The sequence below is a fragment of the Scomber japonicus genome, chromosome 24, assembly GCF_027409825.1.
Source record: "Scomber japonicus isolate fScoJap1 chromosome 24, fScoJap1.pri, whole genome shotgun sequence".
Classification (NCBI taxonomy): Eukaryota; Metazoa; Chordata; class Actinopteri; order Scombriformes; family Scombridae; genus Scomber; species Scomber japonicus.
The window spans coordinates 11070997-11143085 of NC_070601.1; the positions used below are offsets into that span (position 1 = coordinate 11070997).

General features: G+C 39.8%; 1 protein-coding gene across 1 annotated transcript; it reads left to right on the forward strand.

The window, feature by feature from the left end:
• Positions 1-9589: 9589 nt before the first annotated feature.
• On the forward strand, positions 9590-47874 carry LOC128354155 (E3 ubiquitin-protein ligase Midline-1-like). The gene is made up of 10 exons (XM_053314417.1): positions 9590-9780; positions 22664-23457; positions 33380-33475; positions 38181-38288; positions 40083-40231; positions 40964-41091; positions 42289-42432; positions 45329-45490; positions 45800-46007; positions 46105-47874. The coding sequence occupies exons 2-10, from the start codon at positions 22732-22734 to the stop codon at positions 46451-46453; spliced, it is 2070 nt and encodes a 689-aa protein (XP_053170392.1). The 5' UTR covers positions 9590-9780; positions 22664-22731; the 3' UTR covers positions 46454-47874.
• The last annotated feature ends 24215 nt before the right edge of the window (positions 47875-72089 follow it).

Sequence of the window (72089 nt, forward strand, 5' to 3'; positions counted from 1 at the left end):
TTGTGTCTGCCTCTTGAACCTGTGCTATTTATGTATTTATTCTGTCTGTGACTAACTGGATTTCCCTAGTACCCAGATTTCCAGTGAACTGTGAGCGGAACTTGATTATTATTTAGATTAAACTGAATTTTTAACAATTGAAAATCAGACATGGTTCAGTGGTTTGCATTGTCGCCTCACAGCAAGAAGGTGCTTTGAAACCACAACAATGCTCTAGACTTTTTTTTTTTGTGTGTGTGTATGTTCCCCTCATATCTGCATGTGTTTCCTTTGGGTGCTTTGGTTTATCTGTCTCTATGTGTTAGCACTGTCAAAAGCCTGCTCTGGATGTGCAATACATCGCACCCAGTGTGAGCATGGATAGGCTCCAGCCTCCTGTCACGCTGCACAGGATAAGCAGGTATGAATGCAGATGGGTGAATGAATGAAAGACAAATGCAAGTACACTAATAGATAATAGATATAGTTGTAGAGTTGAAGTTGTACATGGAAAACTTACTTTATGGTCTAGTTTTAATATAAAAATAACATGTCAAATCAATTTGAGCATGATATAGGGTTCCTATGTTGTGTTCTGATGTTCATAATGAGGCAAACTCCTTTGTTTACATTTAGATGACAGATTAACCAAGAAAAACCAACTCAACTGAGGAGTTTGGATTATTAAAGATTACACCTGAGCCCAATAGCCTTGATTAATAATTCAAAGTATTAATGACCCAACTGAGACCATCATTTATTCCATCTATAATTCATCGCTGTCTTATACTGTAGTCACACTGCTATCGCACCGAACCATACCCCCCCATCTTCATACAAAATGTATGCCCTCTGATTGATCCAGCTTTCAATTCCTCTCACTGACTTCATACTCCATTTCATAGTCATCTGCATCGCCAGCTAGCATCTCTGATTATTTTACAGCCATAGAAGATACATAGCTTTTATATGCACTATGAGCAAAGTGAGATATTTCTGCTCTATTTGTGTGTGTGCATGTGCGAGCATGTGCACTCGCGCTGTCACAGTTGATGGCAGGCCCATAAATCAGAATATTTTCTCAGTGCCAGGTGAACTATAGTACATTAACCATTGCATTACATTAACCACAGGCGCACACACACACGCACGCACGCACACACACACACAAACACACAGAATTGCACTACACTGCGGGGACGAGAGCAAGGGAGGTCGCTGCGCCTGACTTTCACTTATAACTTATTCATGCTTCACGCGGTTACCCAGAACACCTGGGAAAGAGTCAATTCTTTGCACAGTGTGAAGGCTCATCTAAAGCAGCAGTATATGATTTTAAAATAACTTTTTTTTTCTCAAACATATTCACATAAAGTTTCCTGTGACCTCTATCAGGGCTTCAGATGACAAAGTTGCACTTTGTTTTGTATGTAACTGCACTGGAATAGAAATCGGTGTCCCGGTTGGAGCAGTTTCAAGCTGTGCTGATTGAATTATTGGCGCTGATGTGAGAGAAGCAGAATGAAACCAATAATTCTGGGTCACAAGTGCCTGATATGTGATGTCACCTCCCATCTGCTCATTGTAGATTGTTTCATGGCCCCGCACATCATAAAATTACTGAGCTGGTTTTCATTACAGTTGAGGTTTAAGCACTTCTGGTTTTACATATGAAGACTGTGATTATATTGAAAAGCAATGCTTGTTAAGCGGCTAGAGATGTTTGCTCATGAGCAGAGCTTCCATTTCATGTCGAATGATGGGTTAGACAACTTTGAGGGACGCATGGTGAAGTGGTTGGGTGCAAAATACAAATATAGCATTGTGGAGAAGTATGATGCACTAATTGGAGGGTTGGTGATTGTGCAAAATTACCATTTTGGTTTGTATGACTGCACTCAACATGATCATCTTCTTTTCTGCCATGAACTCCAAATATATTATAGATTTGCAAATGGTTTTACGTCCCATCACACCTTTATTTCACTTTACACACGACTGTAAATATATCATCCTCTCCTCTGAGTAAGAATATTAACAGATAATGTAGTGATGCTTGAAATAGCACATTAGCTTAAAGACTAACTCAGCTGTGTGTGACAGTGACTGCCTGAGAGCTGATTGATGTTTTACAAGCTGTGCATGTTAATCAGTGATTTATGATTTGCAGCCGATGTGCATATGTCTCTCATTAAAAATTAAACACATAAAATAATAGTATAACACATAGGTCATACCTTTCACATAGTTTTAAGTTGCTTTTGTTACACATGGTAAATGTGGGAGTAAGGAACATCCTGAATCATTAAGATGGCCCCGTTTTGACACATCATTGCAAATGACAATTTCTCCAACGTTGTTAACCTTAAGAGTGCCTTGGCATTGACTGGAGCCTTAACAAAGGCTGCGGGCTAATGAGGAAAGTGCACTCAATAGCAGAAGTGGATATTGTTTGACATTGTTAAAGACTGGTGCCAGCACAGTACCGGTTCAACCAAAATTATAACATGTTTTTCTCTGACCGCTTGTTATCTAGTGAATGACGTTCCAAACACGATGTTAACACGCGAGAAGTGGTTGAACAGTCAAAAAACAAATGTTGTTCAATGTTTTCTAATCAAGAGCCTCAATACAATACAGTATAAACTTGGTATACTTAGAATGAGTCAGTATTTTGGTTGGTACCAAAAGGGAGTGAGGTTTTATACCCAAACATACTCATTAGTGGCTTGATTTCTGTTTTTATAAGTATCTAGCTCTAGTGCAAAGAGGTTTACTTTGTGAAGGAGCATGTCAATTAAAACTGATCCATATAGGCTTTAACTAACTCTAAAAAGCTTATTAATCTTCAATGAATTAACTGAAGGCAGCTGAAATTCAACACTTCCAAAAAAATAAATTTAAGGGAGGAAAAAAAAAGATCTCTAGCGCTCTTGTTGACATGTTTATGCTACTTCATAACATTTATTTCCTGAATAACAACAACAGTAATATTAATACTAATACTAATGTTATGAGTCTATTTTCTTTGAGATTATATGTCGTGGCTTGCCAGCAGGAGTTGGTTTGGGTTGAGGGCGAGCAGCGAGGATGTGACTCCTTTTCTTGACAGTTTGAGGACATATTGGGCCTGCTGACAGCTAATGATGATGCTTCCTGACATACATCTCATATATATGCGTGTGTGTGTGCATGCAAGTGACTATATGTATTTATGTTTATCAGTATATGTGTATGTGTGTGTGTTTGTCCTTGCGTGCAGATGTGCGTGTGCTCTTGGGCATTTTGTGTGCCTCTCTGTGTATGAGCATATTTTCATTAGCCCGTGTGATGTTGCAGTGAATTTCTTTGGTGTGACAGAGAATGACCTTGAGCTGTTACTGCTGGTGCATATGTCAGATTCAGGCAATGGATCCGGATGCGTGTGTGTGTGTGTGTGCATGCATAATGTACAAAAGAGCTATCTGATGCTTTCAGCTTGATCTAAACCCTGAAATCTGACAAGGAATGCACTTCCTCTCCTCATCATCCGGGATGATGTTTTTATCGCATATTCTTTGATGCCACGGTTGAAAGGACCCAGTAGGGTACAGATGTTCACAACTACTGTTGATTCAGAGTTTATTATTACTCACTCTGACCTCAGTTGCCTCACTCTCCTTCCCAGATAGTAACAAACAGCGGTGAATCAAAATATTTCCGTTGATCGACTGACCTCTGCTTGATTCTCTGACTCACTGTGACGCTTGAAGCAATCTTTTGTCTTCTTCTTCTCCAGAATCTCATGTTCTGTACGCCCCTGAAGCACCTGAGGGGATGTTTATATTGGGTTTGACTGTCAGATTGTCAGTTCACATATACAGATGAACAAAAGTGCACACACACAGACTTTTGTTTCCTTGATACAACACTGCTGATTCATCTGCCTCTCTGTGCCTGAACTATTCCTAATATAACATATTCTTTTCAGGATGCACATTTAAAGGTTCAGTTCACCCAAACTACAAGAAAGTACATTCCTAGTCATGCAGATTGTTTTTTTGTGCTGCATACCAAAAATATATATTTCAGAGGAAATTGCGCAGCTGTATATAAGCACCTAGACTTCTTTATCCATTGTTCTCCCTTCCCCTCTCCCTCTTTATCTCTTAATCTGTCTCCCTCTCCCCCTCTCTTAAATTTTGTTTTCAGGGCTTTTCTGTGTATTTCTTTCAGATTGCATCAGTTCATTCACTGATGTCACTTGACAGAGACAGAAAGCTCACAGAAGGCAGAAGGCTCCACAAAAGCACATCCTCTATATGCTTTTGTGTATGTGCTTTCTTCCTTCCTTCCTTCCTTCCCTTCTTCCTTTCCTTTACTCCTAATCCCAAACTGTGCTTCAAAGCAGCTGCCATGCGTCTGTGTCTGTGCTCGGCTGGTACCAGCTGTACATCTTCCCCTCACTGATTGAAGCCAGTCCTATACCGCCCGCATGTGAACCCACTTAGAAGGCCACAGGTCAGTTCGAGGGGAAATGTGTTTGGCATTTTCCAGAAAGGGCCAGAGCTTTGACTACCAAAAAGCTTTAAAAACAAAAAAAAAGGTCACACACACATTTCTCAGGGGTGCGAGTGAGACACGACCACACTGAGGAGCTAATATGTGTATGTATGAGCTGCTATACAAAATATCTCCCAGCCTGCTATGATTCATGCAGTACGAATGCATATCTAATGCACGGTCCAAGATAGTGATCAGTGACTGGGGAGATTTTAAGACGCTGTATATCTGCAGTCATAAAGATGCCTCTGGAAGATAATGTGCTGATAGAGCCTGTGTGTTTTAATGCATGTGTGGGATGCTGACTTGTCGGATAGCTTACTGTATGTATCTATTTGCATTTGTTTTACCTTAGGAGGTTGACTAAGAACTTATGTTAAAGAGTGGCGTTGGCGTGGTCACGTATCTATTTGCACACATGTGTAGTATAAACCCTATAAATCCCAGACTACCCACAGCGACTGTGCCCTCCGCAAAGGTCTCGGCCATAACCCTGTCATGCTTTATCCCCATAATGGTCTCACCCTGAGAGAGGAGACGGACTGTGCCGCATTCCACTCATTCCTGGTTGTTAAAAATAAGACCTCTCTAAACTCTGAGTAGAGGCCGGCTTTCCTAAATTCACTAAATTGTCATGGGAAGGTTGGAAAACAAAAAGGCAAGAGTGATGTTGAGAAGCTTCGTCTACATTTCACAAAAAGGTAGCATCTAAAGTGAGCCAAACCATAAAATACATTCTTTTAAAGAGACATTTTTCTTTCCATAGCTGTTATCTTGTAGTCACAGTCTCTTTCATCTCCTGACATCACAGTTTTGTCTCAGCATAAAACCACAACCTTGAAAAACAGAATGGATACTAGACCACATTTAATATCCTGGTGCTTCTACAGTATGTAATATAACAGCAGTTCAAGGTAAACTGAAGCTTTTATTAATGTACAGAATATTCAGAACATCTTCCTTATACTGATTTACAACTGGTTTTGGACAATCTACATGCAGAAGTTCAGTCATCTTTTATAATTAATGTAGACATTCATTCATATACATTGCACGTCCAAACAGTTATTTAACAATCAATGTTTATAAGTGCTAATTTCATTATTCTCTATTGAATGTGTGTTATTGAGTCTTGCAGTAATTTTCTTCAAAGTTATGTGCAGAACTTTGATTTAAAACTTGCCTGACAAAATAAGTTATTATGATTTTGAATTCCATAATTTCAAAGTCTATTTGCACAGTTTCATTTGAAGTATGCTTGAAATATCAGCGGTGACAAGACGGGGACATACATTTCAAGGTGAAAAACAGTCCCTTGGTTTTGTTGTATTAGGATAGAGGACACTTAAAGGCCAAGCCACAGCACAACATCCACTGAGAAACTTGAAAGAATGAAGGAGCCTTGTGCACTTTAATTCTGCAGAGTGCTGCTGGATAACCTCCAAGGGAAAAATAACTGAAGCCCTGCTAATGCAATGACTACACTGTCTTTATCTACATAGCCACATCAAGCAGTAATAGAAATAATAGAATTTGTGCCTGTATCTTCTACAATGGTCTGTCTGCAGAATTAAACTTTGAAAACTTTCAATTCAGAAACTCTATTTACTAACTCAAAGAATGACATTGAGTTTGATTTGTGGACTTATAAAACCAGAAAAAGTGGACATTTTTTTGCGATGAGACAGCAATATTGCTTTAAGCACAGATATATTTCTATTTGAAAAAGATGTTCCCTCAAAGTCACAACCTTATAAAGACTTTTCAATTTGAGGACAGAGTTTGCTTCATGTGGCAAATTTATTCGTCTTAAAAAGAAGAAAGTTTTGCTCCAGGTCCTGACCTTCAGTGGGACACATACTTTCAAATTTCAAAACTCAGCTCATATTCATTCTACGTGCATTGACCTCACTGTAGAAAACATATATATTTATATATTTCTTTTTTTCTAGTAATACTACCAACTGCCTACACTTTCCTTCTCCCCATGGTGAGGGAACTTTTCATGTCCTGGTGGACTGGTGGAGAGAGTTTGGAAAGTTATTGGTCTCTCCGAGAACTGACCCGAAATGGAAACTCTTTCCTCGTCCCTTTCCAGAAGAACATTCTTTAGCTGCAGACTCACCCTGACTGATCCCACTCCAACCGCCAGAAACACACAGCCAGGATCTCCACCACAGTACACACACACACACACACATCCAAATCCAAATATTGTGCATGAACATATTGTACTACACAAGATAGACACAGAGTACTAACCATCAAAACAGTCCTGAATACTTTAGGCTACACACTGTTGCAGAGAACTTTTCCTTTTAGGAACAAGTAAGGAAGAGTAGTTCGCTTTTAGGGTTATGATGACAATAAGACAACCCCCCCCCCCTCCCTCCCAAAGATATAAAGGATGTTCCTATCAGTATGGATTGGTAGTTGTGTTTATGATATGACCTCTCTTATCTCCATGATCACAGAAATTGTGTGATTTTATTTTAAACTCCAAGGAAAGCACTCATTTGAAATTCACTGAAACTCTGAGCAGTAAACAAACTCCATCTGAAAGTGATAAAAGCAAGTTTTAACTGACATTACAGGAATTCCAAAAAAAAAAACAACAAAAAAAACACTTTATCTAATTAAAATCTCTGCTTGGCATTTCAGTGGTGCGTTCAGTTTGAGGATTTGCTTTCTGGAACTTATCAGACCCAAACGAGCAGTTTCACTTGATGCATTAAACTTAAATTTGGGTCAAAATACCTTTTCGGGCTCTTTGACTCTACAGTATAGGACACAGGACGGGATTAAACCCTTTGCAAAGTAAGAACCATGTTTTACACTTCCAATTTCAGGACTCATTCCACAAAATGTTGGGGATTATTTGGGATCTAGCTACCAATAAGCGGTCGGCTTTCGAGCTTTCACGTCACATGGACTGCAAAGAATAATAGTTTGGCCTGATTTTCCTTTTTTCGGTTGGCTTTATGAAGCTTTCTATTATGTAATATTGCCAGGACTAACCATCCACAGTGAATTAGACAGAACGGGTGGTATGATTTCCAATGAGACATCTGATGAATGCTGAGGATTTTTGATCAAAGATTCCAGTCATGGCAGGGCAGCATGCCTTGTGTGGGAGGGTAAATGACTGACTCGCATCTTGGAGATTAAGTTAAGCTGCTTCCCTAGCGGGATGCATAAAGAGAAGGGGGGGGGGGGGGGGGGGTTTATGAGTAGCGGCCAAAGCAGCCAAAGTTTCAAGGTGGATGAAGAGAGGGAGAGACAGCGGGGAGACATATAGACACCCATATTTTATCATATTTTAGTAAAAAAAGCCTCCCTGTTTTCTGATATGTTCCACTTTAACAATCACCCAAATCAGCATAATCTACTTTATGACAGCACTAATTCCATTGCAACTCCAATATGTCAAACCACACTTATGTTGAGTTTCTCCATTGGATACTTAATGACTAATTAACTGTTATCTTTTCTACTTAGCTGTGTTTTTTTTAATCTATTTTGTTCATGCGGTGGTAAGCTACCATCAATGAGACTTCCCACACAGATGCTTCACATTAAAAAGTCTTTCAACAGCTCAAAGGTCATAATACCTCCTCCTCCCAGTAGGCTTTTAATGTAGGGTAGCGAAAATGTGTCTCACACACACACACACACACACACACACACACACACACACACACACACACACTGTCTCTGTATGCAGTTTCGGACCTCAGGGTTGAAACGCTATCTAAATAAAAGAGAACTGCAAATGCAGCCAGAGTGTGACACTTTTTTCCTACTCTCAAGTCTGCTTCTAGTGACAAGGTCCTCACTCCAGCCCCTGCTGTGCCTCAGTTTTCCATTATATAGGCTTTTATATCAAACAATACAGACAGTTTTGAGATTGAGTTTCACTGGCAGTAGCTGAACGACAAAGTAGAAATCAGTTGTTGGAAGGTTGATATCAGGTCGGTCGGTTTATATTCAGTGGAGACACTGGTGTGAAATGTGTTGGCTTGTTGAAGGAATTGGACGTGTCAGGAAGCAGTCATCTAACATTAGCCACCAATCAGTCTGGAGCGCCTAAATCAGAGCTAAACTTTTCATTGTCAATAAATACCTCTAAATAACGCTACCGCTTGTTGAACTACAATGTATTGTTCTCTACTTCTCCACACATAAATACAGGGGATTAGATGAGTGGATGTAGAGGATTTGCAATATGTAAAAGGCATCTTTCTTGCAGCTTTGTTAAGTGACGAATCATGTAAATGTATGAATTATGTAATTATTTCATCAATGTGTAATTTTTAATCCTTTCAAGCAACTTATCAAACGCTGGTAGGCAGGTACTGTAATATACAACAAGAAAAGGTCCTTGCACATTTCCCAACATAGTGCATTAACATATTGGCTGACCATGAGAACTCGCAGGGAGAAGTTGAACAAATGTGAAATGTGACCCAGATGTTCACTGGCGCTGGTGAAGAATTCCCACCCAAACATGAATTTCTTAAATTTTTCACTCATGTGGCCTTCAATTGAAGTGATATTTATTCATTCACATTATTTGTATACCAGCTCTTCTAGAATTTCAGGTAAAAAGGGATGAAGCTCACACAAGCTCTCAGCTGGCATTTGTTGCATACACCCACATCCACATATGAGACTGCACACAAGCATATAAACAAAGACAAACAGACACGCACACGCACACTTTTTTCACAAAATCTCTGTATGGAGGCATCTGACTGCAAGCTCACACAGCCGGCCCAGACTCCACCCCGAGTGGTCCAGTGATTGGCCTACTTAGAGGCAGGGCAGCCCACTAAGAGATTTGAATACAGGGAAACAGAGAGGGAGGGATGGACAGAGAGGAGGAGGGGAGGAGAGACAGAGAGGGAGGCGGTACACTAGTTTGTCCCTGCTCTCTCTCTCTCTTTCTCTCTCTCTCTCTCTCTCTTGCTCTCTCTCTCTGCTGGGTCAGGATGGAAAGGCTTACACAGGCAGGGGAGGAAACATGTCATGAGAGGTGATGACACAGCCACGGAGACATATCCACATCCTCACTGACTCCCAAGTTCGCAGCTCGCCGCTGCCTCTGCTGCTGTCACCGCTGCTGCCGCTGCTGCTTCTACATCCCACAGAGGAGAGAGAGAGAGCCAAAGATAGCCTCCGTTCCCTCTCCCCAACCTCTCTCTCTTCCTCTCTTTTTTCACTTTGTTTGTGGATGATGGGATTTTAATCATGTGGAAGGTAAGAGGAGAAGAGGAGGAGAGGCTGTTTTGTTAAACTTGTGCATACTGTAGAAGGGGCCTACCTCACTGGGAGTTTGTGTTCCTCTTAGTTTACTTAAGTCTGAGACTCCCTGGGGGATTCCCGCTTGCTTTCACACCGCCTCTCAGTGGAAATGAGGAGTGGAAGCGTTGAGTGCCAGTATTACTGGAATGATAATGATAGAGCAGTGGCTTCGGGACTCAGCCAATGAGTCTTGCAGAGCCATCTGTATAATGGTTGAGGAGAAACTTCTGCAGTTGCTGAATTTACATTGTAACAAAGGGTCTGTTTTAACCATATGGTGTTTATCATTATGAATGACTCATTTATTCCTAAATTGCTTTAATTGTCCCTCAAGCTCTGAACAACTTATTTAAAAAACTTTACATTTTATGTTGTATGTCCTTGTTAAAATGTGTGGTCAAGCTGAAAAAAGATGAGTTGAATGTGGCTGCAATTTGTGGCGTGCGTTTGTTTGTGTGATATTTGTGTCTCACTCTAAGAGCAGCAGGATTGTTCACAGTTGCTGACTTTGACATTTTTAAATATTAAATTGTGTGTGTGTGTGTGTGTGTGTGTGTGTGTGTGTATGGGATTACGTTGCGTGTTAGAGTCTGTTTTGTGTGACCTAATTTTCAAAGAGCCACTGTGTGTGTTTTTTGGTGGTGCTTAAAGACCAAGATACAGAAAGACAGGAGACCGTGCCTGAAGGGATGCTTAAAATGTGTGTGCACTTGAGTGCTGGAAGTGTGTGTGTGGATGTGTGTGTGTGTGTGTGAGCATAAATGTGAGTGAGTGTTGAAAGATCCCAAACGTTTGGTTGTATTTGCACTTATAAAGCAAATTTGACAGTTTTAATAGAAAAGCTAGAGGAGTACAGACACATTCCTTCTAAATGTGTGTATTCACAGTAAATATAACACAACTTTATGATAAAATATCCACAATTGCACAACTCTGCCACTGTGTTATTACATTTCACAGCATCTCCTGTGTGCTGAGGCGTGTTTAATATGTATCTTGCATGCGTGTTTGAGTGTGCATGTGTCTCATGCGTGGCGAAGCGTGTGTGCGACAGCTGGCTGCCACAGGCTCAATGCTACTACTGATCCTGCTCACCTGCTATGGGTCATGGGGATCAAGGGAATCCAGTGTTCAGTGTTTGATCTGCAAGACAATGGGGAACTTAAGGAAGGAAGGCTAGTGTAACTGCGGTGCACAGCAGTTTATAGGACAAGTTGAAGGAAGTCTTAAAGAAAAAAAGTCGTAGTTTGTATGTGTGAAAACTATCTAATGAGCCTGGGAATGGCATGCTGATTTGTTGTATGCAAAGAAAAAGTTTCCTCCACCAGTGGAAAGTTTAGTGTAAATGACACTCTCCCACGTACCTCCTCTGACAAATTGTGACTGTGGGACAAACAAAGGCTTTGTCTCAAGTTTAGTTTGTAGTTGTCACTATGCCGACCGATATAGCAACAATACTATTGTTGCTGTTTCTTTTCCTGTTTCCCCTGACATGTTTCTGTGGCATTGTCAGCCTGGGCGGGCTTGAGAAAAGCATCTTAGCTCTCAGACCCCCCCACCCCCCACCCCCGTTTAAGACTGACTGTGTAAACCGCACAGACAAATATAGCCAAAAACAGCGGTATTGTCACTCTGTTTCCTGCGTGGGACACTTTGGAGTTTTAAGTGTGAAGGGTGTTTTGTGTCAGTTTGTTTTTCGAGCTTCTTAAAAACCCACAGAGTTGCCTGAGTGTTGCTGCTTTAATCGCTTGGAAGAAAATATTTTTAGGAAAACTTTGTTGCTTGTTGATGATGTCATTAGCCACCTACTGTACATTGCCCCAAAATATGATGTTATCTTACCAGAGTGTAGCTTACATGATAAAAACGGGGAGGTGTAACTCACAGGACTCTTATCACCTCCTAATGAGTTAATTTGAACTTCAAAGCGTCAGCAGTTGCCCACTTCAGACACTTGAGGGGCAAACTGCTAATTGCTATCTAAACATCCTTCCAAAAAAGGACAAAGGCAAACTGGTATAGTTTTTTCCCCCCTCGCTCTCTCCTCTTCCCCCTATTTCCACTCCAGTTCAGTTCATTTCATTCACCCCACTGCGTTCTTTAATCACCAACCCAATAAGTTGAGAGTGCAATGTTGCCATGGAAACTTCAGAAAATGTGACAATGAGCACAATCGGTTCAATGAGACTTGGCAGCTTGTGCAGTCCTGTGGCGAGGATAAGTAGGTCCTCAAACTTTTTTCTTTCTTTCTTTCTTTTCTTTTCTTTTTTTTTTTTTTTTTTTTTTTTTACAGTTTTCAAGACTCACAAATCTAATGTAAAACGCAAACATTTTAACATGTGTACTATACATATACGATCATTGTCTTCCATTTTGCACTGCATTATTGCATCACTCTTCTTACAAAGTCATTTCAGAGATAAAGGCAATAAAACATGATATGCATCAAGGGCTTTGACCTGCAGCAGATCGGCAGATGTTAAGTCAGATCACACAGATTATTTTGGAATATTTGCCATTCCAGAGGTCTCTCGACAGTTCAATACCATCATGTTTTTTATGACATCCCTTCCCCTTCTGATGCTGTATAAACAGATCACTTCAAGGCTCACTTTGCTCTGTAATGTCATACTCAAACTATGCAAAGGTTCAAAATCATGTGTAATTGTAAGCATATTGAACAGGAGTGCATATGTTTGATATTATGACATGTGGTGTCCTGTGTGAGTTAGGTTAGCAGGGTCAGTTTATGGCATTCTCAGGTTGAAGTGATTTCACATGACCAAAGAAACAGGTTTCTAGACAAGATGGAGTAAAATAACTTCATACTAACTCACTGTAAACTATTATTTAGAACTCAGATCCTTATTTTTTATCAAACTGCTGTGATTTTCCAGAGCTGAGAGTTTCTTTATGTACTGTCTGTATATTAAAAGCATGAAATAATAAGGCAACAGTGGTTCTCAGCTGGTCTCGCCTTAGAACCATTATGTTTCTGTAATCATAACGATGCAACCCAACTTTTTGAATTTTTTGAACCATGCAAATGTATTCCTGCAGTAAAACACAAGGTATTCATGCACTGTTAAAAGCATGAACAAAAAAGGGCAATGAAAGTGCAAGTATGGCTAAAAACCCTATGAAATAAAAAGGCAAACTGTTCTTGTATTCCAGGCATATATGTTAAGTTAAATTGGTAACACTCATCACATTTCAAGAACCTAAATTAAACTGTAGCAGAGATTACCCTATCAGGAGATACATACTCAACAGCATTGTATTATGAAGAATATTCAGTAGCACTTAACTTGAACCCTTCATCATAATGCTGACATAACAGACCTAACTTCTAGGGAACTAATGGGATAACTGGATATGCCTTTTTGCTCCTGACAAGAGTTTCAAAAGTTTGGGGGCGACAAAGTAACTCTGGTCCAGCTGAAGATGAAGCAGACGGACAGATTGAACATTGAACATGACCTCAGAGCTGAGAAGCCACTTTCACAAAGATTGGTAGTGTTGAACGGTAGGATGGTTTTGATTGCATGGGTGGCGAGGGATGGATAGTGAGTCATCCACAGCACTGCACCAGAACTGGGGGATGTGTTTGCCTCAGTGACTTTCTTTTCCAGCATCCAATCATACAAGAGCACCACCAGCTGAGCCTATTGGTTGCTTGGTTAACCTGATGCTTTCCATATTGATTCTGAAAGGATCGTGTTACCAGTTGTCATGCCTGTGTCTCTCCGGGTAGCGGTTGTTAAACTGATCATGCAGTTTAGTGAGATGTGGCATGACTGTTTTCCTCTGACTATTTTTTGCCTGCGGTGTCCAGTTGTTGTGTCTGATGACGTGCATTGAGAAACATGTCAAACCTATTTTGGGAAACATGGTTTTCCCACAGCACGATCTTTTTGAATGTGTTTTTTAAGATTGTTCAAAAATATTGGGAATCCAGTATTTTAATAATTCATAGCGAGCGCTTGCCTTGATGTCAGCTGTTGTCTGTTGTTTGATGGCATAAGATATTTCTTCAATCCGCCTACTTGTACCTTTGCAACAGTGAGCTATGTGGTAAGATGCATGGAGTGCCAGCTCTTGCTTTGAACATGAAGAGGTTAGGCAATTTTGCAATGCCTTCAGCTCCTGTAGTCTTCATTGAAAGCTTTTTCTTTAAGGCTATGGCTATCAATCTAGTTAGCATATCTAAAATACTATCCCATAGACAGAAAATAAGGTGGAGTCATGATGTCTTCAGGTGTGCTGGGCATGGACCGGTGTGTTTATGGTGTCTATGTGCTATCAAAGATGTCATAGCAGTATGGAATCACACAGTTGATGGACTGTTAATCCTACCAGGGAAGAGACCATATGTTTAGAGATATCCACAAATAGAAACAGATTAAAGAAGGGAGAGTTAACATGACTAGAAAGTACTGTTCTTGCAACCCTATTTTTATACCCTTATAAAATACCCTTATTTTTACTCAAACTTTGCAAAACCATGTCATATGATATGGTACTTCAGTAAAAATGTTACTGGGACCACTACAGAAAACTACAGATGAACATTTAATACCCAGGAATTCACATTATAGACATTACTTCTGACTGTCCCTGTAATAAAACTGGCCACAGCTATTCACATTGACCACACACAGACCAGCCATATACAGAGTTTTGATCCGGTTTTGTTTTTCATACGTCCAACTCAAAAGGTCACGACCCACCAGTTGAGAACCACTGCACTAGAATCACGAGGAAAGAAACTTGATGGTAGAAATATTTGAAACAAGTGGATTTGCAGTGGAGAAAAGTTGAGATATTCTTTCTACACCATATTATTCCAATTTTTCACTTATAAGACAAAGTAAAACTAAAATAATACTTCTTAAGACTTGTGCTCTGTTCAAATGTGCACATTGTAGATTAAGTGCTTGCTTACCTCATTCTTGCTAACTCTTTGGATCTGCTTTCATGTTGAAAACATTTCATTATCTAACCAAAAACGCTACGATAATTTAGTACTTCAGGGAATAACCACATTTAATCACTTTCATCTCAGCAAAGGGATCGTGAGCACTTATTTTGAGGCAAGATTAATGCTTTATGAAATAATTGTTATCATGGATGGAGGCATTATCTAAATTTGCGGTCTATTAAAAAATAAATATAGCACATGGGCGTATCAGTGAACACTCCGTCATACTGAACAACATTCCCCAGGTAACACTGTCTCAGATGATTACAGTAACAATGAGGCTTTATACTGTAGCACCAGCTCATCCATTTTCTAACCCTGACAATCAAACATTAAGTGAATAAACCGACTAAAATACTTCAGCAGGTTTTCTTTATAAAGAGGCACAAAAGTGAAACAGACACTGGAGTAAATCATGAACAGCTTTTTGATTTCTGACACAGTAACTGTTGCTTTGAGCCGCTGCAGTGCAGTAAATTCCAGTTGTTTGGTGCTTTATACAAGCTACAACAGGCACTGAGACATAGTTTCACCTAATATGTGATCCAGGGCCCATCTGTGTGTGTGTATGTGTGTGTTGGGGGGTGTGAAGATCATTCACCCTGATGAAATATGCCCTTGACAACACCAGACTTGTTTTTGTCCCCAATAATCTCCGGCCTCCAAACATCACATTTAATTTCACATGTGCCACTGTACCCAATCTGGGTCACACAAGCATGATGCCAGACAGACCTTGCCACACACATACGCACACACACGCGCACACACACGCACACACGCACACACACACACACACACACACACACACACACACACACACACACACACACACAAACACACACACACACACACACACAATGTCACCCTTTATCATAATCACTAATAGCCTCGGCATCCCGGACAACAACCGGCCAATCCTGTTACGTGTGACTGACCGCTTTGAAACATGAAAGACCGTGATTGGTCACAGCCAGTATGGTAGGAAGCGGATTAGGGATCAGCGTGGCAGGGTGTCTGGAATCAGACAAAGCAATTATATGTGTGTGTGTGTGTGTGTGCGTGTGCATGCGTGTGTGGGCAACAGTTAGTGTTGTTAACTTGTTAGCGATCAAACGATCAAACGCCGCCTCACATCGTACATGGGAGAGGACAGGAAGAGAGGAAGAGAAGAGAGGAGAAGGGGTGGATGTGAGGAGCGAGTGGGAGATGAGATGAGAGAGATTTGACATCTAATGCTGCTGTGAACGTGACATCTAAAGCCAGAATTTTTTTTTTAGCAAAGTCTAAAAGTGTAGTTTGGACTTCTTTAGCATCAGCTCTGGGCATATTCACCACTGAAGTCTACTTTTTTTCCTACTCCTGTCCTAATTGGCGTTACAGCAACTTCACCTGCTAGTCAGAGCACTGTGGTGAAAATGACTTTCTCCCAGCGCTTGTGCTGCAAAGATTGATCACATACTTCCTCCAAGCAGCGCCCAAGACAAATATTTTGCAAGGAAATGCTGTAGAGAAATATTTTCTCACATGTCAGGGGGAGTGTATCAGCACTCTTTCCGCATGGCTGCATATCTATATAGTGTATGGGAGGTTATTAAAAAAAAAAAAATTAATTTGCAGAGGAAGTTTGTTGCGACCTTGGCCCGGAAGGCATGACCCTGAAAAGACAACGAGTTCTCCATGATTCTGTGAGGTCAAGGGTTAATCTCTTGTAGCGAGTTATCCGCCGCTATGAAAGCAGATTGTGGGTTGTGTTTTTTTCTGAAACGCAAATCCCATAAGTGGTTGAGGGATATTTAAAATTCGTCGACAGATAGGAGGTAAAAGAAGATGTCAAAAGGTTTAGATGCTGATCCATAATTCACTAAAAATGTCAATAATTGACAGAAATTTGAATAATTAAGCGCTGGTTCTTTTTGAGTGTGTCCCATTTGTGAAAGTTGGTAATGTTTGTGGACAAGTTTAAACATGAATATTCAAGACGCTGTTGACATGTTTGCAGTTGGCTAAAGCTGAAATTGTTGTGGTAAAATAGACCATCTTTATTTGGCAAGCCACTATAATCACCTTTGAGTATTTGGTCCACACTGGAGGTATTTGACACCAGATTCCCACCGTAAATTATGACCATACAGGCTTTTTATTTTGGTCTGAAAATGTGATATTATGAAAACTGACAGGCAGATATCATCATGTTTACATGCTCAGCCTCAGATGCTTTGCCCTCTTTCACTTGGCTTTAATATTTTGCTGCATGTTTACAATTTTCTGCCTCCTGTGAATTAAGAGAGAATTGGAACAGCAGAATCATACAGTGACACACACAGTGTATGCTGATTATGTGAGCCAGGTCAACGGGGATGACCTACTTCTGCTCCGTGGACTGCCACAGCCGCTCACGTCAACTCACCAAATGGACCCCTCTAACCCCCACCCACCCACCCTGAAAAGTGTGTGTGTGTGTGTGTGTGTGTGCGCGCATTTTTAAAAAGGGGAGTTAAAATAGCTTTTGGCTGCTTAATATAATAATTTTTTGAGCGATTTCGCTTCACATCATTTACTGGGAGTGATCTACTGATGGAATTACTCCCCAGTGCAAGGGAGGAGTGTCATTTTTTCAGCTCAATTTGTAGACCTTCAAATATGAGCGGTTGAAATATTCATTTTGCCGAAAAGTTGAAACAGAAATGAAATAAAATTGCCCCAAAGTGGAGAAAAAAAAAACATGTAATGAATATATTTAATTGTTAAAACAGTTCAAAATGATGAACGGTACATTATGAGCGACTCTGTGCTGCAGGAAGCACTCACATTATTTCACCCCATTTCAAAAACACAGACTCTCTCTCTCTCTCTCTCTTAGTCTCGCCTCTGTTTTTTTGTCCTCCGTGTGCTCTTGTCGAATCAGTTTTTAGAAAATGGGAAGAAAGAGCTCCTATGAAAATTTTAACAGCTTAAACTATGAGCAGAAGGGAAAGCCGCAACCTCCTTGGACCCAAAGTTGATGAAAGATTTAGAAGTAGAGCACAGACTAATGGGGGGAGGGAGGGAGGGAGGGGGTCAGCCCAAATATAAACAGGAAGTGGGATCTAAAGTTGATGGAGGCTTAATTTCTGAAGTGTTTCATTAGTCGTATTCATAGATAAGCTCATTGTGTCCTCCATGCAGCCAGTCAGCATCCTTTGGCTTTACACTGACTGAGCAACTGGACACTAAAATGGGTTCGGTTTCAAAAGGTCATTCACTGACATGTATGGATCAGAGAACATATAGAAGGTTTTGTTTCATAATACACCATCTCCTATTTGAGAGTGGCATCAGGCCAATGACATTTTCTACCTCCTCAAAATAGAAATGTAGCATTTGGGACTCGGGTTACACAGTGATGTAACAGGAGAGAGGTAGAGAAATGAGAGCTGTCAGGGATAGAAAAAGGAGGAAGATGCATGAACGACCATCCGCTTAATTTGACAGGACAAGCATGGCTACCACGCACCTAAAAATATCTGTTTGATATTGTTATGTCATCTGTGTGGACATTAAAAAAAAAAAAAAAAAAGTGGCAGGGATTGCAGCTACACTCAGAGCAACACAACACATTTCAGTTTACCGTTAAGTGCTGCAAGATTGTGTCGACTTATTTTCTATTATTCATAAGATCATTACCAAAATCAATTATATGGCACTTTTACACTCTCATATAATATTAAAAATCTGTTTTAATATTCCGGTTCCAGTTTAACTTCAAAATCTGTATGTTTTACTAGTGTCGGTTCATGTAGTTATACGTCAACTTCGCTTGATAATAGAATGAAGGATTAGTCACGGTGAACTACTTTTTCAGGTTACACTACGTCATCATTATGTCACATGGTGGTGCGGTTGTGATGCAGGGTCTGTCGTTCAGGTGCCTGCTTGTTGGTGCATATGAGAAAAGCCTTGAAATACACACACAGACACACACACACACACACATACACACAGCTTCAGCATGTAGGGTAATCCAAAGTTTGCCTTGTTTGCTAAACTATGACTGGATGATCACTGTTTGGAGAGGATTTTAGCAACACTCAACTGCACCAAATTTAACTGACTGACTGTTAAATACAATAAAAAAACACTAAAAAGAACTAGTATATTTCCTGAAATCTCTTTCTATTTGGTACTAAAATCTACTTTTATTGCTGGTATGCAGGAGTTGCAGGGAGCAGAGGCAGAAATTAGACAGTGGAGGATATTCAGCTTTGTATTGCCCCCCACTGAAGAGTATCGGTACTGACGTTTCAGTGATGTCAGCACAGCAGATGAGCTTCTCAAAAAACAGTGGCAGCTCTGACAGTCATGAGTCACAAAATGATGGTGGGGGGAAAATACATAAGTTTGGCTGGATTTTTACCAATTTTCCTCCTCCAGTATTAATTTGAATTCCACCCCTACTTCTGTTCTGTTCCCTTCTCTCCCCCTCAGTATCGCTCTTGCTCTTGCTCCTTCTCCTTCCTCTCCTGTTTCCCGCTCCGTCACCTCAATGCATGGTTCAACAGTGTCACCTATGGTGTGCTGGAAGGCATTTCACCCCGAGTCCCACCTGCCAATTTGGATTTGTGTGTGACTTCAGTCTGGATGTCTGTATGTGTGAGCGTGAATTTAGATTCACGTGTGTTTCTCCTTGTCAGAAAGAGGCAGATTTATTCTCTTTATCCTTTAGTGGCTGCAGGTGTCTCTCCTGTCAAGCAGAAATCTGTCAGCGCTCCATCACTGTCCAACTTTCCTGGCTTTGTCTGCACTTTTTTTTTTTTTTTTTTACTTTCTGTAAAATGTTATCTGCTGTTTATGTCACTTTGCTGTGTGCAAGAATGAACTGAAGAAACCCCAAAAACATAACTTTTCCGACTCTACTCTGCTTCGGTAACACACCACCACTCACTCTGCCCATACATTAACCATAACCTCAACCTCTACCGTCAGCCTAGGTGCTACTTAATGAACAATTTATGGCTGGATATAGCTACAAGTAGTAAAATTGCTTCCAAACTTCCAATCAATGCTATATTAAATTGCACTTAAATATCGAACAGAAGTGATTATTTAGTTCTAGAATTGCTGCAAGCTTGCACTCCTTCCATTTCATGCTCGACATGCTTCCTACAGGGATGTTCTGAACAAGAAAATCCATCAGCATCCTAAAAACATCTTCCTTTGACAACTCAACCCAGCACTCCAGAGTTTTACAGTTTACCAGACCGTCAACAAGCTCCACAAACAACTGAGGGAGGCTCGGCTGTGTGTATTTCTGCGTGAATGCGAGGACGTGTCGATATGTTAGGACATGCATGGATGAATACAAGTGTAAATCTAAGTGTAAATGCGAGTGAGTACGTCTCAAAGGAATTGTCGGGGGTTCGCGGTCTCTCCGAACGTATGCCCGTGTCATTTGAAGCGTGAGATTGCTGGATTGCTTCCATCTTCCTCACTCAATTTCTGTCCTCTCCTTCCCTCTACCTCTATTATATCACCTATATTTGCTTCATTTCAACATATTTTCCTTTTTCATATACATTTGGGAATAAGGGATCAAAATTGACACATCAGTTTTTCTACTTGATGTAAAATGGTTTTTGTGCAGAATCTTTTTTTCTCTTCCATTTTGTGGCCCAACAACTTATCTGCAGTGCAAATGAATGTTATCTGGTCTCAAATATCACGGGCGACACTAGTGGGCCGACTGCAGAGAGCTCAAGTGAGGATAGTTTATCTGCAGCACTTGTTTTTTCCCCTTTCTTTTTGTCCAGAGGATGAAAGGAAGCCATGCATAAAGATAGCTAGAGAACAGACAGGAGGGATATTCTGAGTGTGTTAGTCCACTCAGATGCACAAAAGCCTTAAGCTCAGCGAACAGTGACATCTACTGAAAATACCACACGGTGGGAATAAGAGTGGATTATCTTCCCTGCCTCGAAAACACGGGAAGCATCCCAGCTTTTTATTATCATGATTGTTGGAAGTCTTTAATTGCAGCATTTTTATTAATAGCAATCATTTGCATGTCCACAATGTTCTCACATTGATGAAAAATGGCGTTTGTCAGCAATAATGTGCTTTCTATTATTTCCCCTTGATCCATTTTCTTAATTTTCAAATCATATCAATTCCCTAAATGTTATACAGACTTATTTTTTTTGTGTTGAGTTTTCTTTTTTAGTTGATTATCTAACTGACAGTAGTTTTTATTATCAACATCCTTCATAATTTTGACCAAACTGATTATAAAAGTGAAATTACACAACCCAGATCCCAACCAGTCTTTTTCCATCTTCGCTCTCCACATAGTCTCAGAACAATGACTGGACAAAATGTAATGATACAATAAAAGAAAAAAACAGCAGACAGCTCCTCTTCATTATCTATTCAACATCTAACCTCAGTGAGACCGGGAGACACCCTGACAGCATGCAGACTCAGACAGAATTTAGGATTCATCTCCTCTACTGGGGCGGGGTGGGTGGACATGTGCACTAATTACAGACTGGCTGCAGCTGCCACTGCTGCACCGAGTATCGGCGCCACACCTCCACTGCCACACCAGCACCAACTGTTAACAACCTAATCTCACATGGATTCAAATTATTCTGCTCCAATACTTTTTTTACCTGTAATGCTGCACTGCACAAAACTTTCCAGCCACTCTTTTTATGAGCAGGAGTCACACTGACTGACTGACTGACTGACTGACTACAGGGTCACATAGAGATCAAGGTTTGCCTTTTCTGCTGGAAGAATGAACACGTATAAATTACTAATCAGCTGCAGATGTGGCAGTCAACAACATGTGGGATATATAATATTATAGCACAATACACAATAGTTCCTTTCCACCAAACATTTGGTTTAAATTAGCATTTAATTCAATACACGCATTTCATAAGATTATGAGAGACAGTGATGAGTGTAAAGTGTCTTTATTGGCATGTCTCATGTCATTATTACCACAGTTTGTTGTGAGACTTCTTCCTTGACGCATTCAATAAAGCAACTGCATCTGAAATTCTTGAGTCTGCTGGGAAATAAATATTTTCTAATCCGAGCTTAAAGTCTCATATACCAATGCAGCAGTGCTAATAATTAAATAGGGCAATGGTGTGTCTGTAGGATGTGGTTGAAACTACATGGGAATAGTCGTAATGGTCTCTAGTGCTTCCCTTTTCTCTGATTTGTTGAGCAGCATTTTGTCTTCTTTCTTTTAATTTGGTACTTAAACAATTACACCTTGAAATGAATTGTTTTTAGCATTGATTCTGTTTGTTTCTTTCTTCTTTCATTTTTGCACATTTTCACATAATCATTCCACTCAAAACATGCATCCTCGTCCGCCTGGTGCTGCATTTTTTCGATAGGGCAAATGAGAGAGGGTTTACATTCAATCACTGTCATTCTTCCATATTCTAAAAGCCGAAGCAGCCCATCCTCTAAATTGCTTCGGCTGCAGAAATTTCATATTCCATAAGCAACTGTGGATAGAAGTGGAAGTTTCATAGTCACTTTCTGCTCTTTAAGTATCTACATGCCTGATGATAAAACATACTGAACTTCTTTAAGTATTCTGTTTGTCTACTCTTTGAAGATATCAATTTTCCCTCATTTTCAGTTTCCACACAGAGTTAGAAAATCCAGCACTTAACACTCTGCCATTCTTTAGGTCCACTCAGTGGTCTGCTCCATTGAGATATAAGCCCTCCCAAGAAAGCAGTGAGAAGTAAGCCGTCTCACACCATTTAATCACAAATCCCTCTGCTTTCTTCCCCGTGTTTTCTCTCTCTTTCTGCTCTTCTCTATCTCTATTCCTCTGTCTCTGGCCTGCAGACAGCTGAGTGGCTCTCCTGGATTTCGCTGACGCTGCGCCTGGTCCCGCCTGGCCTCCTCTAAGCAGGATGGACACTCTGGAGTCAGAGCTGACCTGCCCAATCTGCCTGGAGCTCTTTGAAGATCCGTTGCTGCTCCCTTGCGCCCACAGCCTGTGCTTCGGTTGTGCTCACCGTATCCTCGTCTCTCACTGTGCCACAAACGAATCTGTTCAGAGTATCGGCGCCTTCCAGTGCCCCACCTGTAGATATGTCATTTCCCTGAGTCCTGAGCGTGGATTAGAGGGACTTAAGAGAAACGTGACCTTGCAGAATATTATTGATAGAGTTCAACGAGCCTCATCTTCATCTGGGCTCCCTCTACCACTGCCTTTGCCTGCGCCCCACAGTGGGCCAAACTCTCCCGGAGAAGAAGGGAGCAACCGCTTGGCGCTGGTCCCTGTCAGCGCCGCCATGTCCAGCCCAGGTACGCCTCCGGAGCCGGTCCAGTGCCAGTTCTGTGAGCAGGACCCGCCACAGGATGCTGTCAAGACGTGTGTGACGTGTGAGGTGTCATATTGTGAGGAGTGTCTCCGTGCAACGCACCCTAACAAGAAGCCGTTCACCGGCCACCGGCTCATCGAGCCCATGCCGGACTCCCACCTGCGAGGGCTCCAGTGCCTGGAGCACGAGGAGGAGAAGGTGAACATGTACTGTGTCACTGATGATCAGCTGATCTGCTCGCTGTGCAAACTGGTGGGAAGACACAGAGACCACCAAGTGGCAGCACTGAGTGACCGCTATGAAAAACTCAGGGTAAGCATATATGTGGATTCATTATTTAAATTTGGAAATATCTTTTAAATTTGATTTCATGAAGGGATTTTCTCTTTGAACTCTCCATTTGAGATTCCTCCATCTTTTATCTAAAATAACTAATGAATTTTAAATTTTAATTTTATTCCGCTCTGCAGTATGACATTTCCCATCTAACTCGATTATCGAGCAAGATTTTATCATCTCATGCTGACTTATTATCTCTCCTGAATAATTAAGTAATTAGCATAATCGCTACAGCGTGCCAGTGTGCCAGGAGGGTATTCAGAGGCCTGCACACAGAGTGAATATGGGGAGTGTCATTAGTGACGAGGCATGGTGTCTTCACCGAGGTTGCAGGTTAATGAGCGCCAATTGTCCGCAGGGTGTAGGTGTGCTTAATTGAGCATGGCTATTAGAGTGTGCTGGTAATGGCTGGAGAGGCAGTATGTGTGCATAAAGTGTGTGTGTGTGTTACACCAGAGCTGATGCAGAGGTAAACGTTACCCAGAGTGTCCACTGGATGCTGCTGTTCTAATAATCTAATGATGTAGCACTTTTCTTCAAGGGCATTTAATTAGTGTGACCTTTCCATGAAGTTGGGGTACTAGTGAGAGACACTAGTACAAAGTACAAAACCTCATAATGGTCAAAGTCAGAACAGTAGAGGCACAGGCTTTTAGTCCAAGCTCAAAAATGCTGGATCCTACATTTTACCAGAATGCAAGCAATTGCTATTAAACCCTCCCTTCTGGGCAAATGTGTTTATTTTTAAGCGACGTATCCCAGATTGTAATGCAGGCTTATTATGAATATCTATATATAAAATTGGCCTTAATGTGTAAAAGTGTTGCAGTTTTCACAGTTCTAAAATGCTTTACAGGAAAACAAACAAAGAAGCATTAATCTCCAGAGGATACAGGTAGATTAAAAGAAAACAAATATATGAAAAAAATGTATTGAAAGTAATGATTTAGGTGAATATCTCTTGGTGCCAGTTGTGTAACACCTGATGTCCAACAGACAGTTTTATTGAGGTCAAACCATTTAAGTGAAACAAAGTCAGACCTTCTGTTTTGTTATTTTTCCTGACATATTTCGACCATGCTGATTATCCTGTGAATTAGTTACACCTTTGAGGTTTTTTCACGGAACGACAGGCGAGAAAATACATCTGGCTTTCCTAAAAAGTGCCACGTACCCTGGGAACACTTTCAGCAATACCCTCCTGTGTGCTCCCTGGGAGAGTGTTTATTCCGCCTTGTTGAACGTCCTTTAAAGAAATGCCACGGTGTGACTCCTATGACAAACAGCTTTTTTCCTTTTTACAAAAGGTTTGATACACATGTTCAAGTGTGAAGTAGTTTGTAATAGGTCCTCAGAGAAGGGGCATGGCTTTAGTGATATAATGGAAGAAAGTCAGTCATAAGAACTCATTCTAACATACTTAGAGGACAGAATCCACCAAAAAGAGGAATATCATGATTATAAGCAATAGTTTCCAGCATCAACATTGTTTTTCACCTCAAATCTAAATAATGCAACTAATGCACTGACCCTATTATTAATATGGGCCCTCTGCTGGTTTACCACCCTTTACTTTTGAAGGCTCTAATAATGGACTTGATGTCTCTGTCATCAGAGTTGATCTGGGTTGTCTGTATCGTCTCATCTTGCTTGTTTCAGCAAATTTAAGCAAGGAGGAATAATTAGCAGAAAACGCTGCAGGTCAGTGCATCATCTAATTATCATGCTTCTCCTTCTCCTCCCCCTCTGCTTCCATTCAACCGGAGAGAGGACGTAGCGTAGCACAGGTCAGCGCACTCAGCAGTTATCATGCAGGCTAATTACCTGCTATAATAAAGCAATAGCAGATCTCTTTCTCCTCAGACGAGCTCACAGGTTACAAAACACTGCAGAGCAAAAGCATGACTGTGATAATACTTCTTAAAAGCATTATAATTAGCCTGACATGTCATGCTGGGAATCTGTGTTTGGTATACACGTGGAGTACGTGTGTATATTTAAACAGAATTAATCTCAACATGAAAGGTTGCATGAGATGTTGCACGTATGTAGCACGCATATGATTCATCCTTTGTTTAAACCTACGTGCTTTAAAGGAACAGTGGGTCAAATTTAAAAGCATGAAAATAGTAATAGGTATGTTTTCATTAGTGTATAAACACCTGAAAATAATAACTGTGGTTTTGTTATCTTAGTGTGAGATCTTCATATCTACACAGGAAGGCAGTCATGTTGCACCACCATGTTTGTACAGTAGCCCAGAAACTAAATACTGGCTCTAGAGAGGCCCTTTTGGGGTTTTTGCAACTTTCACAGCCACTATTGGTTTGCATGCACTCTTGAAACGTGTATTGGGGTTGGCAGGGGGGGCAGGGGTATTCAGTTGGTTGCAATCTGCAGCCTCACCACTAGAGGCTACTAAATCTTGCACACTGCTCCTTTAAGTTAAATGAATTGCCTGGTTGATGCTAAACATAGCATTTCTTTTGTATAAAGCATATGGCAGACTGGACACATGACCAACAGGGAAACAATACTATTAGGTTCAGATTATGCAATATCTAAAACACATATTAATGTATTCTGATGAACATATCTGACAGAAGTTGCCTGTTTTAAGTATGAACTGACTGTTGATTGTTGTCTGGATTGATTGACATTACAAGAAAACTATTATAGCATTAGTCATCATCTATCCTGGAATGACCTCCACTGACCAGTCAAGGTCCTCTAGTGTCCACATGAATTATGATAGGAGCAAAGACTGAAGGACAGAAGCACAACAGAAGCATGTGACTCAGACATGTCATACACTGTTTAAATCACATTTCCCCTCAAGTCTCAACTTTGTTTTTGTTTTTTTGCTTTCAGCTGTAGATGTTATATTGAGTCAGATCAGGAAACGCTCATATACAGTAGGTTGTTTAAAACAGTGGTGACAAACTGTGTATTTAGTCATTTAGTTTGGAAGACTGATTCAAATCATCAGAGTGCAGAGGACAGAGCAGATGGGAAAGCAAAGCACGTATAACTGCCTCATTAACTTTTAAGCCTACTCTTTGTATCTCTCACACATGTACGAAACAATTCCCCTCTAGCCTTTAAACACACACACACACACACACACACACAGGCTTCACCTCCTTTCTCACACACAGGAAACAAATGTGCCTTTTCTGCACATACAGTGAAAACTGGGCCACCTGTTCTCGTAACATTCACGCCATCCAGCTGGCACATGATGTGACTCTGACACAAACAGCGTGAAAGCATGACATCCATAAGGTCTTGGCACAAGTCATGCAATTTGCAACTCATGAAGTCTTGCATTTAACTTTTTGTCTTTCCCAGTCATTTTTAAAAACGTATTAGTTGTTGTGATTAAAGCGCAGTTGGTTTTAGAAATAGTTTAATTTCATCATGAAAGGCTTTTTACCCAAGAAACATCATGCAGACTATTACAACGTCTCTTACTAACTTGTATGTAATAACAGCAGTGTTTAACCTCCGGCTCCATGCAGTTTCAAAGCAAAGAGCTTAATTCTGTACATGTCACTTCACTTAACTTTAATTCATTTCAGCAAAAATTAGCCTTTTTTTCCCCATCTGTGCTTGGCAGCCTTTTATAGTACACAAAGTCAAAACATGCACACATAAATAAACAAATCTCGGCAGAAACAGTAATCTCATCTTTGATTATGATTATATAACGTAAGCAACAGTTAATGTAATCTTTTTAAGCTTTTAGACAAAGAACACTGTGTCAGTTTTCATTTAAATAATTCCTCAGAAAACATTAATTATGTAATGAATGTCATTCTTCATTTTCTACCAGCCATATTGAGTTTAGTTGAGGCTTTTAAGAAGCAAAGTTTTGTGGAGAGCAGTTTTGTATTGGCAAAAGAAAGAGTAGGAGATACATTGAGGTCTAGCTAATTACCACAGGAAGTCTTCCAACTGGCATATATATTCATACTGAACAACATGTTTGATTTTTAATTAATAAAGACTGAAAACTTTTGTGTAACTTCCTAAAAAAGGAGGTGTGGCACAATCACGATAGCACCAGTCTGCCAAATGCTAACTCAAATGGTTAAACTTGAAATACTTAAGATGTTAAAGGCAGCCCCCCCTCCCCACACACACTTTTGACTCAGATATGATTTTCTTCTTTCATTTTTACAGTCTGACAAGTTGAAAGTGTTTAGGTCATATTTTCCGGACCATTTCATGCATATCACTTTTTGCCCTGATGTGCTGGAATTTGAGATATCCCCAGTCCACACAGGCCAAAAAAAAAAAAAAAAAAGAATATCAGATGATTGGAATGGTTTCCTTTTTTCAGTGGTGGTGGTGGTGCGGGTGTGTCTGATAAGAGCCGTGGAGGTTATTGTGGGAACACCCATCCTTTTTCAGAGATAAAATTACCCCCGTCACAGGAAATTGACGGAGAAGGCGGTTGGAAATAGCTTTTAAAGTCCTTGGCTCTAGGTCTGAGGAGAAAGAACCTTGAGGATAAAAGATGGGAGCTGCTGCTGCTCTGTATGTGTGTATATGTGTGTGTGTACCAGCTTTAACTCAATAATTAGGTTTGCTGTGTTTATACAGTAATCCGTTAGCTGTAATCAGCTGTCCTTTAGTGTTGAAACAACATTGTTTGAATAGTCAACTGTCAATGATCACATAAGCAGACACACAACATGACATTTGATTTACAAAGCTTTACTGATAAGCTCAATATTTACTTTATATTTACATTTACCTCCAGCTGCTATCTTGGAAACACAGATTCCATTATTTACTACCTTTATACTGTCCATCCTGCTGGTTGAAAATGTCCACCTTTAAATTTCAACCTTCACTTGTTAGCTGCTGAACTCTGCAGTTCCATGAGTTTTGGAAATGCAGTATTTTTCCACATTTATCATTTGCTTATCCCAGGTTGGTTTAGCTTGTCACGTTGCTGCAGTTATATTAGACATGGACACCAGGGTGTATCAGCACACCGTGACATCAACCATCAATGCTACTTTTTCAATAATTAATACAAGCACTCACATAAATCTGAGCTTCCTTTTTATTTAGAAAGTCCTGCAGCCTTTAATACAAAAAGCTGCATCTTTGTAATATCAAGCTACCAGTGAGACTCACCTCAGTACATTACAGAAACACACATGTAATGGTTACTCGACTGGCTTTACTCATTGACTCCATCACCTTTGCTTTGGTTTCCTTGAACATGTCCTCACTATTTTGAGTTATTTTGTTCTAGGCAGAGTTGGTTTCAGTTGTTGAAGTGCTGCAGTGCGTGTTAGTCAGCCGCCCTTGTTTGTTACAGCTGGACTTTTCTGCTCTGTCTCTGAGTGACGGTGTAGAAAGTTCACAATATACCTCAGGTTCTTAGAACAAAGGTCATTTTTTTAGTCATGAAATCAAAAAATTCTCGCAACCCCTGCCTTTTTTTGAAGATGCACCGCAAGATAATTGTAGCGCGTGTGTATTGTAGACTGTCTGGGTGCTGCACCAGCCGGCCACACAGTTGAGCTCCACTTTTGTCTTTCCATCAACATTGCGTTTAACATTTAGAAAATAGATTTTTGACATTTGTGAATCGATTGAGAATCATCCACATGCACAGAGAGTGAAATAATGCTTTTTTTCAGCCTGGTATGAAGTTATTCTATAAATAAAGCTAAAGACAGACCTCTTATTCTAGATATGAGTGCTTATTTTTGAGCTGGGTCCTCCAAATCCATCATTTTTGGACCAAACCGTAAATGGTTGAAAAATATCCTTTAACAGCAGCAGAGAAATACAGCCTTGTGGATAACCACTTTGCAGCTCTTTACTTTCTGATAATTAAATGTAGTTAAATGTTTAATGCCACCAGGCAATCTTGACTATGTTCACTACTTAGTTTTTCTAACTAGCACTGACATTGGCATCCCTGGAGCTACACCGCTAGCATAATAAATGGAAATTGAATAAAAATGGAAGTTGTACCCTTTGGTTGATTACTTGAAGGAAACTTTGTGTGTACTGTATTTCAGACACCTCATTTTGGCTAACCTCAGCCTTCAGACAGAGCCACCTTTGTGTTCCTCCACTGTCCATGATAAAAACGTGTCTCAAATACAGGCCTGGTTCTCTCCTCAGTTACGGTAAATAAAAGCCATTATTGAAGAATTTACAGTGTATTGTGCACATTCACTGTCTCCTTTCTTTCCCTCTGTACTGATTTTTTTCTCTTTGCTCGGGGCCGAACACACACACACACACACGCACGATTGTCCCTCGCGGTGTTCTCTTATTTCTCTGCTGTACTTTGCTTTTGAGTCAAGGCTACTTTTTTTTCCTCCCCTGCAGGTCTCATCTCTTTTTTTTTTTTCTTTCAGACGGATACAAACTCACACAGACACACACACATACAAACACATTGTTTCCAATTTCCTGATAGGAAAACTGGGTGTTGAAGAAAACACACCAGTGCCCGCCATAAAATACAGAACACCCAATACAGCAGTGACTCAGCTGTAAGAGTATATATATATATATCTATGGTATAGATGGGAGTAAAGATGGAAACAAATAAAGGATGACTCCAATAGTGAGAGCTCTCAGTACCTTCCTCACTGGTGTGTTCTGTCTGCCGGCTGCCTCTTTCAATTCTGTTTTTGCTGTTACACTGTACGCCTTTGTTCTCTGTGCTTGCTCTCTCATACACACACACACACACACACAAACACACACACACACGAATAGGGTAAAATTCTGGCAGCTTGTCGAGGATTCCCTTGAACACAATCCTGTTCAGTGTCCCAGTAAATCTTGAGAAGATGTAGTTTCGAGTTAAGTTGCCTACCTGGCTTTTTCCGGTGGTGTGTGTGTGTGTGTAAGCGAATGTGTGTGATCTCTTTGCATACATTCTTAGCTTATCAGCGCTGCTTCAGGGCGATTTTAGCTCACACACATACAGTACAGTATAGCGTGCACCCACAACTATTCATACTCACGCATTGAGCACACGATGAACAGGTTTCCTCATTTACATAGAGGTGCTATAGAGGATATTTAGGAAGAGAAAAAAAGAATAAACTGACAGGTAGATATTAGGTGATGAAATATTCAAAAAATTTGCCTCAGTTTACAGAGCGGATTCTTGTAAGAAGAAGCTCTAAGAGGATCAGAGTGTGCAGCAGCAGAACAGCTTGATTAGGAGCAGATGCTGTGGAAGGAAGGAACCAGCTTTCCTTTAACAAAAAAAAAAGAAAAGGGAAAGCTGTCAGCTGACCGCACTTGAGGAAAATAAATCTTATTTTTAGACGTATATTTACATTTCAAGCAGTCTCGCTCACAGTCTCCTGTCTCAGTTGAGTCTCAGGAGAATTGTCATTGTTGAGTGTCTGTGAATGTCACTGCGTGGATCAGACACTGACCACTGTGTGATCATTAGCAGCAGTGCAGCAGACCACCCTGCCTTTTTATGGATATTTTATGACAGACGTTCTGCACAGTGACAGAACAAGAATCCAGATGTTATAATATAATTACATCATCTACAGTATTAAACTATGCATTAAATTCAAAACGCAGCTCTTGGATTAATTCTGAACTGTCCATTCCAAATTCACATTGACTCATTTTATTGTTTGCCTACATTTCAATAATGCAGGCAAAAAATGCATGACACATAATACATGTTTGTGTTATGTATGTATACAGTATATGGGCCTTAAAAAGGTTACAGTGGATTCAGACTCCTTTATTTCACATGCTTTACTTTGTTGTTACTTTGATACATTTGGAAATGAGAGATTTGAGAGATGGATTACTGATTGTAGACTGATGGGGAAAAATGCATTTAGAATCCATTAAGAATCAAATCTATAAATCAAAAACTGTGTGGAAAACTGTGTGGAAAAGGGGTCTGAATGCTTCCTGAATCCACTGCATATCAGCTTCATTAGTGTAGTAATGAGGATCCTATGATGATGTATGTATGTAGTTATCTAAAAAGTGAATTGATGTAATATCTGTGGAGTAAAAAGTAGAAATAGTACATAACTTGAATTGTGTTACCTTCTCACACTGTTTTTAGATTATGAAGTATATGGCATCCATGCATTTGAAAACTTAATCTGAACCCATTGGCTTACTACTGATCTAAAAACTCATCAAATCAACACAGCTTAGGGTTAGGGTTGATTCAAAGAGGAGATTAACATTACAAACAAACTGGATTTGTTATCATTTCTGTGGATGGGGGTAAAAATTCAGGACAATAGGCAGACACTAAAGATAAACAAGCAATGATTGACAGGTGATCAACCTCCCAGGAAGGCCATTCAGCTCTAGAGGAGTCATACTATTTGGCGACATGGACACTGTAGACGTGAGTTAACCCTATAATGTCCAAACTATGGATGCAGGATAAAGGATATATTCACCACACACATACATTTATGAAGACTGGGTTCTTTTTTTTTTTTTAAACCCCTGAGAAATTGCATCTCATGGATTTAGGATTGCACGAGTGTATGCTGAAATGTCGAGTTTGCATTTCAACACGTGATACTGTGTGCATAGATGTCCTCATAAATATCCATCCATGTCTTATTGTTTGCGATCGTGATGATCATCCTCTAAGAGCTTTAGTTTATTTTTATCTCTCTGTGATAGTATGGCAACAGCAGCGTCATATTTCTCTCCGAGTGGGCCTTTATGTTGCTTTTGCTTTTGTGTGTCATCGCCGCATTAAGGCCACCCATTAAGCCCCCAGCGCACGTACAAATCCCACCATCTCTATCTGTGTTTACTGTTGTTCATTCAATATCCCCTCTGGGTAACTCCATTTTTTTTAATCCTCAGAACAACATCAGCACCTGGCTGTGTTTACACTGCTACTAAAACATGGTTAAAGGTTAAGTGTATTGAGCTTGTAATGTTGCATACTTTGCCATGTTTTGCTATCCTGGCCTTGTTGCTCCTCCAGCACACACTTTTTTTTTTGGGGGGGGGGATTGGAGATGTGCAAGAAATCTTAGTATCTGACTAAGGTTGAGCTGAAATTAATCTGGAAAACAGTTTGCAAAGGGACAGTACAGAACGTAGCATCAGAGCGGCTTAAACACGCTTGGTTTGGCAATAATATGACGCTCTTGGAAGTCAAGGAGACAGCTTATGCCCGGGTGGATGAAAAGCAGCAAAAGAGGAATAGAGGAGGGGGAAAGGGGAGGGAGGAAAAAAAAAGTAGGGAGGAGCGTTAAGGGACAGCTCTGACGTGCTGTCACCTGTTTGCCGGTTCGTTAGCCGAGAGCACTGCATGCTCTCATAGGGGAAGCTTTTGATGCCTAATTTGCCGCTTGGCCGAGTTTGCGCATGGCTTGGTGCTCAGTGGAGTGGCTGTCCCAGTCATATCCACTGCTAGTGTAGGATCCTCCGTCGGAGGCTTGGACGGGGCAGGATGAGGAGACAGTACAGGGATGAGGGGTATAACCCTCGCGCAGAGGTATTTGGACATTTGAATGCACATCTTTTAAAAAGAGATTTTTAAAAAGCTGTGAAACTTGTGAGGATGCTTGTAAAGAACAAGAAGAAGAGTGGAGGAAAATGTTTGCTTTTTGTTCTTTCTGCTGATCTTTGGTGAAGCTGCACTGAAGGATCAGATATTTTATTCATCTTGTGATTTTTAGAATGTAGTTTTTACACTTGAATTACAACTTTTGTGATGTAGTGCCTGAGGTTGCTTCACAACTTGTGTAGGAAACCTTAAGGAGGTGATCTGTTGCTTTGTTATCCTGCTTTGATTCATGGCTCTGCTTTCACTTATGTTTCTTGGCATTATTTCTCATTCACTCTGTTGTCTGTTTTTTGTTTGTGTGTGTTTTTGTTACAGCAAGCCCTAGATACCAACCTGAGTAATTTGATCAAGAGGAACAACGAGCTGGAATCACTTATGGGCAAACTGATTCAGACTTGTCAGCATGTAGAGGTGAGTCCCAGTGGTCCTGTGAGGTCATCCCTGACCCACAGTGTCTATGATGAGTCAATATGCATGTTCAGATTTGACTGTACAATTTACTCCCTTGATCTGCTTTGATAAATGTATGATGGCAATGCATATTATAATTAATGTTAAATTATTGACTTTTATATGCAATAACTTAATATATACAAACAATACAATTACAAAGAGAGGTAATTAAGCTGTTTGTATCATGAGTCAATATTGAAACCTTAAGTTTAGCATGTAGCAAAGGTTAGCAGCTAAACAGATAATATAGAGGGTGATTGAAATCAATACACTGTGTTTTGGAGATTAAATAATGGAGTTATCAATTGATTGTTTCATAAGTAAAAAAATATTCTGCAAGAATTTAGATTTGTTTAATATATTGATCAAGCAACAATTTCCCAAAAGTGTGCTGTCCTTTTCTTCAAAATTTCACAAACAGTTTCATTTGTGCAGAATCTGGCACAAACATTAAAGGCACTGCATGTTTTTTTTTAAATTACTCAGTATCTGGTTTAGTCTAATATTTAGTTTAATAAGAATAATAAGAAAATGTGTCAATGTCTGAGTGTATTCAGCTGTACAGAAGGCGATTCTGTGCTAAGCCTGCCTGTTCATGTTATGTTTGGCCCACTGAAAAGCGATGCCACAGGGTTAAAAGGCAGTGACATCTTAGTTGAGAAATAATGGAGAGCAGCCTCCCCTGCCTGGCACAACCATGCATGGAAAGAGGATTGCGCTTCACCAAGGAGATTTATTTATTTATTTATTTAGTTTGCCAAAGTGTTGTGTGCATATAGTATGTTTTCTGTGCTGCCATCATGTAAAACTGTTTCCTTTTAACTAAGCTGGAGTGCCAATTGTGATGATGCAGGGATTTTCAAAAGGAGAAAAAAACACCAAAAAGACCAAAAATAGGAAACACTCTACTTTAAATATGAGATATGAATAAATGATGCACATGCAAAGGACAAAATTGACCTATTTTTCCCCCCAGTGCATTATGGTCACAACTACATGTACAGTAGAGTTTCACTACACACTTTAAACCCCTAAAATAGCTGGAGGAGTGGTTGACAGCACGTTTTCTTTAGGTGAGAAGATGCTCACTGTGATGGAAGCCAAAAATAAAAAGAAGCTGTTTGATGCATGTTGTAAACTTTGCACACATAGTTGCCCATGAGAGTGGTGAATGTGACAGTGTATGGGCAAGCTTGATGTGCTCTGATGGAGTCTGTTTGAATATTTCACATCAGATTAATCCATTCCCTAGGCTTCTCTGGAGATGGCTGCTGATATTTCATGACATCTTTGACACTCAAGATGTATAAAAACTTTAAATAAGTTATCATCCTGAACATCCTGTTTATGAATTTGGTCCACAGCTTCCTATAATACTCAGGTACTGGTAAAAAAAAGAGTGCAAGCTCACATCCAGTCCCTCTGAGTCACTATCTGCGCTGTGGTCTCACAGTTTAACGATCCTGCCCCACATTATGTCATATCCCATATTCTTTTTCCAGCTGGCATATCTCGCCTAATGGAGTCAAGATGCTGTAATTGTTGGAATCTAATGCCACACTATCTGAACCCCGCTGTGGTGCTTTTTGCTTATTACAAAAAAAAAAAAAAAAAAAAGACAGCATCATGTCTTGGGGATGGTACAGTGAATTTGAATCCAAATGCCTTTAGATAATTATAAATAGTCTTAGATGCCTAATTCTAGGCAATTAGTTTGTTAGTAAAATGCAATAAAGAAAATGATTTCAAGCCAGGCGCAGAAGAAAACACTGCTCTGGTTGTTTTTTGCTGCAGAAATCTAATTTAGGAGTCTTATTAGCAAAATCTGCAGCAGCAAAGCCTGTGTGTCTTTGGCATAATACTGTACAAACAGGCACAGTGTCACAAGAAAGTTTAGTTGATTTTTTCCAAAAGTTTTTCATATCCTTAAGGCTGACATTTGTGTGTGTGCATGTGTGTGCGTCTGTGTGTGTTTCTGTGGTTAAACAAATCAATTAAGGTCCCTGCCAGGATACAATCTGTCATACTGATCATATGCTCCAGAGCCTTCTGCCCACAGTCATTAGATGTTCCACATTTTTACATGGCACATGATGTACTCTGGTCACACAGTGTGTGTATGTGTCATTACTATTTTACCATGCCAACTGTTTATTCACAGAAACACTATTACGATGTTTCAGGCTATAAAATGCCTCCAGATGTTTTCACTGTACTCCTTAAATAAGGAGAGGGAGCTGTTTCACCGCAGCATATCTGTATAAGATGACTTGCGTGTGTCCATGCAGCCTTGTGGGTGGTTCTTACAAAAAAAAGAGCAATATCTGTCATCTTTATTCACACTTAGTCTTTAAGATTAAAGGTCATGAAATGTCAGAGGCAGCAAAGCAGAGTCTTTCTGATCTTTGCCAAGAAAAAACCTCTAAACTTTAATTTAAGTTTCCACTTTAGATGTTGTTTATCAGTTGGAAACCATCCCTGACCCACCGGGACTTCAATGTGCGCCTTTATGGTTTAAATTCAAAGCTGCTTCTCGAAATGCCCATTGATTTCAGATCTGTATGAGTATTCTAATTGGAGTACAAAATGCCACAAAAAGATAACATGTATACAGGCTTTTCACAGAGTAAACAATTTGAAATCTCAAGCTTGCCCAGTTTTCACAGTGATGTTGCAGAAAGCAATTAGTATTGTTGAAAAGACCATCAGGGTAACAGCCTCTCCATACAGCAGAGCTAAGAGGTTAAAGTCTCACATAAGCGTGGAGATGTAATCCAAGTGCCAGCAGAAATTGTTTCTACTGGCCCACAAAAATCACATAAATATAGTTTAGAAAAGCCTTGTTTGGCTCTGTTGAGGAAAGGCAAATGAGTCCCTGTGATGTCATTATTAAAACACCTGTCAACATGTGTGTTTGTGTGTGTGAGAATGGGTTTATGAGTAACTGTGCAATCTCTTGTTGGCTTGGCAACACTCACAGCATACTTCCTTTTCATTGCTCCCTGTGCTATCGCTTCGCCGCAGCAAGAAAACACTTCACAAGGTGCTGAAAGGACCGTGAGGAAATGACCACAATGAGAAATTACATATTATGTTAGGACCTGCAGTCTTATAATTGGACTGGAACAACTTTTATAGCCTGCTCAGACTGTAAAGGTTCCAACTGCAGAGTGAATCAAACCCTTTCCAGTATGGAGCTGGATGCCACTTTGCCCTGGATTTAATCAACAGCATCAACCACACCTCCCCAAACACCTTCTAACTACATTAAATAATTTTTCTTATGTGTAATTGCTATTAGTGGGTTTCATGCCAAGCAGATACTTGAATCCACAGCCACATAAATTAAATATACTTTTTACACACAGTGGAGTCCAAAGGTCTGAGACCACTTTCCTGTTTTGGACCTCATTGTATATTTAACATTGATACACTCAGGACAGCACAGAGCTTCATGTTCTTAGACTTCAGATGCCATCAAGTGTCAAATATTGAAGGCTGGTAACAATTCTTGGTATAGTTATTGATGCCCCATGTATGCAATATGTCCCTTACCATATCACCATTGCCAAGATTGTGCACATCTAAGCTCACAGTAAGGTTTTGTCTTCTAAAAACCATCTAGTAATTGTATCGAATGTAATCTATTTATGTAGAAGACATCCAATTATGTGCATAGGAAGATATACAGTACGTGACCCTGATGAAAAGGCTAGCATGTCTGTATCTGTTTTGCCTTCTCTCACTTACTGTTTTCTGACAACATGATCCCACTGTATTTTTTTCCCCCATTTCTGACTCTGAAAGCTTGGTTCAGCTCATTTTCCTTAATCATCTTTGTACACAGAGCTGTTAATGAAAGCTAATTTTGGTCTTGCTTTAACACATTTTAACATGACTCTTGTGAGGCAAATACCAATTATCCACCGACTGTCTGAAGGGTGAGAAAGTAGTGAGAGGCATGTTCTCAGTAGATAAGAAGCAGGTGCAGAAACCTCCATAGACAGAGCTATGATTGAACAAAGGGCAACTGTGTTTTAATTGAAAGACAACAAACCAAATGCTCTGTGATGTATGAGACTGTATGTAGAAATACGATGGCTGAACTAACAAGCTGGAGGTCCATTTCCAAATGTGAATTCTGATTGTTGCAATAAATCACTGAAAGACAGATGCTCTCTGTAAATTCATCTTTTAATAAAAGGAGTAAAGACTTCAGATTAACCTAAAAGTCTCAAAAACAGCTGTGTGCCTTTTTGTGCCAAACATTCGTAAACCTACAACGACCTAGATGGTGGGAAATCTGTAAAATGTCGAATGTCACATTTTTATATTGAGAAATAACAACTTCAAAATGGCAGCCATGGGAATGAGGGTTATTATTTGTGTCTAGCTCTTCTACAGCTCTCCAAGTGTCTGCTCTCATATCACCACAGGCCTTCCTCTTTATTCTACTTGTCACTCAGCACTCAAACCAGCGGGAGGCAAAGTTGTTGAATATACCTCATCTTCAGGCAGGAGGACCAGCTGATGGATGGAAATGACAACCTGTCCTGCGGTCAACATGATCTGAATGCCACTAAACATATATCTCTCTATACCCCCATCGTCACGTCCATCAATCTCTTTGTTTATCTAATACTCTCTGTCAATTGGTCCTCAGGTGAACGCGTCCCGCCAAGAGGGAAAGCTGCTGGACGAGTGTGATCTCCTGATTGACATTATTCAGCAGAGGAGGCAGATCATTGGCAACAAGATCAAGGAGGGGAAGGTGAGATGAACACTTATAGCTGCGAGGAGCCTCATCGCAGACACCATTTATTTTCCTTTACTGTTTTTATATTCACCTTTCACTTCATATTCACTCACTTTTTCTTACCTCTGAAAGCCACAGGCTCTGATTTATGCTTTTTTTTCACTTGGCACACAGTGAATAAACTAAAATGTGTTTTAAAGCTCCTGTGGACCCACTTTGTCATTTTCTTCCAAAACAAACAGTATAATGTACTTTCTTTATTGATGCTATGATTTGCAGCCTATAACATTACTTAATCATTAAACATGATACTTTCTTACATCAGCAATTCATTCCAGTGGGTATAAATGATCATCAAGGGGCAGATATCGTCTACAGATGTAATATTCACACAGTTGTATGCTTAAAAATAAAAACAAATTAACTCACTCATTCTTTCACTATGTAATGTGGAAGTAATGTGGATTGTGAATGCCTGTCATCAAGATTTGTTCCAAAGGTCTGGATTGTCACTTTTTAGGCAGTGCCATCACATTTATTCATCACCATTTAAACACACACATGCACTCAAAGCAGTCTGGGCCACCTTTTGATGTCAAATGCAATGCTTCATCACAGCCACTTGACCTGATCCTTATATCGTGAACAGACGGCGAACTGTTCAGCCGCCTAAAATGTGAACCCTTCAACACACTCCGAACAGACGGAGAAAACAGTCTGACTGGCCAGAAGTAAATCCCAGAGCATATGGGAGGGCCAGTTTTGTACTTGTACTGTAAACCCCAAAGATTTGTTTTTTTAAGCTGTATCTAATGAAACTTGGAACTCACTAATTCTTTTTTTTTTTTTAAGCTACATTACCGTGTAGTGAGGGCTTTTACAATTCAGGATAAGCATCAGGGAAGATAGAAATATGGATGGATACAAAGAGACCTTTTTTTCTTAACAGATTTCTACAAATTACTATTCAGTGAAGTGTTATGTTATGTCATGATCAATAGGACACAGAATAAGACCAAGTTTCTATCATTCCTGTTTTTCTTACTTTTTTGCCCTATTTTGTTTTCGTTTTTTTAATAACATGATGATGACCTTGCAAAATTTCAATAGATTCAAAATGAGATTACAGAGTTTGGGGCTGCTCTATACAAGCCAAACTGCTGATAGAAAATGTTCTTTGACCTCAATCCATCCACTGACCTCAATCTGTCTCATAAAATCTCTGCTCATTGGGAGAGGGGATGGAAGCGAGGGGCAAAGAGGGGAAACAAAATCCCCGATTTGCGTGGTATACAACCATTCACATGCATAGAAAACATAGCATTAGCAGCGGCAATGGAAAAGCTTAACTCATGTAATTTCTTCTCTATACATGTTCAATAGACATATTTTATCATCAGTTTCTAACAAATTAGAGCTTCTAAAACAGAAAACTACTCGCGGCCACAGAACAAAAAACAAATCAGCTTCCTATAACTTTGGTGAAGCATGATGTTCATGACCTTTGATAAAATTATTTGATGTTCACACTGATTAAGAAACATGAAGATATAGATGCCTATCTGTATCAGTCAATCCTTGGATTTGACCTTTTTCTCTATGAGTGGCTTCACACCCAGCTATTAAGTGTACCCATAAAGCTCCCAATTTTTGGGTCATTTGCTGCTGTCAGTTCTGATTATGTTCTCATCCCTAATGATCCGCAACACCTCGACCTGAATGAGGATATTTTCATGCGTTTTTTAAAATTTCATACAGCCTAAGTGCACCGTCCTTCTCTTGAAATCATGCTTGTCCTATCTTTTACAGGCCCATAGGCTTCGGAAGCTAGCCCAACAGATCTCCAACTGCCAGCAGTGCATCGAGAGGTCCTCGGCTCTCATCACACAGGCCGATCAGACGCTGAAAGAGACCGATCACGCCCGCTTCCTGCAGACTGCCAAGAGCATCAACGAGAGGTCAGACAGCCCACGCGCTCGCAACCACACACGCATGAATCAGTCAGTTTAGCAAAGTAACGTCTAGCTTTAAGGAGAGGGCAGAGGAGTGCACATACAGATGATGAGAAACAGTTTTGGAAACTTTGTGCATTTGACTTCCCCTACAGCAAAGGCAGGTAGAGATGGATTTCATCTTTTATTTAGTCTAATCTAATTACACCCACTGCTTAAGCTTTCCAACTGATGGATTTGGCAATTGAGAACAAAACCTTGTGTCCGATATGTCAATCCTGAAGAGAAACAAGGCAGAGTGGTATGGAAATGAATCATTATACTTTAGTCCTTCAAACTAAAGTTGTGTCTCAATCAGGACCTAATCTCCACAGCTTCACTAATGAGGAGGCTGATTTTACTTTGACTTCCAACTGTTGGGTTTCTTAGTGCTGACAAACCTGTACAGGAGCAAAAGTTCCTTGTTTCTACATCTTGCAGTAAAGTGTACACATTCTAATATGTCTTTTTTTAATTACAAAGGTTATAATACATTCTTACACTACATCATATATTACATACTGTATATTGCTATTTGATAGTTTTCACCATATTTTAAGAATGAAAATGTACAAATAATAGTCGTATCTCTGTTCATTGAAACATTTATAATGTCAGGTGTATGTTTACTAGTTGTTCTCTTAATGTAATAATTGATCATACACCGTAATATGAAAACCTGTTTCTGTGTGACCCTAGGGTTTCCATGGCAACTGCATCAACCCAAGTGCTGATCCCTGAGATCCACCTCACTGATACCTTCGACACCTTCGCCCTAGACTTCACCAGAGAGAAGAAACTGCTGGAGAATCTGGATTACCTCACTGGTAAACTTCCACATTTTCATCGTGGTCTTTCACATTCAGAGGGACGTTTACTGTAGATCTGATTCATGTGCATCATAATCTGCTGATGTGTTCTGTCTTTGAAGTTTGAATAACCAGAATTATCCTTTTGCTGGAACTATATTCGAGCCCTTTAATTTACTGCCTCACTGACCATGAATCCACAAAACTGCCTCTAATTATGATCCTAATCCCGCTTTAATTTCAGATTTTGTTATTTAAAAAAAAGAAAGAACAAGAAAAAGATTTTTTGAAGTGTTTGCCATCTTCCAAGCAAGACTTTTGATGGAACAAGCCCCAGCCTATTAACTCCAGAATTATTTTTTAACATTAATTTCCCATGTTCCATTTACGAGGGCCCCATCAAAATGTCACCATTTGAATTATGAGCACACTGGGGACAAAAACAAGGCATCATGTGTAGTGGATTTGAAAGCCTGTGAAAATGGCTGGCTCGTATTTATTCTCTGCGATGCATGAGGGCTTCGCTGGAGGGCCTTTTCACTAAGTGAATCAGTCTGAATCACTCCACTATGTGCAGCCACTCATGACAGAAGGCTACAGAGAGAAAGAGAGAGAGAGGAGAGTGACAGACACACTGAGAGATAGGAAGTGGCTCTACAATCAATTTAAACTGTGCTTTTGTATGTTTGTTTCTTACCTCAGTCCATTCTCTTCCCACTAGAGGCTTCATGGCTTAAATACAAAAAAAGGGGATTGATTTGATTTATTTCACAAGAGAGCCAAACAAACAACTACCGTAATAAAGTTTTCACATGCACAATGTGTAATAGAGTCAATCTAGCATTATGCAATTGGTCCCACTGGTTTCAGCTACAAGGACTGTGATATTTACTCTTCCTCCTGCTGCTTCTTATTTGAATATTTCATTATTTCTCTCCATGGATTGCTTTTAATGCTCAACATACCACTCTACCGGAAAGAACATCTTCAATTATTTGCTAATGAAGCCTTCAAACTTATAAATTGAACCGAATGTACAAGTACAAGGTTAATTGGGGCTACTGTTTGTTATAACAACAGACAACCTTTGAGTGCATGATCATTTGGCAATATTATCAGTGTCATTTGAAGCTATATTGGATTTAACTATAGCATTATGTTGTCAGAATATATTCCTACATGTAGTTTAATATATATTTTTGTCTTTCTCTGCAGCTCCAAGTGCTCCAGCCATAAGGGAAGAGTTGTGCACAGCTTCCTATGACACCATCTCTGTCCACTGGACATCTGATGATGAATTCACTGTGGTGTCCTATGAGCTCCAGTATGCCATCTTCACTGGACAGTCTAACATTGCCAGTAAGTATGGCACAGAGAGAATACCTGAATAAGGACATGTATTGATTTTAGTTATAAGTAGTAATAGTACTCACTGTCAGGGCTGCAGCTTTTAAGGACACTGGGTTCATTTTATGTTTTTTTCTTGTCTGGGAAATTGGATGTTTTTAGCAGCCTGGAAGAGGTCCAGTCCAATATCTATCTATCTATTTATCTATGATTGTTCAGTCTTTCAAACACATCTGGCTTTGCTTATTGACTGTTTCCTAACTTGAAATTAACCACAACAAACAAAGTTCGAGCGTTTAGACAAGACTTGCTAATAAAATCTGGTTGTTGTACTTAAGCTAATAGGATTAGTAACTCTCTGCTTCTGAAGAATGCTTTGAAACAGTATGTAGAACTTCAGAGGAACTTCTTGGGAACTAATACTTACATAATGTTACTGACCTGACAACCAAAGTCCTAATCATGTTGTAAATAAGGTGAATATGAGAAATTTAAAGCCTCCCTTCTGCTTGAATGTTTGAACTTCACTGTGCAGAATGATGTGTGTGCAGACACTAGAAAACTGCAAATTCAAAGTTTAAGGTGTGAACCGGCAAAGCAGGATTTGTGGTATCACAACTAGTTTGCAGCCAATCGTGGCAACTTACTCAGGCATGATGTTGAAACTTGAAGCCTTAATTAATAGAATGTTTTTTTTTTAAATGAGGAAGAAGGGAGGAGTTGTCAATTTAAGTATTTTAGCTCAATAATTATTTAGCATTTTATAAATCTAAAAAACATTTGATAGTTTTTAATATTTACAGACATTCAGGCTTTAATATGAGATAGGGGTGAAGTGGAAGTGCAGGCCCCTGAAGCCTCAAGCCTTTGTGCAACCATCACTCTCGGATGTCGTCACACTTGGAATAACTGGAGCTTGTGAAGGATGAAAGCGGAATAAGATCTGACAATAGCACAGCAGAAAATCCTAGCTGTACGTGTAGCTCTCAGTAAAAGATGAGGCTTGTAGAGTGGATACACAGAGTTCTTATGTCTATACATGCCAGGTTTAAGTGGCGCTGAAGGGATGAGACGTTGCATCAGGAGAGATGACAGCTGTAAAATGACTCAGCATCCCTGACGCACACTTAGTGACACAATTGTCTTGTAGAACAGCAACAAGGCATACAGTAAACGCTTACACACACACGCATTTACCCGACCCAGAAAATCACGAGCACACTAGAGTGAGCAATGACTACAAGGTAGAAAATGGGGTCAGGGCATCTGAAGATGAGCTCCCCTCCTCCCTTTCAATCAAACTGCCTTTTCTCTGTCTTTCATCTATTCTTTTTTGAAGTCCTCTTTCTCCCCTGCAGATTCAAAGCAGACCTCACAGCATAAATCCTCCCTTCTTGTTTCTTAAAGCTCTTTCTTCTTCATTTCCTTCCTCCTTTCCAAACCCTGCATGCCATCTTTGAATTCTTTCCTCCCATCTTTACGTGGTCACACCTCTGTCACTGCCTTCTCACGGTGACACGTTACAATAGTTTAATGACAGCCATTAAACCAGCATGACACTTTATTCCTCTCTTTCTTTCCCCTCTTCCTAACACATCCTGGTCTGCTTCTGCTCCCCAAGACGCTGTGATTTTTCTCTCCTTCTGTTTTCACATCCGATAAAATCAGAGGTGTTGCTGTTGGCATCTAAGTCACGTGTCTGAAAATCCCCCCCCGGACCAATATGTTTCAATCACTATGCAAGAGGCAGAATAGCCTTTTAATGTTAATTGAATAAAAAACACAAAAACAACAGCCTTAAATCTCATGCATAATTGTTCAGTACAGAGCTCTGAATTAGATTTCCTTTGGGAAACTTGTATTGAGAAAGTGATGTCTGCCATTTTCTGATTTGATACGCACAGAACTAAAAGCTTGAGGAAATTCATTTGCAATGTGTTTCATCATAATTAATGTTTTCTGATAGTATAAACCCATAGGAATGGTAGCAATGCTTACTTTAATGGATTAGTCATAACAATTAACTTTTAATTTGTCACAATGCCACTTGTGTTCAGTTTTATGGTTGGTTTGAACAAAAAGAAATGTAAATTGGGTTGCTTTTACTCATTTCTTGTGTTGTTTTAAGTTTTTTTTTTGCTTTTGATGACATCAAACCACATTTTTGTAGTAAAAGCCTCTACATTGCGTCTGCGTATTGATGCTTTTTAGTGTTTATATTGGATAACCACACACAAGGGATTCATAATAATGCACAAATGCACTGGATATGAGTTCAGTATTAGCATGTTGGATTCTTTAGTCTTCTTAACTAAAACAACATGACACTATGAATCCGCCCACTCCACATTATGTTGTTAAAGATGCTGTAAAAGTTCAGGAAAGCTTAAAGATTATTCTTGGCTGATATTTTCACTGCTGGGTGGCCTAACACAGAGCAGCAGGATGGCTGTAACTTCCATGACAAGGAAGGGAAATATGCACGCATGCACACCAACTTCATTCTGCATGACGGCCTCGAAAGCAGATGATTGAGTGGTCTGCCTTTTGCCTGAGGAGGTGGTGCTGCAGTATTGCCACTGAAAACACACATGCTCACACACACACACACACACACACACACACACACACTCACGCCAAGCACAGAGAGAGCACATTGCAGCTGTGAAGCTAACAGAGTGTGAATGGTTTCCTCTTGTGCCTTTTCACACCCTCTCACCTGTTCTCACTGGCACAGGCTTACACACAAGCAATCACCGAGTACGCAATGTTTTCAAAAGGCTGTGCTGAATATCACTCCTTTGTAGGAAACTAAGAAAGATATGTTCAGAACTTTAAGTAACTGAAAGCTTATTGAATTAACTAACTCCTGTGTGTCCTTCTACCCCTCCTTCCCCTCTCCTCCCAGGTCTGTGTAACTCATTGGAAAGCTGGATGATTGTTCCAAACATCAAGCAGAACCACTACACCGTGCACGGTCTGCAGAGCGGCACCAAGTATATTTTTGTTGTCAAGGCCATTAACCAAGCGGGGAGCAGGAGCAGTGAACCGGGGACTCTGAAAACCAACAGTAAGCGACCAACGAATAATAAGCAACGCTCCACATAGGATCGACCTTTACAGAAAACTCATCTGTAAACATTCACGCAGAAATAGTTTATTAGATTCATTATTTTCATTTGCTCTACTTACTGTGCCTTAGATGGATTTTCTTTCCCCCGTTGGCAAATATGAAATTGAATTAACTGAAAATAAATTAGCTGCTCTGTTCAAAAAAAAAAAAAAAAAAGAAAAGAAAAAAAGCTGGCTGTTATAGATCTCAATGCATTCACACTTCAAAATCAATTTGTTTTTCATTTCCCTCCTTCTCTGCTACCAGGCCAGCCATTCAAGCTGGATCCCAAATCTGCCCACAAGAAGCTGAAGGTCTCACATGATAACCTGACAGTGGAGCGGGATGAAACCACGTCCAAAAAAGGCCACAATCAGGACCGTTTCACTAGCCAGAGCAGCTATGGAGTGGTAGGGAATGTCTATATCGATAGCGGGCGCCACTACTGGGAGGCTCTGATTGGAGGGAGCACATGGTGAGTTTTATTGGCATGTGAAGTCATGATTTAGGGATTTTGGGAACGCTTGTGGTGTCCACTTGCTGATAACAGAATTTCCCACACCCCTCCTCAGGTACGCTGTGGGTATAGCCTACAAGTCAGCCCCCAAGCATGAGTGGATCGGCAAGAACTCGGCCTCTTGGGTGCTCTGCCGTTGCAACAACTCCTGGGTGGTGCGCCACAACAGCAAGGAGCTTGCTATTGAGCCTTCACCCCACCTGCGGCGTGTCGGGGTCCTGTTAGACTACGACGCCGGCTACCTGACCTTCTACGACGCCGTGGGCTCCCAGCACCTGCACACGTTCCATGTCTCCTTTGTTCAGCCTGTGTGTCCTGTGTTCAACGTGTGGAACAAGTGTCTGACGATTCTCACTGGTCTACCCATCCCAGACCATCTGGAGGGACTGGAGCCCGAGGACTGAAAGCTACAGACGGACAGAATAAATCAGCATAAACTAGTCTTACTTATCTTGAAGCTGCATTGGGCAAGATTTGTGAAAATGCTCATCTTTGAATAGAGAACAGAAGAAACACCCGTGCTCTTTAATTCATACAGATCCGCTCTAATTGTCCAAATTAAATTCTTGTCTTGTGCACTTTCCTACTCAGCTAATGAACACTCTGTCCAAAGAAACTGAACTCACCAGTGTTTGATATTCACTTATTTTCCATTTGGTTTTACTTTGGCACATACAAATCGCAAAAACCAGCAAGTAATCATGAGCATGTATGAGTGGACAGCTTAAAAGGTGGAACTTTTTCAATCTAAACTTGCTACCATTTGTGCAAATTTGCCCAGTGCAGTGTAAAAAAAAAGAGTATATGTGATGTTTGAGGTATTATTTTGTCAAGCTTCTCAAAAGTGATTTTTAGTTAGGGACCAGAATATTAACAAGCATAGTTTATTATAGTTTATTGTGATTTCTAAAAGCGAATATGATGCTGGTTCATGTTGTCTTTGACTCTTTAAAGCTTAGTGAAAACCTGTTCTAGATGGATGAGAGTAGGTGGGAGGGGATCCAGAGGACAAATGGACAGTGTTGGACTAGAAATTCCTACTATAAGGCACTTTGGGCTACGATGGACATGTTTGTACCATGGCAAATAGGAAACAAGCCACATAAATTTCTAATTTTCTTTTTTTTTAATACCACCTTATCAGATGGAGCACTTTGAAAATCCCTGAAAGTACACTCATACTGCAGACACACATACACACACAATTAAACATGTGCTAATATACCCATACCGCCACTTACTACTCAAATCAATCAAAGCTTCTGAAACGAGTGATATGAAGGTGTATATTTTGTAGATTCATCACAATCCTCCCCCAGCCCTCCCATCTTTCCCCTTGTTCATTAAAGAGGGACCAAAGTAGCCATTGCTGTCTGATCAGAGATATTTACATACATTTTACTTTAAGTTAATAAATGCTGAATTATTTTTAAGAAGTGACAGAGAGGAAATAGCATTATGCTAGTATTAACTGCAGGATTCCCACAAATGTAGATGACGTCTTTGTTTTTGCACAATGTTCATACTTTGTTCATGGTTTTGTAGAAAACGCCTAAATATCTTCATTCATTTTGTGCAATTAACATGCATTCATATTGTGTTCTGTTTGACTTATTGTGTTAATTTCCTTTCTCGGCAGTCGCACAAGTCCTGCCATTATGATTTTATGTGATACATAATATGTGAGTTGTGTTACAGTTGTAGCCCCGGGTTATTATTGGAACAAAGGGGGTGAAATGCATTTTTTCTCTCATTTTTCTATAAAACAAGCATATGGCTATTTAGTGCGACATATTGTACTGGTGTTCCAACACTCCAGAACTATTAATTTGCTTGTGTCTTCCCATTTTATCTTTTCAAAATGTTTGATTTTACCTGTCATTTTCACACTGAGGTCTTATTTCATTAAATCCACATGTGACACGTTGTTTGAAAAGGTTGAACGTTCAGTTACACACTTTGTTCACTTTATTGAGACTACACCATACACAGGAGGCTGTCCTCAGACTTGTTGCACAATGATGATGTCAGTAGGGTGACCCTCACTCTTCACTTCAGCCATTGGCTTACTTGTATTTGTGAGCATCTCATGTTAACCCTGAACTCCACAGTTGGAGAATCCCCTACAATACTTGGCTGCATTCCTGGAATATCACCCTTAGAGGGGTTAGTCCAGTTAATTTTTAGGGAGTGACCATCCACCCATGAAAAGCCAATTTCAAGACAACTTGATTAGATTATCATAATTATTTGTAATTTAAGAATGGACAACAAGATCTGAATGCGTAATACAATATTTATTAATGGGGGCAAATAATGTTACAATTTGCATTTATCTAGCACTTACTGCCTCCACTTTCATTCCTCAACAGATAAAAGTCACACCCCGCCTCCAGTTGGAGTGACATGAGATTCAAGTCAAGACCCTTAAACTCCATACGGGATATTATCAATTATATAGTCAACTATTCAATTTTGTTCTGTATGTAATAATGTTTGACAGTGACAAAGATGGAGGTCTTCAGTGTAAATAGAAAGATTTGGTTGTATTTCTCAGTATTGCTTTGTTTCAATATCCGGTACACTTAAAAAGCTATGGAGGACAAATAACAGTTTATTCTTTAATTCTGTGTTCCTTGGCAATAAATTGAACTGTGTGTTTTCATTGTATCTGATACGAATATATAGTGCTTTATTTAATGTTTCCATTTGAACTTTATGACCATGGTGTTATATGTTCTGTCTCTGTGGACATTTTTATGGAAAAAAACAGGATATGAGTGCTTACATCATTGTTGTCTGAGATAAGTCTATGAGAAGGTCAAAAATAAATGTTGTTCCTTTTCACATTAACGTGTGCTTTTTATCCACTGAAACAATATGGCATAGTGAGAATGTCAGGAGCCATTTCTGTCTTGATGCAAGCGGTCTCAAATTCAATAAGTTTAGGCTATGGCATTTTGGTCTCTCTCCATGTCGCCTTAAAGTTACTGGTGCCCTTCAAAAAGGCGCTGCACAATAGATGTTGTTTATCATCAGCCTGCCCAGGTAAACAGGCTGAATGCAGGCCAACTTCTGTGTCAGTAATCGTAATACCAAAAACACTCCTACCTAGTCTCATGTAATTATTTTTTGTTGTTTTCATAGTTGTTCTCATATTCAAGACAATATCATCCATGTGTGTTCCCAGGCATACACTATAAACCTCTGTATATTACAGGTCCATGAAGACGAATGATTCCAAGAGAGTTCAACCAAAAATGTATTATTCCTTCTCAGACCATTTTACCTGAATTAGTTTGTAGAGGCCTGGTAAGGTAAAATTACCCAGTAATTAACAGAAGAAACATTTGTCTTATATTTAGTGATGGGTACCCAGCTTGGTCACAAACTACATTGCCAATGTGTCTAGTGGATCAGTGGTAGTTTAGGCATCTTGACTACACAATAAGGGAATAACATTTTATTCCTTGGTGGATGGAGTTTCTAATATTGTGGTTATACATAGGAACAGTTACTGCATAAGGCATCAAAGCACCTCATTTGTACATTTTCTCCCACATGATGAATCATCCAGGCAGATCCTAATGTCAATGTCTAAGTTTAGACCACAAGTTGTCGAGTCCATGTGAGTTGATGGATATCTTATGGAAAGGGAAGTTGTTGAGTTTATCATGTGAACTTCCCATGGACATCGGGGGCTCTTCCTGATTTTCTAGGGAACAATTGTTCTTCGACGCCAGGGTTCAGAGGGACTTTCGTAGGAGAACATTAACTGTAGCTTTGTGTGCCGTTCACACGGCTCAGTAGTGTGAGCAGGTGAAATCTGCGCTCCCAAACCATAAAAACGACAAAGACATTTTACAGTTCACCATCAGCAAATAATGTAGGTGTGTGCTTTTTTGTCTGTAACTAAAACCTGTAAATACAAAGGCTATATGTTGAAGATGGTATAAGTAGATTTGTCAAATGCATTGATAACAGTTATAAGGGTTTCTACAGCTACTTCTCTGCAGATATATACAATGTGTATTTACTATCAGCATATATCAATATAAATAACTTCCCTTCATGAAATTATACTTATATTCTTTATTATATTGAACTCAAAGGCACAGATAAACAATAAACACAACTAAATGTGTATTACTGACTGAATATAATTAGTAAAATGTGTCATCACAACTAATTTCACAGTATCTATGACACAAGTGCACTGATTGCATATTAAGTGTATAAACTCATGAGTCTCAACATGAGGCCATCTGTGCTTCTCTAAAAGGAGCAAACCAAGCATAATATAGCATAATTGTGTCATTTTTTTATATGTGGACGTCCATGGAGAGCAATTATCCTCTTAAAACTCTGTTTTTTATATTTCAGCAATATATCTACTACTTCCCTACATGACAAAATAAATTCATTGTGAGCCTTATTGCAATAGAGGTTTGCCTTGAGATTTTCTAAAACCCGTGTCAAGCAGTTGCATAAAATAACATTTCTTGGCCCTAAATTCTGACTTTTTCCATCCAAGTTTAATGCAATTTAAGTCAAGTTCAGCAGTTAAATGTGCTTACTGACACTCTTCTGTTCTCATACAAGACTTTGTCTGACGTTTTAAACAATCAATACAGTAACTTAATGCGTCTTGGGATTTTGCTCTTCGTCTGAAAGGTACTGCAAAGGTTGAGGAGCAATTATTTTATTAAACTTTTTCAAGGGAAGGATTTGTTTAGTCTGTGTGTTGTTTTTCCTGCACAACCTCCCCATATAGTACAGTACAGTGACATACCACAATATCAAGACTTAAGAATGGGTTTGAAAGTCCAACAGCTCTGGCAGCAACTATAGGTCTTGTTTTGCCTCAAGGGCACCTTGGGATATACTTTAGCAAGAAGCAGAGACTGTTACTCATTCAATTTTTCCCAATGGGTCTTGGAATTTGAACCACTGACCTTCCTTCACAAGACCACTTCACTCTCCTTTAGGCACACACTGTCCCACTTTTGTACATAGCATCAAGGCCAGAGTTGGTTGAGTGTGTTGCTGTTTGTGCTACTGCTGCAATCCTTGTAGTTTTGGGGCTCTACATCCCCCAGAGGATTTTTGCAGCCAAGCATCAGCACAGAGAGAAAGACAAGACTCCAAAAGAGACAGCCCTATGTTCTCCTGGAGGAGTGTATGCTATAGGCTCTTGTTGTCCTGATGTGTTTGTGTTTGTGTTTGTGTGGTAAGGGAACTTTCTTGTCATTTTAAGCAAATAGGAAATAGCAGCATTTTGAGAAAGGGAAATAATGGCCAACTCCCTCAGGACTGGATCTGGAAAATGGAAGAGATTTTTTTTTGTACATGACTACAGTAATGACAAATTAAAGCTTATACATTCATAATAAATTAGGATGATAGGCCATTGTACATCCAAGCCAAATATATTTACAGTGAAAATATTTTTAATGATCAAACAGCATAGTATAAGCTAAATAAGAATGTTTCTGTGTTCAATTCTTACTAGCTCTATATGTGTATTTGTAGCAGGCTATGTGATCCAGTTTAAGGGAATTAATTCTCTAAATGTCCAGCAGATGTCACTGTTAAGATTCAAGACAATAAGCATGCAAAGCAAACAGGCATGTCACTGGGTTATGGACATTAACTGGCAGCAGTATTTCCAAAGATACACATCTTATCAGTTAATTATTATCAGTGGCAATCTATGACAGAAACTGAGCATATCCATTTATTGCATATCATATCTTATCTTCTCATTTCTACTGAGTTAAACATTTGAATCTCCACCAAGCCATGTATGATTCCTCTAAGTCACTATCTACTAAATCCTCAATTTGGTTAGCTATTTACGAGACAGTTATTCACAAGTCAATGCACTATTAGAGACCATATTTGTGTGAAGTTTAGAGTCGAACTGGGTATGGGCAGAGAAAATGTGCTATGATAAGTCATAAAGCTTGACTGCAATCATCATGTTCTATTGCAATCCAGGGTGTTTTAAAAAAAGATCAATATGCAATCAGGAGCTTGTCATTCCTTTTTTTCCTACAGGGGATTCAGTTGCTGAACTGGGTGTGTTTGTGTTAATGTCTTTGTAAAATCTCACAGCACTCACTTCCTTATTGCATTAAGTATTCTCGGAGCACAGCACGGTTGAGACATAATCATCATAATAACTTCCTCATAAAAAGGACAAGACATACGCTTGCTTCAAAAGGTAAAGGTAATACAGGAATGTTCACACTTCCAAGCCTAAGAAGTGAAAAACTAACAAGGAGGAGATTTATGACTCGACTCAATCACTATCACACTGAAATAGTTAGACTAACAGAGATGAATAACTTAATAATTCAGACTGGAGCAGTTTTGTGTTAGCTCAAATGTCACACGGAAAATTAGAAAAGGGGGTTTGCAGTTGCCCTATTTAGAAAATGTCGGTGTTCTACTCATTCAATTTATTATTTGTGTTTAGCCAGCTACATGAAAGCAGGTCCCCAAGCAATTAATATTATGCAGAAGCTTTTTCTTCAAGATGATGTCAGACTGTCCTTCAACCAGAAAAAGATCAAAAAGAAACAGATCGTATCTAGTTTCAGCAAGCATCTTCCCTACTGAAGTGTCCTTGAGCAAGACATTAAATCCCTGCCACCTCCATTATGTTGTTCTGTGGTTTGCATCCTTAATCATTACAGTAGAGGAACACTCATTAAAAACTTTTTTTTAAAGTCCCTATTTGAGAAATCCCACACCCATTATGATACATATTTGCTAGTTTGAAGGTAAACTTGTCATTATTATAGGAATATTATTGAAGTTATTAACTATTGTGGCTAACAGGTGTCAGGCCAAGCATTAGCATGGAGGTGCAGACAGTCTGCAGGACTCTCCATGGGCTCCGATTGTCTACCTGACAATGAATGAAAGCTGACCTGGTCTTTGGTTTGCTGTGCAGCAGAGATTTACCACTGAAGGCAGTCAACCATCTCCTCTGATGTGCTGTTGCTAAACCGTTCTACCTTCTGGTCAAGTGTTGTGATGACCACCAGAGCTGTGGAGTTCGCTAGCTGCAATAGCTGCCAGCAAGAAATCCAGGAACTTGGCTGATGTCCGTGAAGACAGGGTTGCTGGCCCTGGTATCACTGCTTCTTGGCCTGGTGTGGGTCTAGAATAGCTGTGTTCACTTGGCTGAAAAACATCTGGGAGGATACAGTACTTCAAAGTATTCGGCTGCCAGCTGGGTCTCACCTGTGATGAGGTGGAGAAAGCACCATAAGGCTGTCTGGCCAGTCATAGCCACCCATGACCTCTGGAAAATATGTCAAGAATGTCCAGAGCTTGTTGCCTGGCTCCATTCACAAGACGTTGAGGTTAAAACAGGTTGAAGGGTTAAAAAGAGGGTTGTGTATTTCTTTAGCCTGCAATTAGCCTTTACACAGAGTATGCTAATTGCAGGTTAGCTGTTGAGGGATTTGAAGGTAGCAGGTATTCCTTTGTTGCCAGTTTATCCTGTCTCTCAGCGCCATTAAGCACAGTCACTAGTCAATGCAATTGTTCTAAAAATAAATGTGTGTTTTTCTTTCTGTTATTAAGTTAATGCCTTCATATCAACACTTTGAGAAACAACAACTGCATCTTACTCCTTGCTCACACACTAGCTTCAGTCTCTCAGGCTCACCACCCCCTGAAAGGAGAGGAGACAGATAAGGGGTTGTTAATGAGAATCAGGTACCTTATCAGGACCCCCCTCACCTCTCTCTACTTCCTGAATAATGCTCCACAATACCCCTGCTTACCAAAACCTATTTTGTATATTTTGATAGCATTTTTCTGGAAAGAGACCCCTCATTTCTTCTTTATTGCATTTGATCTTAATCAAGGGCTTGTTATGTATGCACCAACCTTGCATTCTAATCTGCTACACCAGACAGGCACCAGAGGGTATTGTGATGAACAATTTAGTCTATTGATCAGACAAGGCCTGGGGCACAATTAAGGCCAAAGGAAGGAATGATCACTTTACTAATGATAGGGTGTCTGGAAAGTTCAGGAAGAGAAGCATTTTCGTTGAACTCTTTGCTCTCAAGCTATGAAATGGGTACAAAATAGTGCCATTAAAAAACAAAAAACAATGACCAGAAGTATGCTAAATCTGTGTGACCCTAATTTTGAGTTAAAACTTCACAGGAGTCATCAGAATTTGTGACTGATCTGGGTATCTTTACCTGGTACTGTGTTTTATCTAAATATTGTTTATCGTGTATATAGGCCTTTCTGACGATCCATCTTTCTCAGCACGTGTCCCTTTTCTGGCTCTCCCTTCTTAAAAGTCATTCACATACTGCATTTCTATCCCACCTTCTCAATCACTCACTCAATCTCGCTTTGATAGTCTAGCAATTTTATCCAGACAGCCAGTCAAGAATCCAATTAGTTTGCACCTCTCAATCATAAAATCTTCAGTCAGGTTGAAACAAAGTTGGATAGGCATGCTTTTACCGCCTCGCTGCCTAATTAAGAGACAATAATTTATTGCACTTCAAATGGGCAAGGGCTTTTGTGCACTCAAGTAATTGGAAAAAAATATATATATGGCAGACAAGAGAGGGGAGCAACCAAGCGACAAGAAACGATAAAGGCATGAATTAAAAAGGTAGCAGACACATGCAGAGTGTTAGCTAGGAGTTTGAGCCATTTCTGCTCATTTCTCCCTTGACTGAGTCCAAACTAAGAGTCGGACATTTTATAAAGGAGTCCCAGTGGGGCAGTGTGCAGCGCAGGTCGTCTAAGGACTCGGATGTTTTCATCTCTGTTTTTAAAATTCAGGGGAGCATTGCTTGTATCAGCAAGACAATGCCTTTCATTTTGATAGGGAAGCTACTAGAGAGGGTCTCTGACACAGCAAGTTGGAAGAACAAACACGGCTGTACTTCTTTGTGCGTCTATGTGCATGTAAGTTCTTGTAGTTTCATACCTGTGAGACAAATTGAATTTTAGATCTTTGGACTGACAACATTTCGGAGACGTGATTAGATTTTGGTTGGTCTTCAGTGTGGGAGTAACATTAATGTTGCAGTTAACTAGCATTAAGAAAAGCTTTCGAATGGGCATTTACTTTTTCCATTAATTGTTCACCCAGATTAAAAAAATGAATTAAAGGTTTGTGGTACACTTTGATCACAGTGGTTATTACATTAAAGAGGTGTCCACAGGTTGTGTAGTACTCCTCCTGATATGTAAACATACCCAGCATGTGTAAAATCAGACTGCCCCTTTAAATTTATCAAGGAGGAATGACTGGGGTCAATGGAAAGACCTTGTTAGGAGTGAAATTTAAGTCTTATATATGTGTGTGTGAACAGGATCCAAGGTGAGAGTGAGACAGAATGTGAATTTGTGTGAGCAAGATGAGCAACGGGAGCATGTGTGAGATTAGGTGTATTTGTGTGTGAAGGAGAGAGGAGGAGAGAGAGAGAAAAGGTGAGAGGAAGATGCACACATTTGCACATCCAAATACAAAAGTGTGAGAGTGTATGTGTAGGTGTATTGGTGTGTGTATGTGTGTGTGTGCGCACATGCTTGTGGCAGCGTTTGGTCTTGCCTGAGTGCATTTGCACAGAGGACAGCGGATATGACAGGCCTGTCTGTTGTCTCCCCAGAATAATTGCTTATGGATTACCTGAGGCGAGTCCCACTGGAGATACTTAGAAATGACACTCCCAGGTGACTTCTTGAATCATGTTCATATCCGGTCTGAGCGAGAGTTTGATTTTGCTTTGCCTGATGTGTGCACGTCCTTGTATGCCTCAAAGTGTGTGTGTGTGTGTGTGTGTGTGTGTGTCTGCTTGATCCAAAAGGGATACCATATCTCTTTCATCTTACTGATTTACACAGCTGTTTATGACACACACACACACACACCCACACACACACACACACACACACACACACACACACGCCCACCAAACACAAACATCTTCCGAATCCATTATCTATGACTCAGCTCAATTCCATGTGGTAACAGCTGACAGACTTATTACAGGAACATTTCAGTCACTAATTGTGTTGACATCCAGTATATCCAGGCAGTTTGTGTACTCTATTAAAGCTAGAACCACTTCACTGCCACACTATTGACAGACATTTTCTTGCTCAGCCTTTCCTTACACAGTCGACATGTGCCTGTAAGCATTGCCCAGGAGATTCTCAACTCTTAAGCCTTAAAGGTGTGAAGCATCATGAGAGGTTGAACCATGAATAATTCAGCTGGTAAAAAAAAGCTGAATAGAGGTCCCAAAAGATGTCTGTGATAAAGTAAATTCATTATTTCAGAACAGTTGTGTCATCATCTAGGGGCCCCAGATGTTTTTGCTCCTGCTCAAGCCAAACCCAGTGTGTGTTACCTGGCAGTACACACTCTTATTCTATGCCTACTGGAAGAATTTGTGCATGACAGATTTACACGACAGAGCTATTACATGCACCATTAAAAATCACAAGAAGCAAACAATGGGTGCAATTTGTGTTGGGACAGTTGGTGAAATAATGAGCAACCCCCAAAATAACTCTGTTTACCAGCTACTATTAGTACAAGCGAGGGTCTTATCCATTACTAGGAATCAAACACAATATACATTTATCAATTTATGTTTGAAGTATTTTCCAAGCCCCCTGCTGTCACTTAAAATCACTTGTTCTCAATAGGTGTCTGACTATGTGTAATGTGACATGGGTCTCTAGTGAACCCAAGCAACACAATCTTAGCTTTATAGCAGCATTCATTTAGTATTCCACCCTGCAACTTTCCTGTTTTTATTCATTCTACCCCTCGTCACATATTTGGCCACACCAACCCACTCTTTTCAACAAAAGCGCTCTAAAATCCTGCTGTACACTACCAGCTCAGTGCCAAATGGCAAACCACTATAGTTAGAAACTAGCTGGTGAACATACTGTTGTGGAGTAATTCCCTCGGGAGTAAGTGGAGAACAAAAGTAGACCTAAAAAGAGAGTAACGCAAGGATTCATATTTGTTGGGTAGCCAGAAACACATCTCCAAATCAAAGCTAAGATTTAAGATGCAGTTTATTGTCCTCACACAGGAAATTTGGCTTCCACCCATACTGCATCCATAAAATAAAATAAAACATTCCACGTATATAAAAGACATGATAAGATGGCTACAGGAAACAAGACAAGATATCTAAGAACATAATCATAAAACATACAGTAAGAAAAAGACAGAAAAACATACACTGATATTAAATAGATAAAATCCTATGACACAGAAAAAAGGTACAGCAAGACATTACAACTGGAAAATAGTCAAATAAAAATAAGCTCTGTTGGCTTTTATATTGATTTCATCCTTATTTCATCTGCTGCCATTTAACATTTTTATTGAAGAACGGATAAAAGACTTTTTAAATCTATTCTGTCGATAATGTGGTACATTAAACCTCCTCCCTGAAGGCAGGAGCTGGTACTCATTGTATAGCACATGGGTTGGGTATGCTATAATCTTGTTGGCTTGTCTCAGAGTTGCCAGTTTGTAAGGTAGACTGCAGAGATGGATGCTGTCTTACACCTATTATCTTGCATGCAGTCTGCATGAGTCAGACTAGTTTGGGCTTTAATTGCACAGAGAGGTTAGCAAACCAAGCTGTGATGCCGTATCTAATTAGGCTCTCAAAGACCGCTTGATAAAAGACAACCATAAACTTCTAATCAGCACCATGAACTATGAGTTGCCTCATGAGGTGCAGACGTTGTTGCAGTCTGCTACAAAGACAACATGCGTGCTCTGGGTCAGTGCGCTATCAATTAAAACACTAAGGTAACAGTATGAGGAAACCTGTGAGAGAGTCAAACACTATCTCCTATGTCTTTCCAATATTCAACACCAGGTAGTTTTCTAAATAATACTTTGAAATGTCACTGTCCTTCTTCATTAAATCTAAGATGGTAATATCATCTGAGAAATTAATGATGTAGTTACAGTTTCTACACTCATTAGTGTGTAAAGTAAAAAAGGGACAGATGAACTAGCACACCCCTGGAGAACGCCTTGCTCAAAGTTCGGGGTACTGAAAGAATACCATTAACAATAACCTGTTGTTTACAGTTGATCAAAAAAGAGGGGTGCCATCTAATAATGAAAGGGTGGACATTCAGCTCACACAGCTTCTCAACTAATAGATATGACTGTACTGTATTAAATGAGTGCTTAGATATAAATGCACCATGGCTGTGACTGCATTGTCTCTACCTCTATTATAACTGTAACCAACTGACACCCATCTAGTCAATAGCTGTCTTGTTGGTAATGATTTTCTCAAAACATTTTATAATGACTGAAGTCAAAGCAGCTGGTCCATAGTGGTTATTTTCCTTACTGTATGCTTTTTCTTTTTGGGAACAGGAATAATAACATTTCCAGATGGAATAAAGAATGGAAGTCCAAAGAAGAAGTGTAAGTAGTAGGAAAAAAAGGAAAATCAGCTACTCAAAATCATTATTCATTTACTCATTTGTTTCCTTTTGTTATCTAAGGTAACTGCCTCTCTTCAACTGCATCAGTGTGATCAAAACAAACAGTCAATCGAAGGTTAAGGCCAGTATACTAAGTGACCGATCAAAAGAGCAGGCTGTCTACTGCACCTCTGCCTCCAAAGTCTCAAAAGTCCATCTGATGAGTAAGCTAATGTTGAGCAGTTATGATAGGGAGGGTGGAGCTCGTGCCCGTTTCACATGCACACGCCTGACTTTTATGTGTGCAGAATTAGAGAGTAATTAAACTCCATATATTTATTGTATAGCTTGAGGCACTAGTGGTATTGGCTAACTGTAATACTCAGCAATAGAGATAAGAAACCTGGCCAAACGTGTTCTGGAGGCTACTTTACCTCCACCCACCAGCCTTGAGTGCACAGTTAATTCTTTATTGTACAATAGTAGAACATTGCAGCAATCACTGTACACAAGAAAAGACCACACTTTCACTCATTGTATGTGTGTGTATTAGCATATCATACCACAGGCTCACAATCCACTTCCATACTTTACTGTGCAAACTGTGACTTTTCTTTGCCATCACAGCAGTCATTTACTGTCTGTGAAAGGATAAATGTCCAAAACATAAAAAATAAAAGATTGCTGCAATTTTCTCAGTCGGCGATAAGCTTGTTTTCTGATTTACAGCAAATTAGGATTTCAAACAGTGACAGTTACCGCTAACAACAATTGCTCCACAGGAGGTTTTTCAATATCCCTTTACAAAGAGCGCAGAGCGTAGAGGTCATTCTACACATTCAAATAAAACATTTTTGCAATAATGACAAAGAAAAAAAAAACCCAGCTTGGTATTAAATTGGAGAATGGGAGGTCTTTTTTGCTGGAACGTTTATTGATTTGATAGTGAAATACGTCCTCTTGCAAGTACCTTCTTTATAATTGACTGGACTTAAATAAATGCTCCTCAACTGCAAGGTGAGATAGAAAAGTGAATGACAATGTGTAATTCTTGGTGAGGTTGTCCCTGAGTTCACATATTGTATTAAACACCATCCTTCATTTAGGGGGAATTCGGGACTTTTTTTCAGCCCTCCCCCCCCGCTCATTGTAACCAGTACAAGTCGGAGAGAAAGACCAGAGTCTGCAACAAATGGAGGATGACGAATGTTCTGCAACAAATGTTTTTATTGTCACATAAAAGCCGAGGCAGTTTGGCAGAAATCCCTTCATCAGGGTAGCAGAGCAACAAAAAAACAGACAATGGTTCTATTACGCCTTTCCAAAATTGACACATCAACAACATCAGTGGACTTAAAGCGATCGGGTAAAATGTCACATCAAGAACCATTTAACAGCTGTTAGTCATTTCTATTTATTTACTGCCAAGTAGCCAAATGACTAAGGTTATGAGATCCTGAATAGCCTAAAATCCAGACAGATTTATTACATAAAATAAGTCTTGTTATTTAAAAAAAACAATCACGCAACTTTAAAAGATATCATCTCCATTTCAAGCCATATTATCTCCTGTATTTTATGAGGCCTGTTATCAAAAACAGAGTCAGGAAATCACTACAGACATGAATGAGACGGACAATGCTCACTTCATACTGATAGGGGCCTTAAGACCCGAGGAGACTGTTTGTGGGCAGGGTATTTGATAGAGTTTTAGTCTCACTGGGATGAGATCCTGTGAGCAGAGAAAGGTATATCAATTACATACTTCTCTACACACAGTATGTATTGAGCCGTGGTGGGCCTGGAGTACATGAGGGGTGACAGGGATAAGCTCAAAGCTCCCTGGTCCTTGTATTTTTTAGCAGCATAGGATCACACTGCGGTTTTGTGGTTCATGCACCGGTCGGTGCCGACAGCATAGGCTCTGTTTTATATTACATGTCATCTAAATTAGGCTGAACTTTGTCTCAGTTCTGCATGCGTTTCGAGAGTTGAAATGTGAGTTTGTTATTGTTATATATCTTTTGTAGTTTCTTTAATGTCCTTATTTTGTCAAAGACCCCTGGGATTCCTTGATTGACCCACTTGGAGAATCAAAGATTTTTTTGAGTGTGCAGCAGGGCAGATGATCCAAGATTACAGCAAAACACAGATAAGTACTGATTTATAAGCAACTGTCACAACTTCATTGTTGTTGGAACTTCATATCTCAAAAAACTTGAAATGATTCTTTGATTTCATTTCTTGTCAACTCAAGTTATGATACACCATTAGTTCTTCATGACTTTGGGACCCACGGGCGCCAAATCTGTACTGTAAGTGTATAATATATATTTATCTTCCTTATGACCTATAATAAAGTATTTGAAGTAGCAACCCTCCCTTTGCCAGAACATGGGTTTGATGAGGTGTTACGACCTCAAGGTCATTTGAACATTTTCAATGTATTCATTATACGTAATTCCCTCTGTGCGTGAGTTGTGGATCTCTCTCTCTTTCTCTGTGGTGATACTGCTGTGTGTGATGGGCTGCAGGTGAGCTCAGCTGATTGAATGGCTGTGACTGTGTGAGTGTGCAGGTTCTTGCCACCAAGCTTGCAGCTTAAAGGCCGGCTTCTTCTCTGCTCCCAACCTGCCTGCCCACCAACATGTTTCTCTGTGTAATATTGTATCTAGATTTACTAACTTTCTCCTGTTTTTGTTTAGTTAGGAGTTAGCTTAATGATTTGTCTGTTTGTTCTTTTTGCCTGAGAAGATACTTTGAGGCTGCTCAGCTTTGTTTATTGTTTTGCTGTTAGCCCACCCTGAAGCTAAAAGATTTTAAATAAACCTTTAAAAGGCTGCAAATCCTTTATTGCTGGTGGCTCTTAGGAGCTGGGAAGAGGAGAGTCTCATTTGTCATGTTGCGCAAGGGTTTCCCCGAGGCCGGGTCGTAAAAGGGGCAACCTGGGTATTTAATGAAGGTGACAAAATACAAATAAGGAATGAAAAACACCAAATATGGAAAAATGTTGTATCTTGTAAGAGTAATGCAGGAACAAGTACAGCATAGAAGAATTTAGTTTGCTTTGGAATTACTTTTCAGCAAAGAAATGTAGAGTATGTTATCATGTAATGGTATGTAATGAAATGACCTATGTTTGGCATCAATTAGACCCCAGAACTCCAATAACAGAAATCAAATACACATAACTATGGTGCCGCAGAGACCTGAAACAGCAGGAAAGCTTCACTTTCTGTAGCAGATTTCTAAAATATGTAATAAGTCCCATGTAAATAACCAATTATAATACAATTGGAAAAATCTTCATGAACAACAGTGACTTAAACATTTTTTAAATATGTACTTTGAGCTGTTAAATAGGGCCTCTGGTCATCAGGAGGCCAAAAATGGTTCAAATAGAACAGCTGGAGATAGCATCAACTATCAGGAGGAAACAAAATTGAGGATGAACACAATATGGGTCAGTTATTGGAGCTGTGTGGATGCAGTTCATATGGTCAGCCAGCAGAGAGCGATGCACACACTGTTATGGAGGCTTTCCAGAATGCGGCTATGGGGAGGAAAAGCTGTAAGCTACTCTCCGAACCTCTGCAACACTTTAGAGGAGCTGAAACTGTGCATGTGTGTATGTGTACGCAAGTGTGTGTGCATGTGCATCCATACTTGTGTGTACTCTCATAGTACTCAGCTTCAACCCTCTCCAGCACACTGAGAGCTGGAAGCTGCTGCATGACATTCACAAACAATGGCCACGCAAGACAATGCAAACAAGATGCCTGGGATCATTTCCCTGTCCCCATGTGCAACAGCTTGCAAAGCTTTTGCTTCCCCACACCCACCCCTTTCTAGCTCCAACACAAGACATCGCCCAAGGTGTGGATTTATAGAACCACGCTGATCCCTTTCCAACCATCCTTTACCAAAATCATCCTGCATTCAAAGCACCTTTATATCTCAGCTCCAAATCAGACATGTTCACACTGGAGCCTGGGAGAGCCATCGTGGCTTTCTGGAAAACTTGCAATTACTCCAGGGCAATTTGAGGCTGACTGCATTTTTTGCAGTGCAGCATAAACATCCTAAGGGTGTTGTTTGAGTCAAACATCTATTTGGCTCAGTAATTTTATGGGTCAACTGCACACCAGAGGAAGGGTGTAAATACTCTGGCAACACCTTGAATAGTAATGCTCCCTGGGCATCTTCTCACAGTCGGTGTTCATGTACGTATGCACGCGGGGTACAGGCATGTTTATGTGTTTGTGTCTGCAAACAATCTGTCCAATAAACTTTTGAAATACTGCCATGCTGGATTAAAGCTGGGCAGGGAAACGTGCGCCGGAGTTCCAATTCGGTGAGTCAAAGTGTATTTGGAGGTAACAGTGTGATGGATGGTTATTTGTAGTGATAGTATAATTTTGAGGAGGAATTGCAGCTCAAAGTGAGATGGACAGTGGTGTAGTCAAGGTTAGAAATCTTCCAGTTCATTTCCACAGAGCGGTAAGGAATTGTGTGCTGACGGTACAAAAGTTGACTGGTGAGTTTGAATAATTGCCTCCAACTATAATTAGATTTGCTGTGTCACTGAGCATGACAGAGCAGAATTCTAGTGGGGTTTTTAGTTTTTTCCATATTTTTTAGTAACATGATCACTGATCGTATTCAAACTTTAACATTCAAACTGCATAGCTTAAAAAGGCACTCCTGCTGTCCAATACGCCCACAATGAGTGAATGTAATCTCCAACAGTTTAAACAAACCAGTGAGGAAAATGTTCTTTCAACAAAAAACGCCTACACAGCACTTACATGTCTCTATATAGCTGTGGTTAACAGTTATAATAACATTTATGCTGTAATGGTCCTTTTATGCTCTTTTAACATTTCTGTCGCTCTTTTAACATTGCTCACACTGTACCATGTTTAGTTTTATGCCATTATGGTTTTGTGCATTATGTATAACATTAAATTAACCACCCTCCACCCACTTCTTTGTCAAAGTTTTTCTTTTTCATTGAATTGATTGAAAGCACTTTACAATCTTAACGAATGCACATCAGCTAATTCACTGTTCTTATTTGATTGTGTTAATAAAACTAATTTATTATCCACTGATTATGGCAGTTGAAAGCAGCATTTCTTTCCCTACTCTGTTTATTGCTTTTATCAAGCCAGTAGATATGGGATCATACAAAAATCCTACTTACAGGTAATTTACCTGCAGGTTGTGACATGTTCTTTATTTCCCCTGTGTCTTATAAAGTCTGTGGAATCAGACATCAGGGTCAAACAGGGTTTACACCAAGTGATCTCATCTTCTAAACATTAAGATGTATACAGTTGCATGCACCTGCCTCTATTAGCAGGATCTTGGCCAATGAAATGTGTATGATCCATGCATGACTGTGGTTCCAAACAGAAAGCATGTTAATTTGCACGTTATGCGCCAAATCACAAATAGAAGAGAAAAAAAAGGTTGAAGTTGCACATGAATGTATCATAAGACTCCTGCTGATTTTTTGCTCATCTCTTATTATACACTTATTGGAAACTTGAGTGTGAGTATGTATGTCTGCCCATTTCAATCCAGTGAGCCAATGTGTTTTGAGGCAGAAGCAATGTCCTTAAATGCTAGGCTCTGTATAGTAATGGAATTATTGCCTGGATGGATTTTAGCTTGGGACGTATAGCTCGCAGCGCTGTGGAAGTGCATTTCAAGGTAGAGATTTGGGGATTTTAGAAGCATTCGAGGCTGAGAAGTGGAGGGAATAATCATATGTGTGATGACGGGAATATTATTACTTGGGTGGAAAGCAGCTAAATGGCAGCGGGACTGGCTGGAAGTGAAACATAAGCCGAGAATCAGTGTTGATTTTGGAGTGCAGCAACATGTTGGAGTCAATTAAAAGTCATTTCAGGCATTCAGGAATTTTACTTGAATATAGCAGAAATTGGAAGGCAGCGTCTATCACAGGTGTTTCTTTTCATATTTTAAATAAGTTTAAATGAAATGTGTCACTGAATGATTATTATGATTATCATCATTCTGAACTGTGAGTTCAGTTTCTAATTAAATGAGTGAATTTAGTAAAAGATAGTGTTGCCTGCAGCTACAAGCCAATACATGTATTTAGGATTCAGATAAAAGCTTCAAGTGCTTATGTTGGAAAAAATATGTTAGTGTGTTCATATGTGTATAAGTTCACATAGAAATGCATGGTGACATAGGTTTGCATGTACACACACCCCACAGCAGTGTAGCTTGTGTGTGAGCGCATGCTGAACATGTGCCTCAGTTCTCTGGCTCCTCCTCTTTCAGCATGTCTAGAGATCTGTCTCCTGCAGATTGCCAGAGCTCTGGGTGAGGCACTTCAAAGCGCTATGAGAACTAGTCAGGCTGTGAGTGAAACAGGGGGAATCAGCTCCTCTACTCCAATCAGCCCAGCGGATGGGAAGGCGCAGCTCGTGAGCCCTGCTTTATTCCACTTTACAGAGCCAAAAAAGAAAAAAGAGGGATTTCAGCCCCTCATGGATACCTCAGAGCTTGTAAAACTTGCTACCTTTAGAATACCCATGAAGCATGATAAGCAGGGAACATGGCAATTTAGGAAATTAATAATAAAAGGAGAAAGAAAACTCTTTCATGCCAAAACCATGGCATGGGTTTCTTCACAACCTCCTCCCCTGACTTGATGCCTTTGAAGAAAGGCAGCTAGCCGCTGGTCTTGGTTATTCTCCAAACACAGACTGCTGTGAGTTTAGAAGCCTTAAAACTTAAGTTATGGAATCCACTTCTTGTTAGGGTACATCGACTCAACCCAACCCAATCACCACAACAAAACAATAGTAGCATACATTTCTACAAACCACAGATACGTTGAATCTCTACTTCAATGTTGATTTTATGCGTTTTGTGTGTCATTTAATACTGCTTTAAATTGCCATTATTAGTTGTATGATTATGTGATATGGTGTAAAGACACTGTTGTTAAGGTTTGGTGAGGTTTAGGCACAGAACCATTTGTTAGGGATTAGTCAAAGATCATCATTTGGGTTAAAATACCTGACTTTGTTGCCAGAAATATAGTGCAAATGTCTCTATCTTGCTAAAAATAAGGGGTGTTGGTGGTTGAGTGTTCTCAAATTGTGGTCCCTGCTTTGATGCACCACCCAACCCACCTCCTCCTAACATGGAAGTCTGACCTACATCACTTTCTCTATGGTATGTATTGTAGAAAAGTTAATATGCTACATATTAAACACACTGAATCTCCTCTGATATGTTTCTATCTTTTCCTAAAACTTGACTCAGGAAAATATATACCTTTTTTTTAAAAAAAGGACTGGGAAAGAAGTAGGAGCACTGAGGTAAGAAGTAGCTAAATATAGGGTTGAACAAACAGGGTTTTGGGCATTTCCTTTGTAATAACATCACAAAAGCTTCATGATTATGGTGGCTAATCACCAGCCAGTACAGTAACAACATTACAAAAGTACCATAAGCAGTTCAACTAATTTGAAGTCCAAGCTGGGCGGCATGTTGAAAAAGCTGTGTTTGTATAAAATGCTCATCAGCTGCCATCATTATGCTTTGTGTAGTAATATGATTGGCTTTCTTGTGTCTCATCACAAGTGATCAAACGCCACCCCACAATCACCCTTTGATGCCATCGTGGACCTCAAAATGAATACAAGCCATGCAGATTCAAATTGGAGGTCCAATTTTCCTTCAGCTCAAAATGGAGCAGGTGGATAATCACCAGTGCCCTACAAAAGCTAGCTTTCATTCTCTCTAATGATCAAATCTATGTGGAAGCCATTAGCCTGCTATTCTATCGAAACTGCATCAAAAATCCTGTCAGAGGCGCCCGAATATTATGATTTCAATTACTGTGGTTAGATGTGTTGAACACTGTAATAACACTGAATCCTTTGTGTGTGGGTGGATGATGGGCGGGATATACATCCAACTTTTACTGTCTTATGAACACACAACTGTACAATACAGCATCTAACCAATGGACATGCTTGGGATAAGATATATGAAGGTTGTAACATCTCTTCTAATATGATAAAATAATTGGATTCCTATCGACTGATGTCTGTTGCTAATGCATATCTTGAATGGTAACTACTCATAGTAATCAATTTAGAGTCTCTGAGGACAATTTAGAGTCCATTTGCTTTGGAAATGGGAAGGAACCTCACAAAAATGCCAGAAGAATGTAAGAGTTTTATGCAAAAGGGTGGTCAGGTCTTAAAGGTAAAAGGTCTGCTGACATGTTAATTCATCCTTCAGGGTCATGACAATTCATTCAGTCGTTTTTTGAAATATTTTAGTCAGAACTACAAATGTCTACCTCAAGGTGACACAAGAGGAACATTCAGGTGGATCATCAAAGTCTGAATGGTCCATACTCTAGGGAACACACATGTCCACACACATCATCAGGGATCCTTTTGATAGTTGGGGAGATGTTCCAGTCAGAACATGTCAATCTTATGATGATATTAGACAATATAGTCACTCTTCTAGGAACCATTAATGTCTGTACAGTTTTACAGAAATCCATCCACTAATTGTCAACATATTTCAGTCTGAACCAAAGTGGCAGACTGACTAAATGATTGACCTCGCCATCTCTAGAGTCTTCCCGCTTCTGTGGCTGAAAATACCTGGCAAGAAATTACCGATGTCACTTGCTGTTGTGTAGTCCACCTTGCAATTTCTATGGGAACCAGCCTGATCACTGTCAATCCTGGACAGGTTGAGGTGTACTGTATGTTTCTGAGTGAGAATAATAGAGCCACACAAGCTCACCTCATCTGCTGTTCTGTAAAATGAAGACACACAATGACTTAAATCAACCAAAATTGGATCATTAAGTTCTGGATTGTGGTTTCAATTTTTATGGAATATTTCATTTTTGGTTTTCAATTAACCAATGAAAAACAAACAAGCAGCTTCTTCTGTATTGTCTCCCATTTTGCCCACTTCACAGCATTGGAGGATAGGTAAGGAGAAAGTAAATTTAAACAGGATCCATTCCAATTGAGACTTTGCCGTGTTATTTTCAATCAGACTCCCCTGATGCAGTGCCAACCCTTCACATTAACCCTCTCTCCCTGTTCTCCTGACCCTTCTATGCTTCTAGCTCCTCCATCCCCTCATCCCACTCTCAACCCCAGCATGCCTCCAAGGGATCAATTGTACAACAAATTCAATGAATTCTTTGGCAGAGCCTGTATTTCCTCTGAGAGCACCGGTTGCTCTTGAGCTTTGAGTGAAAAGACGATGGGAAAAGGAAAGATGGAGGAGAAAGGAGTGAGTGAGAACGCACGAGCGAGGTAGTGATGGAGAGATGGGGAGGGGAGGGAAAGAGCACCTTTGAGGCTGCTGCATATTTAACGCTGGGCTTTGACGAGGCTTGGCAAAAAAAAAAAAGGAGGCGCTGCGTCGTGGCGTTTAAATGAAAGGCACCAGACGGAAATGAAAGGGGGCAAAGGATAAGATCAGGAAATACAATAAGGAGCTGTCTTGTAAACACGCCTCAATGCCAAACACAGATAATAAAAAGAACAGGCTGATGAAGCAGTATTTTTATTTTGCTTGACAGAGGGGTGTGTCCAGCTCATTATCTTTCAGAACGGGTTTAAGAAGCGTCTCTGGCATTACGCTGACACCTACATTATCTGTTTGCGGCGCTAAACAGTTATTTGTAGTTTTTTGCAATACTTCCTCCCTTCTTCTACCTCATCCACCTCCTCCTCTGCCTACTTTCACACTCTTTTAGGTAAAACTGGAGAAAAGAGACCTTACAATACAATCAGAGAGCCAGAGTCCTTGTTATTCAGTACAGTGAATTAAAAGATCCCTCTGAGCCACACACAAGAAAATACCAGTTAATAACATTCATAATGCGAATGAATAGAATATGTAAGTAAAGATTTAGCATTATTATTGATTTTATTCATACATTCTGTAAAAGGCCATCATAACAGTTAATTAGCTTTAGTTGGCCTTATACATTATGTATATTTTCCAATATAGAACAAAAGAATAGATGGTGTTTCAAAGTATGCCTCTGAATGCTTAACAGTGGTACAGAGGGTAATTATACATATGTGGGTGTGTGTGTGTGAACTCTCTTCTTTTGAAATTATGATGTGTGTGAACTTTCTTTCCGCAGAGGGACTCCCAAAATGGCAGGGCACACTAACTGGACGAAGCGCATCATGTATACCAAAGGATGTTCCTGCACACTAATGAGTAGAAGAATCATGGTTACCCTTTCACACAAAAGAAAGAGTCCATAGATCAAGCGCATAACTTTTGAGGATCGTTCTAATTGCATCTACTTAATATACAGCAGGTTTCCATCTAAACATATTATACAAAGGCTGCTACGTCTATTAAAGCCATGAGTGTCTGGGATTAATTAATAGACGAGAGACATCAGCGCAAGACTTTATTCAAAGTTGGAGACATTTTTTTAGGACCAATTATATATATTTTTTTGCATTCTAACAAACCAAACTAAACATTATCAGTACATTGAGTACAGCTGAACTCATGTTCTTAGTACAAGATGACTGTTGAATCTGCATTTCTCTTAAGCATATCTACATTGATCCCAAATGTTAAGAATCTCAACCACAATGTTTTTGTATTTAACAAGACCAAGCATATTGGAATAGTGGTGATGAGACAATTTACTTTAGTGGTGAGCGAAGTGAGGAAACTAAATTAAAACACTGAGCACAGAAATAAGCAATTTAGTACATCAATCTGAGCCACCCCCTCTGATCCTTATGCAACATAACCTTTGGGGCAGACACAACCCAGCAAAAGTTCTCTGTCTAGCTTCTGCTGCTCTGTTCATTTGCATTGTCTAGCAGCATAAAGCAATACATTCTCGCCTTGCAACAGTTTTGAGTGTTGAACGGTGACAGATGGCTGCGTCTCTATGTGGAGATGGAAACTTTACGGTCATGTAAAGATTAGAAGACGGTCAGCAGAAAACTGGCAGAGTTAACCACCCACACAGGATTGAATGACGCTTCATTAAAAAGAAAACTTGCATATATAGAATATGATTTTTTCTGCTTACATCTTGCAATATTTATAACAGTGCTGTACTGTATACTGCTCCCAGAGGAAATATGTAGGCGCTCCATGGAGCTGTGCAGATTTATTTTTTGTTATCCAAAGCTATTAATTTATATCAATTCCCTGTATTGTTACTCTTGGTTACGCTAAGTGAAAAGATAAATATAGGGAAAGAAAGATGCAAGTTTGCCAAATGATTACATCATCAAAAAGAACTGTCTATTGTAGCTCTTGTGGGATTTATCCATGACAGATGCATATTAGAGGTATAAAGGGAAAGTTGTACAATATGCTCTTACACTTATTAATATTTAAAAAATAATATGTGCTATATATCATAGAGCTAGTTAACATAGAAAAAACCTCCATAGATCCACACAGGGTATAGATGATGCACAGGTGAAGGAAAAAAAAAATGTTCTGAGGGGCTATTAAAAAAAAAAAAGTACTTTTGAAGTTTATGTTAAGTGATAAAAAGACCAGCTTGTATTTGATATTTTCTTATAGGGATTGCGTTATACATTTATGAGATGAGCTGATCAAACGGAAATCGTCAGGGAAATACAATATGAACATATTTTAGAACATGCAGAGATGTTACAGAATGCTTTAAACTGATCTGTATGTTCTGTAAGCCTTTGTGAGTCACCAGAAAACGAGACAGAGTTTTGCATGAGCGCGGGAAGCGGAGAAACTATTCCTTTGAATCCAGACGCCACACACTGAAGCCACGCGGCTGTGGTGAATGACGAATGAAAACGGGACCCGCGCTCAGCCGGACAGCTGGCCGTGATACATGAACCTCATTGTACACTACAGGCAGCCACATTCATTGCCGATTTAATGGTGTGTTTAATTAGCTTTTAATCATATTTTGATTCAGGCCCCTTCACCTCTGTGGAGTAAACCTGGATTTCTCCCTGAGTTCATTAACTCTAAGACGGATGCTCCATCATTTCCAATAACATTCTTCAGACTTCGGATAAACCTAACCTTTCATTTAAAATCACTCATGTGAATAACGTGAAGATTCCACTTAATTCTGACAAACCGGGTTGTGAATTACATCAATCAGGTATGAAATCAAGTCATGCACTGAGAGCATTCAGAGAAAAAAAAAAAAGAAAAAAAGAAAAGAAAAACACTAGACCGCCTCTGCATGTTGCATCTCTCCACTTACTGTCAACTGTCTGCTCTGTGTATCAACACCTCACTGAACTCTAGGTAGGTGCCAGACCACCATGCATTTTTAATTTGCATTGTCTCCAGGATTTGTAATGCAGGCAAGGTGTCGAAATGAGATAAACGTCATGCTCCAGAGGTAATTACAAATCCTCTAGGTCATTTCAAACTCTCAAAGAAGAGAAAACAAAAAAAAAAAATTATATATATAAATAAAACCTCCTTTTTTAACTTTGGCACAGACTGTCCTTTGTGAGAGTGGTTGTTAACTCCCCAAAGTCACTTTCCCTGTCTGTCTTAAGAACAGAGTTAGCGGAATCGTTTTTACGCCTCATTTCCTAGGCAACCTCTGAAACCGACTCCTGTGTCAGGCCAACCTGTGCTGACAACCCCCTGCTGTAGTAGCACACACACATATACACATTCAATGCACTGCACACACAGTAGCCGCATGCAGTCTGAAATCCAGCATGATGTCTTGGATTTTCTCCCTCTCTTCTCAAATCTTGATTGACTCGCTTCTGCTCACAGCCTGCCAACCCTTCAGGGTCATTTACGCTGCGGAAGAAAAAAAAAAAAAAGGAAGAAAAGAGATGGCAAGAAAAAGAGACAGATCAGAAAGAAAAGTCCAATAAAGGGAATGAATTAGCAGAGGTGAAAGAAAAAGAGGAGGCCAGCCTCGTCTCTAGCTGTCAAAAAGCCCCTACTTTGTGAAGCTAGAAACCTTGCCTTTTTTTTTCTAACTGCTGGCTTATTTTTATTTTAGAAAGCTCCCTCTGGGATTTTGTCATTAATGTATTTCTGTGGAGCAAAAGTTGGACAGCAGCTGAAAAAACACAAGAGTTAGTCAACCTTGGAGCCAGGGCCACACAGGGAGACGCTTCATATGGAGATTATGGTGGGAGATTAAGGACAGATATAATTACATTTGTTTGATATGTAAAAAAAAAAAAACGTATCATTGAATATAATATGTTCTGTATAATCAGCTTGGAGCATGCTTTGTGCTCTTGAAATTAAAAAAATAGCTTTAGTCAACATCTGGGACTTAAAAATTGGGTTCAGTGACTCCAGAGCCAATATATTCAGTGCTCAAGTTCAAGCTTTGGCTGGCCCACTCAAGGACATTCAGAGACTCGTTGTCCTGAAGCCACTCCAGGCCAGTCTTGACTGTGTGCTCGAGGTAATTATCGTGCTAGAGAGGTGAATCTTCATCCAGGTGTCAAGCTGTGTGCGCTGTGGAGTAGGTTTTCTTCAAGGACTTCTCTGGAT

Bases quoted from the DNA above. Each gene is read 5' to 3' on its own strand.
- LOC128354155 (XM_053314417.1), top strand. From the start codon at position 22,732: ATGGACACTCTGGAGTCAGAGCTGACCTGCCCAATCTGCCTGGAGCTC. The intron at 41,092-42,288 runs GTAAACTTCCAC...CTTTCTCTGCAG, and splicing joins GAATCTGGATTACCTCACTG to CTCCAAGTGCTCCAGCCATA. The intron at 46,008-46,104 runs GTGAGTTTTATT...ACCCCTCCTCAG, and splicing joins CTGATTGGAGGGAGCACATG to GTACGCTGTGGGTATAGCCT.